The sequence below is a fragment of the Polypterus senegalus genome, chromosome 3 (assembly GCF_016835505.1).
Source record: "Polypterus senegalus isolate Bchr_013 chromosome 3, ASM1683550v1, whole genome shotgun sequence".
In the NCBI taxonomy this organism is placed as follows: Eukaryota; Metazoa; Chordata; class Cladistia; order Polypteriformes; family Polypteridae; genus Polypterus; species Polypterus senegalus.
Window position 1 is genome coordinate 64,105,871 of NC_053156.1, and position 72,089 is coordinate 64,177,959.

The following is a 72,089-nucleotide window of genomic DNA, read 5'->3' on the forward strand; positions in this document are numbered from 1 at the left end:
GTGCTGCAGACCATCCACAGGAAATCTCGGCAGGTCCCAGCACCATGGATGACACCACTTCCGGTCCGGTACCATGGATTATGTCCTTTCTGTTTCTGGCCCCAGTGATGGCGTCACTTCCATTCCCCACCATCTTTTTATATTACATTCAGTTCTGTTTTGGACTCAAACCTGTGATCATCTTGATCAATTTAAACCCATTTGCAGCCAAGGCACAATATAGAGGTGGCTGCCCCGAACCTTTTTATGTCTGTAGTCTACTATTGTGACAGATGACATGGGTCCCATTACATCAGGTGTGAAGCTAACATGGCTTTCCACTATATGAATATCATGCTCACAGTCAAACGTGGTGATGGTACTGTGATGGTGTGGGGTTACATTGCTGCTTCAGCTCTTGGGTGACTTGCCATAATTAAGAGAAGTATGAATTCACCTCTTTATCAAAACGTCCTGAAGGAGAATGTCTGGTCATCAATTCATGAGCTGAAAAGCTCAGGCAAACTTGGGTTATGCAGTGCTTTAATGATCTGAAACACAAGAGCAAGTCCACCTCTGAATGGCTGATGAAAAAAAAAAAAGGTTTCGGAGTCCAATATGTCTGAATTAAAACAATTTGATAGAGGAGAGTGGACCAGAATTTTCTACTGCAATGCCAAAGACTGACCTCCTGTTACCAGAAGTGTTCAATTGCAGTTGTTGCTGCTAAAGGCGGCACAACCAAGTATTACATTTAGGACAGCAACTACTATTTCACATGGGTGATACAGGTGTTTGTCAACTTTATTTCCTTGAATAAACCAAACGATTATTTAGAAATAGTTTATTGTGTTTATTCGGGTTGTCCCTTATATTATACTAAATGTGTTTGGATATCAGAAACAATGAATTGTTATGAATAAGCAAAAATAGAGCAAATCAAGAAGATTCCAAAGGTGTATCTTTTCCTCCCTCTGCAGAAGGGAAGATTAACTGCTCTCCGCCTCTGATGTCACTTATAGGGTCCATCTATCTGGACCTGCCTCTTCCTGCCAGAACACCTCTTAACCGGAAGAGCCACTATCTTGGTTAACAGCTTTTCCCAGTTATACATGGTTTACCACAAGGTGTCCCAACACACTGATGCTGTCTTCTCATGTGTTACAATATATGCACATGCAGATCATTTGAAGTTCATACACTCCTCATAAGTCAAGATGTTATTGCCAGTCATAGAATATTAAGACTCAGACACTCCTTTTGGTGTTAAGCTAAAGCCAGTTGAAACCTGGTAAATTTAGCATGGGTCTCATATTAATGGGAATGCTTAATACCCCTGTGTATTTCCCTTAATTCTGTGTTCCAATCAAAGTCACACTGGGTCATGATGCTTTGCATATACCATTGTAGCCACTCCTTGAGAATGGTTCTTCCTTCTTCTTACCCATTTACTTTAGCCTTCTGGAAAAGAATTCCACCTAGGAGTGTGAAGAGTTCAGCTCCTTCCTCACTGAAGCCTAAAGGTGCACCCATTTTTTTATTTTGAACCTTTAGTCTATGTTTATTCAGACTTGCCATTTGCAATTATCATTATTATTATTATTATTATTATTAATACAATAGAAATTTCTCAGACACACTTAATGGAACTCAGTAAGTCTGATAAATGCATGTAGTAGTAATAGTAATAATATATACTGTATATATAGGTGACTTGCAACATTTGTGATACTATTGCTTACATTTCTTTTGGTTTTGCAATTGAAGCACACACAGGTCAGATGATTTGCTTATGGTCACAGAGTGTCAGTAGCAAATTCTGAACCCACAACCTCAGGGTTTGAAGTCTAAAGACTTAATCACTACACCACACTTGGTGGGACACATTGGGACTGCTCTCAGATGGTTTGAGTCTTACATCTTGGGCATATCCTACAGTGTGTCCTGGGGAAGAGAGTTGTCAAGTGTGCACCAGACATGCACAGGTGTACCCCAAGGATTGGTGCTAGGTCCTCTACTTTTCTCTCTGTACACCACCTTGCTGGGCTCCATCATTCAATCCCGTAGTTTCTCTTATCAGTGCTATGTGGATAATGCACAGCTGTACGTGCCACTCCCACTGGAGGACGACACTGTATCTGCTAGAGCAGGGGAACTCAATGACAGTCCTGGAGCATCACAGTGTCTGCAGGTTTTTATTCCAACTAGAAAAAAGTCAATGCTGATAATGAAACTTAGTATTGAACTATTTAGCTTGTTCGTGTTTGCATTCACCCAAAAGCAATTGCACTGTAGTGTTTGTTTCTTTGAGGACATGATCCATGTGTTTTGTGGACCACAACAGATTTAAACTTAATTGTCCTTCCAATTCCCCTTTCATTCATTTCTAAACATTTTTTATCACAGATACTTCATGGTAAGTACGTAAGCTGGAGAGCTGCTGGTTTATTGGTTATCTACATCTCATCATTAACTAATGTCTGATTAAGAAAACAGGCAACGATTAAAACTTAAATGCAGCTGCTAAAATCTAAAATACGCAGTTAAAGGTTCTGAATGGTAACAGGCAAAAGAACTAAAATTAAGCTCAAATATTGCTTTAATAGTTAAAAAAAAAAGGATTCTAATTAAGGAATTGGTTAAAGTAAAACCCTGCAGCCATAGCAGACCTCCAGGACTGTAACTGAGGACCTCTGATCTACAAGGTAACTAAACTTTGTCTTTGATGAATGGAAGCACTAACAAGGCATAGAGTTAAACACCAGCTTTCATTATCAGCAGGGACTGAGTTCTAATTAGGACACTGACTGGAATGGAAACCAGTAGCCACTGTGGCCCTCCAGGACCATGACTGAGGACCCCTAAGCTAGTCTCTGCAAGTCCTATGGATATCTTACCCTAGATGAAGGACTACCATCTACAGCTCAACCTGGCAAAAGCCGAGCTTCTCGTCATCCAGGCCAGCCAGTCTGTTCAACTGTCCATCTCTGTACAGCTTGGCTCATGTCGCCAACACCTGCCAATTCTGTTCATGCAGGTTCACAAAGTCTGACATCCACAAGATCAGACCCTATCTGACAGAGTATGCCACACAACTTCTGGTCCAATTTGTTCTTGTCACATCTGTACTACTACAACTCGCTTCTGGCAGGAGTACCCGCATGTGGTACAGAATGCACATGTACATGTCACTCCTCTCTTCAGGTTGCTACATTGGCTCCCTGTAGTGGCACGCATTAAGTTCAAATCCCTGAACCTTACATACAGTGTAGTCAATGGGTTAGTACTGGTGAGTACACTCACTCAGGTCTACCATTGAACAGCATCTGGTGATGCCGCCTCTGCATGGCATCAAGTCTCAGTCCAGACTCTTCTCCTGTGTAGTTCCCATTTGGTGGAATGGGCTACCCACCTCCATCCTTACTGCTGACTCACTCAATGTATTTAAGAAGCAATTGAAAACCCACCTGTTCTGTGAATATATGTCTAATTATTTATTATTTTATGTTGTTGGTTGATTTTGTAACATTAAGTTTAATTGCTTTATTGATTTTAGCCTGTGATTGTAAATTTAATAATTACATCATTTCAATTGTGACAATCAACTTTTGTTACCTGTCTTATTACACTTGCTGAACAAACAGGCCCTAACCTAATGTTACTCGATTATGTTTACCTCTTTTGTAAGTTGCTTTGGATGAAAGTGTCTGCCTAGCAAATAAATGTAAATATAATTATCATAATAGCAGATAATGGCAAGTCTTAGTATTGATAGAGGTGCAATTTGACTCACTACACACTCACTAATATTACTATGCAGATGGCTGATCCTTTTACCAAAGACAACTTACAAAGTAAGGATATATTACAACTCCTTACAGATAGTTTTATAGTTGGAGAACAGGCAGAGAAAGTGACTTTTGCAAGGTCACATTGTGCAACAGAGGTAGAAATTGAACCACCAACCTTGTACTTTAAAGGCCAGAACCATAGCTTCTACGACACACTTCCTATGCAGTGTATTTTTTAGTTAACCATGGATGTGATCACAGCGTGAAGAGATATGCCGCATTCTTTGTTAACTTTTAATAGCACTATTATTGGCATTTTGAAATAAATAATAACCAGGGGCCTCATGTATAAATAGTGAATATACACAAAAATGTTGCGTACGTCCGTTACCACGCTCACAACACAATGTATGAAAACTAAACTTGGCGTAAAGCCATGCACATTCTCACGCCAGTTCAAACCATTGCGTATGTAAGTTTTGCAAACTGGCGGCACCCAGCATCAAAGCAGTGCTATTGTTCCTGTGTGGTTTCCCTTTATTTTTTAGATTCACATCCCTAACTCGGCTTTATCAAATACACTGAAATTAATTGCATATAATTTTTTAGTTTAAAATATCTGATTGTAATCATATAATGGTGCATGGAATGGCCAAACTATTCCAAATACCACAGCTGCTTTAGCGTTGTTACTCTCAGTGCACCACTCAGAGTATTTTAACCCACTATATATGAGTGAGGAATCATAGCTGTACAGCAGCTGATCAGCAGATTGTGTCAAGAGCAGAGAGAATTATCGGGATATAGCTTCTAGCACATGATGCCTCAGCCATGCGCTCAGTCTATTTGAACTTCTCCCAATCGGCAAACACTTCAGAGCCTTTCCTGTAGGGACCTCGCAGTTCAGAAACAGTTTCATCCCAAGAGCTATAAACACATTCAGTCATCTATCAAGTGCATCCCGGTAGAACTGTTTGTAATTATAAGTACAATTACCTCACTGTAAACTTGCATTACAGTTGTAATATTGCACAACCTGAGCCACTTATGCTTTCATATTGTATATTTTTCACAGTTTTTTATCCTATTATTATTATTGTTGTTATTTTACCATTTTATAGGAAAATAAGTTTATGGAGGATCTGCATATTGAATCTCATTGTATCATACAATAACAATAAAGGAGTTCAATTCAATTCAATAGAAGAGAGCGTGTATTTACAGATGATGACGACTGGCTTTCAAGTCGATTTAGATTTCCAAGCGCTATCTTCTTGGAGCTCTTGATATCTTCTTTTAAGATGAAATTCAGTAAAGTATATATTACAATATAGAGATACATTATTTAAATGAAGTTAAAAATGTATACGTTAATAATTAAATGTGTGGACACGGTGTACAGCGGTCGTGATGAACTGGCGCCCAGTTCAGGGATCATTCCTGCCTTGCGCTGTATGCTTGCTGGGACAGGTGCGACCCTGGATGGATAGATGGAGGGGATAATTAAACATGTATTACGAAGATATTTCAATGTTCCTTAAAGGTTTTGAAGAATCTGCATTCTAAGCTTACAGATGGCTTGACATTTACTAAAGAGCCGATTGTGTGGTGATTGGTTACTTGGAGAAAGAAAAGGAATGACAGGAATTAGGGGTTAGTATATTTGAAAGAGACAGTACTGATACAATAAATTATGTTAGAGGGTCGCGCATAGCGCAGCAAGCATCTTGCAGGAGGCAGGAACAATCTCTGGATGGGATGCCAGTTCTTCGCAACTACTGTGCCAATGTGCCCCCATGTCTTATACATGCTTTAATTCCTATCACCATGAAAATATGAAGTATGCAGCTTAAAATTTAAATTGTTCAGAGATCTGTAATATTATGAACGTAATGTATTCTGTGTCCTGTCGGTGTAAGAGAAGGCCTGTTTAAGAAGCGCATAGTGATTCACATACACATAGAACAACACATGGAATAAGCCGCATTTAATGTGCTGCTTTAGTTAAGATGGGATTTAAGAAACTAGCAAACATTTTTAAGATGAAGTTTATGATGTTCTACTTTAATGTTAAAATAAACTAAGTGATTAAAGTAGAAATTTCTACCAACTGTGTCCCTGTTTTTTTTCTTTTCTCTGTATCCTAATACGATTCCATACAACACTCAGATGGTGGGCTATGACTCACCTTTTCACAGAGACTTTGATATCTGACCATTTCTTTTATATTTCAGGCACTGTGCGACTTTCTGAACTTGAACTCTGGAGTTTCTCTGCCACTCTATGTCACACAATCAACTTTCTTTTGTTGTTTATACCACTGCTTAAACCAACAATAGTATGTTTTTCCTTGCCCATCACTTGGTATTCGCTGAAATTCTTCTCCATTCCCCGCTTTTGTCATTGTCGTTTCACAGAATGCTGACTTAAGAGGCTATTTATATTGTTTTGCATATACAAAGAGGCATAATTCTGGGAGGAGTAGGGGTGGGGTGGCAGGTTCGTGCATTACATTTCAAGCTGACTTGGATTTATGTAGCGGAAGAACATAGGAGTTGGCGTATGCACATATTTATGCATCTGGATTTTTTTTGTGTGTACGCACATTTCTGCTTTTGTCTGTACGCCACATTTTAGTGTGAATTCTACACACAGCGTTATACATGAGGCCCCTGATGATACACATTTTCATTAAAACCCTAGGAAAGTGTAAGGGGAATGAATATATTATTCCTAATTTCAAGTCTGTCTTTAACCGATCAGGTATCCTGAGAAGCTGAATTGTGTTGTACTGTGGCAATCCATCTGCCACTGGATGGAAGACATCCTAACTGGTAGACCACAGATTTTGAGGACACTCAGATTGTACACAACACAGCATCATAAGTCCACTTTATTAGACCCAGACTGATGCTCAGGCTGTATTCAGATGTCTACTATAGTAAAAATCAATTTACAGTCTGTGTACATCTGTCACATAACTCATTGTGAATGTTAGGATGGATAGGCAACAACAGTAACCAGGCTGTATTTATTGGCAAAATCATATCACTACTTTAAATAAGAACATTCCGGCAATCTTTCAGCATTGCACTGTTAACATGAGAAAATGTAAAATCCCAGTTATCTCCTGGATTGTTATGATAAACTCTGTAATCATCCTCAACTTTTTTTTTTGTAAGTTATACACCTTAACATACAGATTTGACTCCTTTGAATTGCCAGTATGTTCTTTCTGCTGCCAGGGGGGAAATTCTGTCAAGAGTGTATGTTTCTCCAGCAAAGTTAGCTAGATAGTACCTGTATAGCCCTGCAGGACATAAGGCTGCTAAATTCCTACAGTTACTTCACACTTGTGGAGAACTTCCTAGGACAGCTAACTAAGGTAAATGCATAACAGACTTTTTTTTTTTTATCCAGAAATCATTGCTACAAAAAGAGCACTGTGTGCAGGGTGTAGACATTCTCAGAAAAAGAAAGAGATTAAGAACTTTGAATACCTTTGTCAAAATATGTATGTGTATTTTATTCAAGGACTTTTTAAAAATGTAAAGAACCAACTGGAAAACTAATGTAGGGTGAATAGAAAATCCCATACATGTGCTATAATTTCATTTTCCCTAATTATAAGAAACAAAGACAGGACATGCATTCAATTTATAGATGCAGTGTACTGTATTTCAAAATAAATGTGCAGTTAGAAAAACGTCTATACAAAGTAAAAAGTGTAGGAAGAAGAACCTGCCTGAGAAAAACAAACATGGGGTGTTGTTTTGGTGGTGATTAGGTCTGAGGCACTGTACAAATAAATACTGTTATTAAGGATTTAGACAAGAATTATATAAAAGTTTGTATGCAAAACAAAAAAATAAAAATAAAGACAATTCCACTCAAATAAAAACAGTAAAAAATACCAGCTTTAAGCTATTGAACTTTTATCAAGCATAACAGCTAAAATGTGATTTTTATCAGCATCTTTCACTTATTACGTCTGTAATTGTGAAATGTGAGCTTTACTTAGAAATCCCCCAGCCATTCTGAAACCCATTCAGCCAAATTTAGGGTTACGAAGTACTATACGGTTCTTGTAAAATTTACCTGGATAAGAATACAATATGGGTAAGTCCAATAATCCCTAAACAGCACCACCAAAACAACCCACCATGAAAACCACATGAGAACCTTCTGTTTTTACTCAAAAGGAGGAACCACCTTCACAGTCGCACTCCATTCTGACCACTTCTTAACTGAATGCCTTGCTCAGATGCACTTAACCTTACAATTATTTAATAGATTACTTTCTAAGAAATATGGGTAAAAGATATTTGCTGTATTCAAAGATTACAATTATTCAATTTACATTTTTCCTTTAAAATTTTCAGGTGGTGAGAGTCATTTTTGCTGCATTTTCACAGACTAAATTCTAAATGACACAAAGCCTACAAATAAGTACTTTGGTACTCTATAGCTTTTACAGTACGTTGTATAATCAATCCATTTATGTAAAGCATACAGAATGTCTCAACATTCTTCAAAACAATTCTCAAACAAGATCCATTTCTGTATAAAATTAATAGTTAAATAGACAAATTAAAATGAAAATATTTGATATCAAGGAGTGTAATTAAACAAGACATTCCGTTAAAAGAGAAGTTAGCCACAGACTAAGCACTAGCCAGCACATACTACAGCTCCTTAGGACAGGGCTCACCTATGACTAGTGTATACGTTCACTTTTCTGACAGACAATGTATCTTGGATTCAAGTTCCCTTAGCCATACACACAAAAAAAAATGTACATGCATCATCAGTCAATACAATTTGGCCCTTAAGAGGCAACAATCATTTGAAGCAGAAAACTGCTGAGTTCACCGTGTATAATGATACATTATTTATAAAGTACAGTAGCAAAAAAGACCATTAAACCTTCTTCCACAATCAATGGGCATCAAGGCTCTTTCAGGCAGACATTATTCTGTTGTTTACTGCCATGAACAATAAATTAAATACAAAAAATGTAATTTAAAAAATCATTGGCTTATAGATAAAATGTGGAAACATACAATAAAAACCAATAAATTGTTACAAAGAAACAAGTTGTGCTATTTTTTTCCCATTCCACTTTGGAATGTGCCAATCCAACTTACATCCCACCCATCAACCCTGCCCATCCCATTATGACACTGTGTTCTAGTCTCACACTGCCCCAATATTTAACACCTGTCATTATATTAATACTGATGCATCTTGCAAGACTTATTTTGAAGTGATTACAAATTTATATTAAAAAAAACATTTACCCTTCTCCGTGGCCACATTTAAACAACTTGTATATACACGCTTCTGCACCCTCATTACCACCATAACACATCCCACCACTCCTGACCTCTTAAATTTGATCTCCATGGCAATATTTAAATAACTTTTTAAAACTTGTATATACAGGCATCTGCACCCCATAAACTCTTTACCACCATAATACTTTCTAGAATTCTCTTCACCGCACCTTCTCTTTCTGTTAACCTTCCCAAGCTCCAATGTAGAACAGATTTATTGCGCTTGAGGGGATAAAACAATCTTAAATAAATAGCATTTTTTAAAACATAAAACCAAATAAGTTCACACATTCTGCCATACACACTATGTATCATTCATTCGCCTGTAAGTATTAAAACTGCATACATGATGCCAGTCCACCACCCCATACCCAATACATTCACACTACTGTTTTAAAGAATAACACAACAGAGGACAACAACTAAGCCCAAGATCCTAACTTAGCAACTACTTACTGTATATTTGGGGGCTTTCACATCCAATCTCATACATATGCCTACACATGAAACCCAGTAGCCATTCTTAATTTAGACATGTCATTTGTAAGGCTATAATTTATGCATACAAGAAGAGAAGACCATAAAATATGAAGGCTTCTTTTTCCTCAGAACACTGTGCTGGGATTTTAAAAAGGCCACTGAGAAAGAATCAGAAATAATGAGAAGCAGTTTCAAAGACTTTTTAGTGCTTGTGTGCAATATGTTCTCCACTCTGTCCCATTTACTTTCATTAAATCACTGACAACCCAATGACTAGTCACTCAGATTCCATCGACAGACAATAGGCAATCTTTATCAATTTAGCTACCATGCATCTCTGTTTATACTCACAACTATTGCCATCTGAGTCAAACTAGAAATGTGCTCTCAGGTTAGTCGTAATTAAGTTAGACATTCTTAAACATCCTTACTACATTTACCATTTAAAACAATCACAATACGGCTACATTCTTGCATACTTTTTACAAATTAACCCCCAAGTTCACAACATACATATCAGGCATTTTCTTCTAAAACTGACACATATAACAAAAACCCAATACTATTCAATGCAACTTCCTCATACTCTGTTCACTTACGCAGTCCATTACGCTCTCTGGCCACTTTTCAACAATCTTCCTCAAACATACCCAATGTCTTCTTTCTACCCCATTACTTTAAATGCACTCATATACAAATAAATAAATTTAAAAATCAACACAAACCATTTGGCCACATTGCTTCAAAGCTTAAAACCCTCCCCTCCCTACCCCACAAAAAGGTGATCACAGAGGGGCTACAGCATGCAGAGCAGGAAGGGCCAGGCCATCTAAAAGCTTAAGACATAAAGTTTCATTTTCAAGCTGGTCACCATGGTTTGTCTTTTTCTGGTCTGGCACTTCCTGCTCCTCCATGAGGAACAAGTTGCCCCTCACAATGACATCTGCAGTGGCTTGAACTCCTCTTCCCCAAAAACTTGTTGTTGTAACGACCCCCATCAGTGCTTTTTTCCAAATCAGAATTTTGCTGGTGTGCACCCCCACCCATCCCAGTCCAGCAAGGCATAGCCACAGCCTTATTGCTAGGAGAAAGCATGTAAGAGCAATACAATAGACAGAAGCACCATAACCCCAGAGTGCGGTGCACATCTAATTCCACCATTCCCTTTACTGTCTTGAGTCTGGTTTGGTCGGATCCACTTATTGGGCCTGTCTCGCCCACGAGCAGGTTTTCCCTGGCCAGCTTCAGTTCTTGAGTTCTTATTGGGATTATTGCTGCTAGGTCCAGAGATTGGCCAGTCTTCACTGTAACGCTCACCCCCACCAGAGCCACTACCATCTTCACCTAGGGAGAAATAGGCCACCTATGATCATACGGCAAACCGCCACAATTCCCTTCTTCCATGTAACACATTCTTTGCCATATACAAAAATGTGCCCCAAATAAAATCCCCTTCCACCCCACTCCTCCACTCTCAATCCAAAGCCAACTATTACAACTGGTCTCTAGAGAAGTTTGCTTTTGTTTATAACTGCTCCACATAGTTCACCTAGGTTCACTGCATACTCACTGGAATCTTGGAAGTCTACATCATTGCCATTCTGAGCATGCTTCAGTCGGTTTGTTGCTACTCTAAGCTGCATGATCTGCTGCCGGGTTTTCACATCAGGTCTTGCAATGTCAACTTCCACTTCTGGGTTGTTGATCTGGTTGACTAATCCATCCCCAGTAACATCGGGCAAATATCTGTAGAAAAACTTAATAATTAGTCTGTGTCAGACAAGCTCACACTTAGGTGACATTTTAAATGTTAAATGCACATCAGTTAAGATACTAAATCTCAACTGTGGTGACCAAGCGCAAAGACAGCTAAGGAAAGGTAAACAATCACATGCTCTAAAGTAGTAAAGATTGGGGACTATGGTTTTAAGGCAGGTGACCCACACAACTTTGAAGACTTCCTAGATCCAATTGCTCCTTAGTATGTAGAAATGATGTATTTAAAAGTTTGCTATTTAGTCCAGAGGTATATGTGTAAAAAGGTAACATTCTTTAAAAGCTGAAAATACGATGAATAAGCAATAAGACTGGGGACAATATAGTCTTCAAAAAGGATTATTATACAGGTCTTTCCCAGAGGATTTAACTACAATGCCAATGTCTTCTTCTTTGTGTAGAGAATAATGGAGTATTATATAGGGCTTGGTGTTGATACTAATGGATCATATGATCAAAATACACTCCAGTAATCATATTATATGCATATATGTTCACCGCTAAATCAGTCAGAAAAGGAGATTTGTTAAAATGTAATTCAGGGTAAAACAGTAATAAATAAAGTATCATCTGAACCAGTTAAAGCTCTTGATCACAATTTTTAAACTACAGTAAAATACCAAAAATCAATCAATGCCATTAACCAATAAGTGTAAAAGGTGGAGCAAAATACAATATGTTATATATTTTCAATGATACAGTGATAATGTTCAAGAAGATGGTGGCAATAAAGATGAACTTGTAGTTCGGGATTACAGCAAGATACTAAAAGTACAGAAACGTTTGTATAACAACCTGAAATATACTCCATGTAATCTTGTAAGCATTAAAATATTACATTTTGTCATTTTTATGTTTTGAGAAATATTTTTTGTAAACCCATTCAATTTCTGTTTACCTCCCTCATCCTATATTGTATGAAATAAATAAAAAATAAAGCAAAATTATTTATCATTCTACTATAAAAAAAACTTGGGTTGGGCTGCAGAAGCATAAACTGCATTATGCTGATACTGCAAAAAAGTAATTGTAGGCATTCACAAAAAGAGTGGGGGGTCTGGCCTGTGGTCACTCATGCTTACTCTCCTCGAAGGTCAATGTCAATTGTAATCAATCCTATTCTTTTACCTGAAATCTCCAATACATTCACTTCATTTTCAGAAATATTTTATTATGTCGAGCCTCTTTCCTTGTTTCCTTGATTACTATGCAAAATATATTTAAATGGTGATTGATGTGCAGGGCAATGTACAGAATAAACATGAAGGAAAAGTATTTAAGAAACAGCCACTAACATTACAGCAAAGTATTTTCTTGAAAATAAAATATGTAAGCCATTATGGCACATTAAGTTTGTACTGCTTTACTAGTGAAATCTTAAGTGCCATTTTTATAGATGGCTTGCTTTCATCCAGTATTTGTTTATTCATTATTAATCTATATGTAATAAGCACTCATTACTGACAAATTTGATTAAGACTATTTGATTCATATTTTGAATGTTAGCAAAATTAATATTTATTATACAGAGATGTGAAGAGCAAAGAATATCCTTTTCAGTTCATGAATTAAAGCAGTAAAAGAGAAATGCAACACTAAAAGAACGTGAATATGTATTGAATCTGAGAAGTTAAACTTTCAACACCACCTCACAACATAAAAACACAAATTGAAAGCACTTTGGAAATGTCCAACCAGCTATTTCAGAAAATCATTTTGTTCTCTTTATGGCTGCAGTGAGCCAGTCCATACCCCAGCAATATCATCTGTTAGACAGGAACCAAACTAGATAGCACACCTAGACCATCACTGGCCATACTATAGCACACAGGCACACTCACTTATAATGAGATAATGTATGATTGTCTTTGGGTTGTAGGTGGAGAAAAACCAACAGAAATAAGGAAAAGCATATATACAACATATATATAAAAAATTAGCAGACCAGAATTACTGCATGACTGTGTTAAATTAGAGCCAGGCTCAACAAACCTCACTTTAAATTTAGTCAGCAGGAGAGGGATCACTGCAAATCTACTGAAGCAGGAAGAAGCTACATTAACAACATTACATTACTTCCTCATATTTAAAGTCCAAAACAGAAAGTATATTACAATAACTTGAACCAAGTCGTGTATTCTAAATTACAATTAATCAAGTATGCTGAAATCAACTTTTTCTTCCCACGGACCACATAATCCAAAATGAATACTCACCTTCCCCGTGTTTGCCCATTCCAACACTTGTCCTCATTAGTAACATTAGCTGCCATCTTGTCATCATTGCACAAGTTGTGTGGCAGCGCGGCCCAAAAGCGTCGCATCGTCTTCAGCTTGTCTTTAAGATCTGAAACCTAACAAAACAAATTAAAGCCATATTTATATTTTTCATGCTTCTCTTGGTAAGGTGTACAATTTATGCAGAGCAGAACAAATCAAGCCACCATATACCTATCAACAATCTCTAGCTACTTCTGTGGAATTTCCTAGCATTCAAAAGTAAAGTGAAAAACAGATTTTTGCACTCATGGGCAGTGCCTGGCTTGCATCCCCATGGGAAGCACTTAGGGTGCATTATCTCAGTGAAACATGGTTTTTTCAATGATTGAGCTGCCATACTAAATGAAACAGACCCTCAATATTTTAATTTTATTTATTATGTTGGCCAAATAAATAGAGGTGGTGGCTTGACAAATGTTTTCTTAAGTAGATTGAATTGTAAAGGTACCAGCAACAGCATTTTTGCTACTTTTTTGAATATTTAGCTGTTTTTATTAAAGAAGAAACAGCTGTTCTTATAATAACCACCTATTGTCCAACAAACTATAATGTACCCTTTGTCAATGAATTTTAAGATTTACTGTCTAGCATAACAGAAAATTTAGAAAAGTTCATAATAGGCGATTTCAGTTTTCATACAGATAATCAATGCAACCCCAAAGTGGCTACATCCAAATTTTCTAGTATTTTTTTTTTTTTTTTTTAATTAGTTGAATGTATCCCCTTACCCTATTACATCCATAAATATTCACATTCAGGTGTACAGTTTCAATGCTAGGTTCATGGCCACAAATTCTAAACTTGCCCTAAAAAAACTGGTTAAAATAAATAGTTGCACAGAAAATAAAAGAAGTTGTAAACTCTGAAAGGACTGGGCGAGTGGAAATGGAGAAAAACTAAATTAACAGCCAATGATGAAATTTTGAGAGGTCATATACTGTGTGTAAAAATTTTTAAATTCTTTAAAAACTGCAGTAGCAAAATGTTGCTAGAAAATTAAAATGAAATAAACTTGGCTATTCTCTTTTGGATAATTTTGCAATTCTCTCTAATATACCATTTAAAAAAATCCAGAAAGTGTTTTTTCAATAATTCAATTATTACTTATATATACATTTGTTTTTTTGTAGTGGCAGGAATAATTTTCCACAGCAATGCAGTAATGCATATCTGGTTAGTAATACAGGTATTTTTACTTCAAGAAAATAAGTATTACATTACATTACCTTGTTCCTCAAGGCATGTATGGCTGTTTTCATTGAGTACCACTGTTGATAATACTCATTATTCATATATAAATTAACTACTACCAATCTTTTTTTTAATCTTTGCTTTCTTTTTCCAGTAAAGTGTGGTGGCACTCTGCCTATATACCACTGAGCTCCTCACAATATCAGAGAGATTAAGCCCAGAAAGACGACAGAACCTCATTTTGGCTACTTGGAATAACAATCTCAATCATTCAACCAATACCCATATCTCATGTGCATAGACGAGGATGATGTAAACTGACCACTAAATCAAAAGCTTTATTAGCTTCCATTTCACCAGGATAGTTTGGTACAATATTCACAAAACAACCACTGCTGTTTGAAAAAACTAATCTCATGATTATCCCTACCTTTGTTCATGAGCAAGACCTGCAGAGACCTAGACTCACATTTACTGGAAAAGATCACAACATCCTCAGATTTGAAGGTGCTAATTCTCCTTCCAACCACATTAAACCCGGCTGCAAACCATTCTTATGTGTGCTGCTGAGCACCTTATAAGGAGATCAAGATTAGTGTTCCTCAAATTTTATGATGTCACAACTAGTGCTGGGTGGTATACCAGTTCATATCGAAAACCGTTTTTTATTTTTATTATGATATGGATTTTTCTTATACCGCAACACCAGTTTAAATTGCCTAAACAATGTTCGGAACGTGGCACAGCAGGAAACTGTTTAAGGGGGACCTTTTTCACTGCTACACTGCTAAACACATGGCACAGAGGTGTTGCGCAGGGGCTCTTCTTTCACTGCTACACCACTAAACAAGCATACAACGGAGTACAGTACATGCATTAGTAGAGGTATTGTGCAGTGAAAATGGACAGAGAACATTCCGAAACTAAAGCTGTAGCAGATGATAAAGTTGAACATGATGACACAGAATAACTTTGCTGGAAAAAGGAGTCACGTCTGTTGTCTGGAGATACTTTGGTTTTAAAAGGTCGGATGTGGACCATTATGTTCAAATGTGTGAATACTGTTTCTATACTGCTGGATAATACTGCAAGCCAAGTTGTATTTTTTCAATACTGTGTAATGTACCTGGGTACTGTGTAATATTGTCACGACATGTTGACTTTAATCTTGACACTTGAGTCAACATTTCTACTTTATTCTCATCATTTGTCGAGATTAAAGTCGACATGTTGACTTTATTCTCGTAACTTGTTATTAAAGTAGAACATCGTAAACTAAACTTCATCTTAAAATGAATATTTAATTTACTAGATTTTCTCAAACCCCATCATAAGTTATGTAGCACATTGAATACTTTGTGTTGTGTTCCCGGAGACGTATTAATCGCTACTGCTTCTTAAACTGACTTCCTCTTGCACTAAGAGGAGGTGCAGACAGCACACAGAATACATTCATTTCATGATATTCCTGCTCCCTGAACATTTAGAATTCTAAGATAAATACTTGATATCATTTTCATGATGAAATGTATTAAAGCATGTATTAATCATGCTGGGACACTGCTGCCTTGTAGTAATGGGGTCCTGGGTGTTCCCTGCATTGAATTTGCATGTTTTTCTGGTGGGTTTACTCGGCGTGCTTCATTTACCTTTCAAAGTGTTGTTGGATGGTGGGTTTTGTTATGCTATATTAACACTGCTAGTGTATGTATTGCTCGTATTCACCCTGCGATGTGCTGGCGCCACATTCAGGATTTCCTCCTGCCTTGCACACAATGCTTGCTGGGATGGGCGCAACCCTGAATGGATGGTATAATTAAACATGTATAACGAAGATTTTTTTTTTTTTAAGTTGTGAACACTCCGTGGTCTGTCTATAACTAGTTTTAATTTCACAAGGACGTTTATCGTGTGGTAATTGGTTATGTGGAGAAAGAAAAAGGAAGGATAGGAACTGGGGGTTTAATACCTCAGAAAGAGACAGCATGCATGCAATAAAGAAAGCCCGCTCAGAAGAACATCCAATGAATTCTGTGTTTGTGTCGACTACCAGATCACGAACCCAACATTTACACAATATTTAAGTTAAACCTGTGCGATACCCATTCATACATCCAGTTTTTTGGAACCTCATCACATCTGCCATAAAGTTCTCTACGCTGAACGTACACCTGGGGACCTCTTACTGCTAGGGAGCAGCACTACCGCCTCACTACCGTGCATGTTTAATACCGGTTTTAATGCATTTCATCATGAAAAATTATCTTAGCATTCTACATTTTCAGAGAGCAGGAATATCATGAAGTGAATGTATTCTGTGCGGCGTTCGCTGCCTCTTAGTGCAAGAGGAAGTCAGTTTAAGAAGAGCGTAGAGGTTAGCAACTGGGTCAGGGAACACTTAAAGCATTTAATGTGCTACATAACTTATGACGGGGTTTGAGAAAATCTAGTGAATTAAACATTGATTTTAGGATGAAGTTTAGTTTACGACATTCTACTTTAATTACAAAATAAACTGAGAATAAAGTGGAAATGTCAACTTTAATCTCGACATATAGTTTGTTTTTTTTTCTTCGCTGTGTCCGTATTTTTTTTTTCTACACTGTGGCCCTAATACGATTCCGTAGGGCTATACCACAGATAGCATTATAAATGCAAGTTGCAGTTTTATTATTTATGTATATAGCTTATCTTGAAGCAAGGTCCATATTAAATGCAGTTTGCCTTATTGATGATTCAGTTGGTAAAGATGTCATCACCAAGTTGCACTTGTTTTATTTTATTTTATTTTTATTTGGTGAATACTGTGTAATACACCTGGGCTTGAAGTCTTGGAAGTAATAGTATTATTACTGGAAGGTGCACTATTATTTATTTTATTGTTATTATTTATTAATTTAAATATTATGCAGTTTAATGATGGTAAAGTTGTTTAAAAAGTCACTAACATGTCAGTGGACAGAGATTGTTAACATTAACAAAGTGTAGTTGGTTTACAAAAAAAATTTATGATTTATTCCTTTTCTAAGACATTGTTCAGTGCAATACAACTTTTGACAAGCACCTCTGGATATTTTACTAAGTCTAAATGCCTCTTTGGATGGTTGAAAATATATTGACAAAATTTTAGTTTAAGTTGTTTACAAATATTGTTCAATAAAAAGGCTCTACATTTTGACTGCAACTGTCATGCAATGTGATTCCTTCTCTTCATTAGTGCCACCCCCTTGATGGGGCCATGCAAACCTGTATTAATACTTGTATGCACATTAAAATGTTTTTTTTGTACAATGTACAATTCTCATGACAGTAGAATAGGTTATTCTTAGTCAGTAATTACAGTAGAAATGTGGTTAACATGCATGGGGAAAAATACCGTCCAATAACGTGAAACCGGTATAATTTTGAAAAATACTGTGATATAGAATTTTGGTCATACCTCCCAGCACTAGTCACAACCCAGTTTTACCTTCTTAACATCACTGACAACTAACTGGCAGCAACTGAAGAATTGTGTTTGTCACTTTAGTGAAACAAGTTCGATTGGAACAGTGGTTGGGGATGGGGGTGGGTGGGTTGTTTGTGTGGAGAGGGGGCTCCCCCACAAAGAAATGTGCATGATTTGAACAGTGGGGGACTGTCTCACTTTGATAAACAAGTGCAGTTAGAAACAGGAAAAAAATATTTCACAGTACTGTGGATAGGTTCGGTGATCACTAGCAGTGCCTGAAAAGCCCACTCGCAACCCACGGACGGCAGCTAGCAAACCCAGTGGTTGAAAAATATTGGTCAAGAGGACACCATTATCTGCAAGGTATAGGGGACACCACCTTTAGGTCCCATACTGGATATTCCCCAAGCTTTAGCTGTGCCTAGATGTTGTTCATGGGAAAAAAAAAAAAAAAAATCACAAATGAGAAAGAAGGCACCCCCTTTCCACAACAAAAAAGTTGGGTCAGTCTTCTAAGGTCAAATCAATTTGCATTATCAGTTGACCACTGCTTGGTGGTGAGTTAATCAAGATGGACAAAGTTTCAGCTAAACAGACTAGGCAATAATAATAACAATAATACACTTTATTTATACAGGACCTTTCCTATGCTCAAGGCACTTCACAGAGTCTCAGACAGAACAGCAAGGTATATCTAAAATTGGATACAAATATCTTCTGCATAGAACAACAAACAGATAATACAGGATATACCTGTACAAAGCATTAAATAGAATGAAAGAAAGAATAAACAAGAGTAAAATACTAAATTCAATACTAAAGAAATGCCTTAACAAATAACAATTTGTAATATAACACAATTGCAAATTATGCTGAGCATTTGGACAGAGATGTAACCTGAAAGAAGTGTCAGAATGTTAGGTAAAGGTTAAAGCCTTTCCTTAAAAGATGAGTTTTAAGTTGTTTTTTGAAAGAATGGATTGAGTCAGCTGATCTCATTAATTTTGAGAGGTCATTCTAAAGTCTGGGCACTATACAGCTGAAAGCCTTGTTTTTCATAGCATGCAGGTTAGTGTGAGGCACAAAAAGATTTCCAGAATCAGAGGACCTTAGTGGGCAATCAGGAACATAGCAATGGAGAAGGTCACTGATATAGTCTGGTGAAAGTTCATTTAAATATTTGTAGGTTATTAATAGAATTTTATATTCAATTCTGTAAGACGCAGGAAGCCAGTGACGGTGAAGTAGTGTTATGTGCTCACTGTTGTGGGTCCATGTAAGGACTCAGGCAGCAGAGTTTTGAATCAACTGTAGCTGTGATATAAGGTCTGAAGGGGCACCTGCTAGTAGGAAGATGCAATCAACGGAAAATATAATAAAAGCATGGACATGTTTCTCAGCATTAGAAAAGGAGAGGAATGAGCAAACACAGAAATGTTATGGAGGTGGAAGTAAGAAAGTTTCTTAATGTGGTTTATGTGGGTGGAATAAGAAAGGGAGGAGTCAAAAATGACACCAAGATTCCTTGCATTAGAAGAAGGTCTAATGAGATCACCATCAAGAGTGACTGAAAAGAACCTGATTTTCTTAAATTGCATTTTAGTGCCAATTTGCAGGAGTTGCCATTTAATTTTAAAGAGTTATGGTTCATCAAAGTTTTAATTTCATTGAGGCAAGTTGTGAGCTGAGAAAGTTCTGATGAAGTTTCACTTTTAACACATCTGAAAACATTTAAAGTCTCTCCTCCTGAAAAGCCTGTCATTCACCCTAGTAGAGGTCAGGGTTAAGTAGCCTGAAATGATACTGTTAAAGACCACAATAGTGGTGACAAGTTCAAGGGCTTAAATCCAAAAGCTGGTTAGTGGCTGTCATTTTAGTAATCCAATGCTCAGTGGTGAGAAAAACTTTTAACTTAAAGAAATAAGCCTTCATATTAAATGTTACAAAGAGAGTCTCCAGATTTGACTTAGAGAAGTCAGCCAGCTAAAAAAGCAGGAGCTACAGCATAAAGCCATGGAGACTAACATTACTAAGGGATAAGAGAATGTTTGGGTAAGCCATTCAAAGGCTCAGGAAGGGTGAGCAGTACATCACCCAAGACTGTGCTAAGCACAGGTGACGTAATGTTGACCTCAAGTTTTAAACCAGTAGATATACCATAACCCAGAAATGGCAAACAAATGATGAGACTGAATCAATTTCTGTGAATTAGGTCATTGCAGTAATTAAAAAGGCATAAAGATGATTAACACAAAATGTTTGATCATTTCATATCTTACTACATGAATCCCAGCCACAAAATCACATAAGGCAGCACTTACCAGTCGATCCAGATTAGTCCCAGCTGCTGTAGTGGGTTTCTCCTCAGGTGTGTAGGTGCGGAAACGTCGCTTTGTTTCATCTCGTGGAGACCGTTTTGTTCGGCTAGGTGCAGGGCGTGGGCTGCCACAGCCTTGGAATACCTGTTAAGTAACAAGCTGTTGAGCTTTGATGTAGGATACAGAGCCTTCTAGATAGAGCAAAGAAAACAGAGCCTAGGATAGGCTCTTCATCCCATATATGTACTAGCTTGTGGGTACATGCACTCATACATACACACCTTGGTTGAGGTCTGGACACTGTTCTCTTGCATGTACATGATAGCCTCTGAGATCTTGACACCAATTGAGTCAGTGGCCAGCTCAATGTTGAAAGGGCCCTGGAGTTTCTCGGCCAGCTGATTGAGTGTTTCTGCAGATGTTAAGGAACACCATGAACAGCATTAATTTATGAGTGTCATAACAAATACAGTAAATTAAAAATAAATCTCTCTTGTTATGAAAAACTTCTGAGAGAAAAAGTTACTCCTAATCATTGCATTACTGAACTTCATACTGTACAATGGAAAAGAAGTATCTACAGTGCAGGAAAGCAATACATACCATATGAACAACTAATTACAGTACATGCCGGTAGAAAAGCAAGAAAATGGTTAAAAAATCATTGCCTCATTGGCAAGATCAGTAGACACAAGGTTTGCACCAGCATGGAGCTCATCTACCCCAACTCATAAGTGCAGAGCTACCGTGAGTACACCAGCTACTTTCAGGGTGTTAGTAGGTAGGCAATATTCTTATTAACACAGCTGCTGGCAACAAATTTTAAGTCCTAACCTCGCACTCATTAAAAGATTGATTTTCAGCATTTTTCCATTGGGTTTTCATTCATATTTTTTGTCTTTTTCAACTCAAGCTGAAAACATAAATAGCATGATAATTTGAAAACTTAAAGAAGTGTGTGATGAAAAAATTATGAATTTATGTTTTATGTGGTGATAACAGGTAAAAGCTGGATACAGGAAGTGAATTTAAAAAGCCATAAAAGTTTCCTAGGCTAAAACAATATTAATTTAGACTGCTAGAACTGTTGTTAGCCTATTGAAGGACCAAAAAAGCACAGGGGCTATACTTCTTCTGTGATAGAGCCATGTAATAGAGACCTGGGGTAGAACGTGGCAGACATGTTTTGACCTAAGTGGCACTTGAAACCAACACACATGCACTAAACACAGAACACCTTTATAGGTGGGGATAATAGGAGAGAGTGCAATGGAATTTATGAGGAGTGGTTTGCAGTAATTTCAAAAATTTCACTCCCTGTCAGTTGAAACTGACACTAACCTCTTCTCCCAAGTGAAAATTCCTTAATCTTGGCATTTTGGTTGCTTACTTTCTGGCTATGACAAGAACCCAGAAGGCAATGATATGCACCCAGTATGAAAGTGACAAGGAAAGAAAGGCATTATAACATTTCCATCAGGATTACAAGCCTTGTTCAAAACCTTTATGTACAACAGGAAATAGAGAATGCAAATGCATGATCACAAATATTTTACTTTCCTGAAGTAAAATGTAGAGTCCTTTTTGTAGTGAAGTCCTATAAATATACAAATTGACCACAAAGCTACTACCTCTTGCTTAAGAAAAGCTGCAACTAAATCACAATCTATGATTTGTTTTTATAAAATACATTTCTCAGTAAGTGTCATTATGTTTATGTAATATGCATAGCAGTCATCAAAGAAAATTATAATCCATATATATAGTGCATTAGTAAAACAATATTCTGATTTACTTAAACTTATGAATAAAGTCACTTGAGGAGAAAAAAAAGGGTTTTTATGGAATATGCGGAGCCTTTATTAATGTTATCTTTTGTTAACTGAAGATGCCAAACCATTACTAACTTTTGGTTATTTTAGCATGCCTAAACAGCTACTATATATTCACACTTTACTATTTTTGCTCTCTTGGTGTGTTGGGGAGGAAGTACCTCAATTTAAATATTAGACAGAGTTTTTAAAATATAATACACTTTCTGATGAAACTCTGAAGTCAGTAAAATAAAGTGCTTATTTATATATTCATAATGAAAGCTGCTAGAGGATTTCAAGTTGAAAAGAAAGCAGCATATATTTGAAATAACAAATTGGACTTCCATGCTTTTAAGATCCTTATTTCATGTTACAACCTCTTCCTCTAAATAAGCATTGTCACAATGAAAATACACTGTTAGTGCTCATTTTTAAGAATGACAGCTATTTAGAAGTACAACACTATAAACTGTTTCAGTCATGTGACTGACAGAATGGTTAAAGCAATACAAAACCCTCTGGAAGAGAATGTAAAATAAAGTATTATTGTTGCACAAATAACAACAAATAACAAAAAAAGCAAGCTCATAAAATGAATGGACTGAAAAACCTGAAACACACGATTTTAGTAAACTGACATATAAAAGCTGGAAATGAGAAAAATCTAATACAAGAAGCTTATGCCCTTAATAATTAAGTAAAAAAAGTCTTAACAGTTGCATTGAATAGGTTAGATCAATGAATTCTCAAATAAACTCACCAATAAAATTGTTCCATTCTACATCCAAGTCTGCCTGATTGGCCAAGCAGCCTTTCATAACATTTTGGCAAAATGAGTGGCACGGTTTAAGGCTGGGCATTCCTCGGCACAATGGGCAGTACGACATGCGCATTAGGGCCCGTCTACACTCAGGAGTAGGGGTAACCTGCAGGTAGCCAATGAAAGAGAGAGAGAAAAGATTTGTTACTGAGCTAGTTACTCCAGATCAATTAAAACAAATTAATAAATAAAAATAAATTACAGCTATATACCTTTGACGCCTTGCTGACAATATCTCTACCAGTTGCCAGGCCTTGTACTAGTGCCCGTGCTGCAATAAAGGATCGAGAGACCTAGAAGTAAATCAGAGGGAAAAAACGTAAGCAAATATCTGCCTAAAAGTACTCACATTTCAAGATATCTAAAGAATTCACAAAAAAAGTTAAAACTAAGTCTTGCAAGCTTTCTGTCAACATCTTGATATTTAGCAGGCTTTGGTCTACAAATTAATTGTTTATTCTAGGAATCTGTAAATAACTACAAATGTGATGCAATAAGCTACGTATTGTTGGAGAAGGTGGGGAGTTCCTCAACAGCTGAAAACATCTTATTAATCATCCAAATGTTTTACATAATCTTAGTGCTTCATTCCACAAGATAATTGCCTATCAACATTTCCTTACTCTTAAATAATTCTTATTTTAAATTCGAAGCCCATTCCCAAACAAATTATTTAACATGCATCATTTTTGCCATCCTTACCTGGATTTTTAGCTTACGGGGAACGTCTCCAAATGGTTTCAGCTGCTCGGAGTGTTTGCTAACGCATTCCAAATACTCATCACTGAATTGGTACTGAGGGTTGACCAAGGTGAACATTCTCTCCACCAAACGAGCCCAGAACTCTGACAACACCTCACTGAGACTGACACTTGCACCTATCAGAAAAAATCTGATCAGAAAGAAAGAAAGAAAGAGACGCAGATAGCAAATAGACCTAGGGATGGGATGCAGCAGGAGCAGGCCAGACAAATGTCATACAAAACTACAACAGAATAAATTGTACCAAAAGAACAGGGGAGCACATGCCATTAGGACTCAACCAAACTGGGAGCATACATCACCAATACTAAAACACACCAGAACCAAACCACACAATATCCATCCAAACTGCAACCCACTAAAACCAAATCTACAATAGAGTCACACAACATTAGGACCAAATCACAACCCACTAGGACCAAATCACAATGGAACCAAGTTACACTGGTGCCATACCACACTAGGTTGCACAAACCTTTAGTTTCCTCAAAGGAACCTTTGAGATTTTTCTATTGTCAAAGGAGAAATAAAAAAGAAAGAAACCAAGGTCACTATGACCCCATTGATTCCAAAGTGATTTTAAATGCTGGGCTGTATCCCCACTGCTGAAATGTGCTGATCTGAATAAAAAGAGAGATTTTAGGAACCACTTGCTTTCTATGGAGTGAGATTGTTATGCTGTTCAAACTGCAGAAGTGAAGTGCTCCTAATTTTCCTGTTTAAAAGCTCAAAAACAAAAAATGATTAAATGAGTGGGAAAGCTTTGACACTGAATTTAACGAACAAGACATCACAGGGCCATGAAAAGTTGGTCAAATATGAATAAATGAAGATCTAATCATATCTAGGGTACAACTAAACAAAACATAACATTCTGAAAACCCCATTAATGCAATTCAGGGTTGTGGGGCATTGGATTCCATCCCAATAGCACTGGCTGAAAGGCAGGAACCAACCATGGACAGAGTTGTCAATCCTTTGCAAATCCCACTAAAACATGCACCCACACAGAATTGATTTAGAGTAACCAATTAATCTAACCCACACATCTTTGAGGGATGTTTCTGGGAGGTCCGTCATGAAACAGCTCACGGATGGCCTGCGAAAGATCGATCTGAGCCAACTCCCCGGGAAGTACAAGGTTTGGTGCTATCTGTTCACACTCTTCAGGAGGGTAATGTGGCCCCTGAAAATGAGCAAGACCCCCTCATCTGCCGTGAGTAAGATGGACACAAAAGCCAACTCGTTCATCCGAAAATGGCTGGGATTGCCACGGTGCCTTTCTGAAACGGGCCTCTTTGGGAAGAACATACTACAGCTCCCACTGCAGTCCATCAGTTTGGGTTACAAGCAAGAAAAGTCCAGGCTGGTGCTCGAGCTAAGGGAATCCACCGACCAGTCAGTGAGGAATGCCAACGCCATGGTTTCCACAGGCCGGAAGTGGAATGCCCAAGCGGAGGTTGACCAAGCCGTCAGCAGGCTGCAACACCAGGAGACCATGGGCAGAGTCCAGGTCGGAAGAGCAGGGCTAGGATGGGGAGAAGCACCACAGTTCTGGTCTAAGGCTAAATGCAAGGAGAGGAAGGAGATGGTGGTGGCAGAGGTGTCAAGGACAGAGGAAGAGAGCTACAAGATCAAGGCCGTGTCGCAGGGCCAACAAGGAGGCTGGACGACCTGGAAGGGAGTCGTCAGCCGGAACATCAGTTGGTCGGATCTGTGGAGGATCCCACAGGCAAGGGTCAGTTTCCTGATTCGTGCAACTTACGACACGCTTCCCTGTCCTCGCAACCTCAACCAGTGGGTTGGGAATGAGGAAAGTTGCGCGCACTGCAACGCGCCAAACGCAAGTCTCCAACATATCTTGTGAGGCTGCAAGATCGCACTTTCCCAGGGGCACTACAGATGGCGCCACAACCAGGTCCTGAGGAAATTGGCGGAGGTGTTGGAGGGGTGTCGACAGGGCAGCACAGGACCACCACTATCAGAGGACTGTACCAGCTTTGTGACGGAAGGGGGGGGCTAAGTTACACCAGGCCAAGAGAGAAGTCGAAGCCTTTTTCCCCCGACCAAGAGTGGAACATGAAGGTTGACCTCAACAAACAGCTGAGGTTCCCCACAGAGATAACAACTACATCTCTCCGCCCTAACATTGTGGTGTGGTCCACCAAAGTAAGATCGGTGCACCTCATTGAGCTGACCGTTCCATCTGAAGGGGAGATAGAGGCCGCCTTCGAGCGCAAGAAGGCCAAGTACTCCGAGCTGGCTGAGGAGTGCAGGGAGGCCGGCTGGAAGACCACCATCTATACCCAGTGGAGGTGGGATGCCGAGGGTATGTGGGGCTGTCAACCACACGCCTCCTGAGGGACGCAGGGGTGACTGGAAGGAATCTAAGAAAGGCCATTAAAGATCTGGCAGAAGAGGCAGAGAAAGGCAGCTTTTGGCTCTGGTTGAGGAAAAAGGACAGGAGCTGTGCAAAGAACAAATAACCCCAATAACAGCTGCAGGGGGTGACAGGGAGACGTCCCTGTCACTGCTCCGCCACCAGGAGACGTTCTAGCGATTAAAGGAGCGAAACGTTGGTGAATGGTGGTTCCTAGCTGAAGACCCTGCAGCTGATCCATGGGCACCGGAGGAGGTGCGACAGGCAGCAATGCCAAGCAGGTTATACCACCTACTTGTACATTGACGGAAGTACCCAGAGAAAACTCAGACACACAGGTGGAAAACAAGCAAATTCCACGCAGACAACAATAAGGAATGTGACAAACTCAGGATGGTGGATCTTTGAAGCAATGGCAGGGATTACTGTGCTATTATGCCACCCTAAAGAAAAATAATCAAAATAAAGAACTCAATATCAAAACAAAACAAACAAACAAAAAAAAACTTTTTCTGGAACTGATACCCTACTGTCTAATGATAGCTAGATAATAAATCAAATAGTATTTAGAGACATTAGCAGTGCAATGTTTTCTAAGAAGAAAACAGCAATATGAAAACATAGGTATGCCTCAATATAAAAAAAGTAAAGTTATTCCATGGCTAAGAAAATAAAAAAAGCTTCAAGACAAAACAGTATGGCTGTGTAGCCTTTATCTGTTATGACAAAAGTGTGACATAGACTACATAAGATAAATATTCTGTCTAACCTTTTCTTTTTTCAGTGTGAGTATATCCTTTACTTTTTTCTTTTTTGTACATACACATTGACACACCTCTTCACTAATCTGTGTGACTCAAAATGCTGTTTAATAGATTTCAATCAGTTTTTGTGATCAACTGATTGGCTAAAGTGGGCAAATTTTTCAGAATTTATATAAAAATGTGTGATGTAATCAATGTGCAACACTTGCTTATGATCTTTTAAATAAATCTAGTTAAGAAAATGCCCATGGTGAGGAAATAATTTTGAGAATTACTGAAAAAAATACACTAACTTTTGTTCCTTTACTTCTTTTCATTATGGTGGGACTTGACTGGTATAATGAATTTACCACCCAGCATATACAAGATTAAAAGAATTATTATTATGATGGAAAAAAAGCTATTGCAAACAAGTTACACTTGGGAACATTCAAAATGTAAGAGGGTTTAATAATCTAGCCTGGAGAATCGTAGACCCTACCTTTAAATATTTAATGTGCAGTTGCCGCTAATAGATGTGCACAGTATTTTTTCCAGGTGTTCAAGATAAATTGCCTTTGGCATGTTAGAGCATTGTTAGAAAAGGAAAAAATGGCAAGTCAGTGTTGGAGTCATTGGTCATATTTACACAAATCCATCCAAACTGCTTTCCTCCATATAATGAGAGTTCACACGGTCTATAGATCATCCAGCTACACTTATGATGTTAAGTCAAAAATAAAGCTAATCTCAGCTGATGGTGGACTTGAAGTTACTTAAATGCAGTCTTGAACAATTAAACTGAGTTCAACTTACACTTGATCTTTTGTACCTTTGACTCTGCTGTGTGTGCTCACAGTTCCTATCTATAATAGAATGTGTCACATAAGATGCCCTTTTCTGTCAGAGATTTCTGAAATGTAAGATTATGTTGAATTTACAATACATTCTACCGATGAATTTTAAAGGTTTAGTTTTAAACATCTTCATGAAGGTGTTGGAACTGATGAGTGGATGCCCAATCTGGATGAAAATCAGTGTTTAGAATTAATTTAAAAAATCTTATCTACAGGTACTGTTTTTTTGTTTATATATATATATATATATATATATATATATATATATATATATATATAAACTGAACCTTTAGTAATCAAATGTTCAATAACAGCACTTCTGTTTTCTTTGAACTACGCATCATATCTCCCTATATCATAACCTCAGCAATCTTATCTTCAAATAAGACTGACTCAGATGAGATTTACTAATTATTTTGTTAAACACTGTCATGGTTAGTAATATGAAGATTGACTATTTTTAACAAAAACATTATTTTTACTATAAGAACACAAAAATCATGTAATATTTTACACAGAAACACTTGCCAACATATTCTAAAACATTTAGACAGGTTATTAATAAAATATGACCTACTTAAGATGGAAAGCAAAAATATGTTTTGTTAATATTAATAAAAAGAAAAGCAATATAACACTTTACAAGCTGAAAGCAGTTATACCATTTATTACTTCTAGTTGTAGAACCATTCTCATTAAATTATACATCAGTGTGGTTGTAAGTAATCATTATAATCAGGTATCCGCAATATGTTTAACAAAACATCCATTAAGGGGGTGAAAAATAATGCTCACAAATGCTTAATACCATATGTAAAATTTAGGACTTACATTTGCATGACTCCTATTTATTTTTTCCCCCATTTAACAGCACTTTGGAGGTATTAATTTTACCATCAAAGATCCTGCAATATCTACCTCTTTTGTTAAGTCATTCCATGAAAATTAGCATAAAGTGATGTTTTTTTGCTTTTGCTCCAGCTGTGCTTCCTAGCTACACCATGTTACCACATTTTGTTTTGAAATGGTCTTATAAAATCAACATGAATTTCACTTGGTCTTGCTACCTTAAGTTATAATGTACAGTTATATGCCTAAACTAAAACTGAGGAATTTGTGGATTGTGCAGCAGTTATTACAGTTCTTGTGATATTTTGAAGAGGTGTGAATGAGCACACAAATTCAGTGACAGCCTCTGTCCAGGCGAGTGCGAGTTTCTTAATGGAGAACCATTTTCACTTGTTACTGTCTTCACTTAATTTACACAAGGAAAACAGGATCATTTTTATTTATCAAAACAGTACAGGGTTTTGGTAACAAGAGACTGAATTGTTAAATTTAACAGGATGCATTCATACAGGGAGATCAACCACTTCTGTTCTTTGGCCACCAAGTCCAAAACTGATTCACATTATTTAACTTAATATTAATCAACTTCAAATTGTATTTTGTTAGTTAATAACCTGTGCTTTTTTGTGTGCAACAACCAAATAACTTGTAAAATATAAATTCCGATTTACCTTTAATCATATAGGGAAAAGGCCCACCCGAAAAATAAGATTTTCTAAAATTATGCTGTCAATGCAGAATTAACAGCATTCCAAAATTATAGCAACAAAAGCGATGCTGCTTTTGCTATTGCTTTCAGTACCTGATTGGCTGGCTGCTCTTCATTTCTTCATGTCATGGGCTTTTTTGTCATTATATACTTTAAGTTATTAGACTTGGGTAGACATTTTAATTAAAATGATATAAACCATCACATATTCTACTCATCTCCACAATTTCTAAAGCTAGTTTTTCATCACTGGATGGCATAGAATTAATGGCCATATGATTCCACTAGACTATGAACAGATATGTATGACATCTTAGAAGAAAAGGGGCAAAATTCAAGATATATTGCTAGTAATGAATGTACAAACTGTCAAGAGCTGCCCTGAGATATAACCATTTTATACGATAAAGTGCAAACAGGCATGACGTTTTATGCGTGCAGTCAAATTACAATCAAATTTGTATATATGAGCATTACAAATGAAAGAATAGATCCTAGAAAGAAATATGTACTTTTAACAAGTAGCTATATTTTACAAATGAATTATACTCCAAATAAGAATCATTCCTGACAGACTCTGTTATAAGACAATGAGGTTAACCTGTAAACTTTTTGAAGTTTAACAAAAACATTTTTGAAGGTTTTCAGCATCATCAATCATTACAGAATCAGTACAAATAAATGGGTTGTGTGCATAACTCACCCCTTAAAAAAAAAGTACACTAGTAACAATGATATACAGTGCATCCAGAAAGTATTCACAGCGCATCACTTTTTCCACATTTTGTTACGTTACAACCTTATTCCAAAATGGATTAAATTCTTTTTTTTCCTCAGAATTCTACACACAACACCCCATAATGACAACATGAAAAAGGTTTACTTGAGGTTTTTGCAAATTTATTAAAAATAAAAAAACTGAGAAATCACATGTACATAAGTATTCACAGCGTTTGCCATGAAGCTCAAAATTGAGCTCAGGTGCATCCTGTTTCCCCTGATCATCCTTGAGCTGTTTCTGCAGCTTAATTGGAGTCCACCTGTGGTAAATTCAGTTAATTGGACATGATTTGGAAAGGCACACACCTGTCTATGTAAGGTCCCACAGTTGACAGTTCATGTCAAAGGAAGAAGTCAAAGGAAATGTCTATAGACCTCCGAGACAGGATTGTATCGAGGCACAAATCTGGGGAAATTTCTGCTGCTTTAAAGGTCCCAGTGAGCACAGTGGCCTCCATCATCCGTAAGTGGAAGAAGTTCGAAACCACCAGGACTCTTCCTAGAGCTGGTCGGCCATCTAAACTGAGAGATTGGAGGAGAAGGGCCTTAGTCAGGGAGCTGACCAAGAATCCGATGGTCACTCTGTCAGAGCTCCAGAGGTCCTTTGTGGAGAGAGGAGAGCCTTCCAGAAGGACAACCATCTCTGCAGCAATCCACCAATCAGGCCTGTATGGTAAAGAGGCCAGACAGAAGCCACTCCTTAGTAAAAGGCACATGGCAACCCGCCTGGAGTTTGCCAAATGGCACCTGAAGGACTCTCAGACCATGAGAAACAAAATTCTTTGGTTTGATGAGACAAAGATTGAGCTCTTTGGTGTGAATGCCAGGCGTCACGTTTGAAGGAAACCAGGCACCGCTCATCACCAGGTCAATACCATCCCTACAGTGAAGCATGGTGGTGCCAGCATCATGCTGTGGGGATGTTTTTCAACGGCAGGAACTGGGAGATTAGTCTGGATAAAGGGAAAGATGACTGCAGCAATGTACAGAGACAACCTGGATGAAAACCTGCTCCAGAGCTCTCTTGACCTCAGACTGGGGCGACGGTTCATCTTTCAGCAGGACAACAACCCTAAGCACACAGCCAAGATATCAAAGGAGTGGCTTCAGGACAACTCTGTGAATGTCCTTGAGTGGCCCAGCCAGAGCTCAGACTTGAATCCGATTGAATATCTCTGGAGTGATCTTAAAATGGCTGTGCACCGATGCTTCACATCCAACCTGATTAAGCTCGAGAGGTGCCACAAAGAGGAATGGGAGAAATTGGCCAAGGATAGGTATGCCAAGCTTGTGGCATCATATTCAAAAAGACTTGAGGCTGTAATTGCTGCTAAAGGTGCATCGACAAAGTATTGAGCAAAGGCTGTGAATACTTATGTACATGTGATTTCTCAGTTTTTTTTTTGTTATTTTTAATAAATTTGTAAGGCTGTAACATAACAAAATGTGGAAAAAGTGATGTGCTGTAAATACTTTCCGGATGCACTGTATCTGACTACCATTTCTCATGTGCTAGATTACCAAACAACAGCCACATGTAGTCAAGAAAAAAACAAGTATACACAAATTTACCAAATTTCTTTTTTTTTTTTTTAAAAAAAAATAGGTGTAGTGGCATTTCCTTATTACCAACTAATGAAGAGCAGCATTTGGTTCCAGTTATGTTCCTAATTGATATGGAAACAAAATGGGTCCAATTTTTTTCTTAGATGGTTTCTGCAGTCAGCTGAGGTTTGATTATCTAATGTTCCAACTTAGTGAGGAAAAAAAATGTTGTTAATTATGCTGATATGTAAAACCAATGACCTAAATGTGGGTGGACTTCCTTTTCACATGAATATACTTCTTCACTTTGACGGGCATTCATTTAAATAAAATGTTTTAACATCTGGATTCATTAGACTTAATACATTCCTCAGGGTTCCACAGTAAAAGACGCAAAAAGCAAGCTTACCAGAATAATATCGACGAAGCTCTGTATACAAGTCCTGGAAGACACGTGCATTCTGTGCGTACAACCTCCCATAGGTCTTTGTGAACATCTGCTTCATAGACTTCTCTGCCACATCAAACAGCTCCCGGAAAAATTCTGCAGGATGAAACAACATATGTTTGCAAATATAGACCGTGGATTGCAAATGTAGACTTTGTGGATTAAGTATAGCCTTCAGAATTCAGATAACTTCAGACACTACATCAGAAGATAGTGGCCACAAATAAGACTGAAGGTTCAAACATTAATTGTTTATAAAAAAGAATTTTGTCCATATTTAAGAGGGAGTTGTGGCTTCAGTTACATTTTTTTCCCTTTAAAAGCATTTCAGTGTGGGGATTCCATTCACTTTTGTTTTAAGACCTCCAGGAAGACGTTTTCAGACAAAACAGTCCCATCACCACCATCTGTGAGATCACAGCTGTGTAACCTGACTGAAATAGTATACAATTATTGCTCAAGACCAAATGTGAAGAAATGGCACACTTAAAACAAGGGTGCAGGCACATATTTTGGGAAAGTCTGGATAAAACCAAGCTCAACAGAATAGACTGAAAGTATCGTGATCCACATCACTAAAGAGTGCATTCTTTATGTCTCAACTTATTTATGTAACCAGTTTTGGCACAAAAGGTAGCTCAGAGACTTACCATCAAATTTGCGATGCCGCTGTGTAAATGTTGAGAGGAGAAACTGGCTAGTTTCATCCACTGCTCCCCGGAAGTCAGCTTCACTCTGTCGAGATAACCAGTCTTCCATCTCAATGGTGCAGCAAGTGTAGTCCTGCGGACAAAACCGCAGATGTTCCCCTAGATATTAAGAAATTAAAAAATATTATGCTGCAAGGACAGTGTGCCATTTATAAAAACCCTATCACTACCAAAGTAACAGAGTGCTACCTGAGGACTAATACCAAAGTAAAAAGTAATGAAATCTCCTCACTTTATCTTATGCTCACAAACCAAAAGTGCTTTTAATGCATACAAGTGGAGAAAGAAAAAATAAAAATGACCAATCAAAAGAAACACTTCATACCAGGAACAACACTTGGTTCATCCCGACAGTACTGCACTACCCACTTTACATATCCTGATAAAACAACCACAGCTCTCACCCTACACCACTTCAACAACAAATTTGCCATCTGCTCCCCACACCCTTGGGACAGTCCAACTCCTGCACTATAATTGCAAATCAATCAATTTCAAACAGAAATGTTGTGCTCCAACAGAGGTCACAGCAGCTCTGCCCAGGGGTGGGGTGATGGGAGGCATGTGCCGCTTTTTCCACAGCAGTGCTGCCGTTGTGCCAAAACCACCAACAAGCCAAATATAACTGTATTCATAATCCAAGTACAGTATAGAAATCCTTGTTGATGTGAAGTTGTGGAAAATGGGTATTATGAAAACAATACACAACAGAGCAGAGATCTGTCCTATGCAATTACGTACAATTTCTATAAAATTTCCATCAAACCAGTGTCCATACTAACAGTGTTCTTCTTTTGTATTAATTATTTAGGAATTAAAGGAAAAGGGTAGAAATTAATACAAAGAGTATTTTAGTTGTTAGAATACTGGCCTGGACAATTTTTTATACAATAAGCAAATAGGCACAATGGGCCTTAAGATCTTCCTTGCAAAAATGTATTATTAAAAATGGCACTCTATGTCCCCCTGAAGCCTGACAGATCATAGTAATTGTTTGTACACACAGGTTCAATAATACACTATAAATGTTTTACAGGAATATATCAGAAGTGCGTATGACTTGGTAAATCAATGAGCCAAAATCTGAAAAGTCTGGCATCCCAGGCAGGTTTCCTACATTATTACTTGCAGTGTGACTTTAAACAGGTACTTGGTCTGCTGTTCACTTCTAATATCCATGTGCTACATTAATCACAAACTACTGTTCATTCAACATCTGTAAAATGCCTAACGATCTGATTTCAATGGTCATTTTCATTATCAAGTCATATTATCTGGTATGCATGGCAGTAATAAACCTCAACTTTCCAGCAATTATTTGGGTACCATAGAATCCAAGAAATGAGGTTGTAAGGACCCAAACAGCACATCCCTGGGGACTCCCAGTTTCATCTGGTATGACAGAAGAATATATGTGCTGTGTGCCAATGAGAGTATGGGGACATTTATTCTCAAAAACAAAAAATAAGAATTTGGTGAATCAGTATGACTAATGACTGCCGAGAGCCAAAAAGATGACTGGCAAGGACAGCATATCTCTACATGACAAGTGATCGTCTATTTAGTGGACACAAACCTTGTTAGTAGTGCTCTCTGTCTAATATGTGTATGTGGGTATTGAATAAATGTAACACCATTTCAGGTTCTACCATTTGTTCATATTATAGATGGCAAGGGCTGTCAGTATATAGGTATTTTACTGCTTCCTAAGCCAAATGAGCATTCATCTTTAAGAAAATACTTCAAAAGCCAGGGAATAAAAAAGCCACACATAAGAGAGATAGATGTAAATGTAAAAAAAAAGTTATTCTCCTACTGCATACACAGTATATGATTCTTTAGTCATTTAATTAATCAGTTTGCTAGTTCCTAGGTGTTTACTCATAAAACAAAAAACACACAGCTTCCCTTAAAGTATCTTTGTGAAAATACATTAAATTGCCAATAACAAATGCCAAGGTAATTTTAAATAACATTCACCAATAGTAGTACATTTGTGACAGCCTTTGCAAGTGCTGACAAAATGTGGTATGATCATTTCTATAGCCAAATAGCCCGATCAAAGATGCTTTCCTCCTGTGCTTCAATATTTCAACAAAACAAGCTCAGACTGGTACCAACAGAAAACAATGACTGTAGAGTACCTCACAGTCAACCAAAATGCAGCCATTGCTCTACAGAACCAGTAACTATGTTTAATCCATTTTCAGAGTAATATCTAAATGCTTTGACAAGAGTGGCATATACCAGTAATGATAATTAAGCTTTTTTGATTTTATAGATATGAGAAGTAAATACCAGACAGTTAGACTAACTGCAATTATTTAAATGTTAAATCTGATCAAATGTAAAAAATAATGTCATTAAACAGTAAAACAATGCATGTAAATGTATCCAACTTATCTAATCAAATTCTAATCAAATTTCTGTCACAAGGGCCCGAAAACAATCTTGGCATCACAAGGCAAGAAACAATCCTGGATAGTTTGCCAATCCATCACAGGGCCCACTCAAGTGCACATGCACACTCACATTGAGCCAATGAGAGCAAAACCATATATCCAGTGGAAAAACCCGCACATCCACAGGAAGTATACACAAACTCCAAACAGAGGTGCGAGACCCAGCCCGAGGACAACTCTAAAAACGACATCAACAAACCACCCACCAACTAGTGGCAAAATTTATGAACACTACTGTAATATAAAAACACCAAATTTATTTAAATAATGTACAATAAAAAATGTTAAACTGTAAAAAATGCATTTCTTTGAAATGCTGGCAGAAAGCTTGAGGTTTGCCAAAAATCGATAAGAATCTATTAAAGTTTCCAGGACTTAATGAAAGAAAATACAAGCATTAATACTACAGGTTGGTATTGCATTATGTGTCAGTTAACTGGCTTCTCTCCTAGTCTAAAAACCTACTGGGTTTTGTCCGCCCACTCACTTGCTCTTTTTAACACTAAGTGCTTGTTCAGTCTAGTTTATTAATGGTGAAAGCAAAACTGATTCTCACATATACTGTTTGCTAAACAGTCTTGTTGGTGTATATGGAAGGAGAACTTTAAATAACTACATATTTTTTCTTCCAACACATCTCTGTAGTATTTGATATAACTTTCTTAACAAAGCTATTTAAAATTGACCTGACTAATAAGAAAAATGCTTACACTTTGCTTTAAATCTGCAAATTTCAATATTTCATTAAACAACTAATACTCGACTGTTTATTAAAAGATAGAGGTGACAACACTAGCAGACAAATTTTTTTATCTTATTTATTAGGATTTTTTTTTCCTCCCTAAAGCAGTGGAAGTATGTCAGAGAATACCAAGATTTATAACAAAATACAAAAAAAGAAATGTACTGTAGATGTCTACTGTATGCTTTAATAAGAGGTAATTATTCCTCATGAAATGCTAGTGAGAGAAATGAGAAGCCTTATGACAAAAATGCAGACTATAACAATAAATGCATCTTTTAAAAACATTGCAAGATTGAATAACCTGGACAGATGTTGACATCAGAAATATAAGAAAAAATAAGCAGTGATCAGCATTTAGTCAGCCAGAAAAATAAAAAATATATCCCTATGCGAGACCCAGTCTTATAAATGATGACTGCAGTTCATTTCCTCTTACACAGTGACCTACACCAATGTAAATCAATAATGCAAGACCAATACAGTTCCTAAACTGAATAGGTCTTGACCTAAGATCATTTTAAATTTGTCTTAGATCAGAGATGATAAAGTTACAGATTTTAAATGCATCTCTGGCTAACCATGAACATTAAAAGGGAAACTCAATTTGTCTGGGTTTAAACTGCATGAGTATCTATAATGTCCTGGTGAAGAAAGTACTTCCAAATTGGACGATACAACTCTCAATGCAAGGAAGTACATTAAATACGTTGTTTGTCTAGGTTTATCAACCTACTGAAATATTTCATCCCATTAAAGCTAGTTGAACGTAATCTCTGGTACCGGTATTTCAAAGAGTGAAGGCAGAACAGCACTACTGGATTTGTAAGCCATGGAGAATGGAAAACTATTAATTCACAAGCAACATTTTATAGCCTGTAATTTCTGGTCTCACCGTACTTTACAAATAAGCAGCAAGACCCATGTCTGCCAAACCTTTGGTAACCAAGACTGAAACGTTGATACACAGTACATCTAGACATTTTATATCAAAAAATTATCTCAGTGTTACCCTACTGGAAGTCTCTTTGAGTCCGTCCTGTCCCTATATAAAATGCTCCTAGTGATTATTGAGCCTAACTGATTTCAGCTATCACATAAACATGTTATAAAGTGAAAGTGATCAATCATATATACTGGGAAATAACAAATGTACAGTTATCCACATAATAAGGTAGAACTAAACACAATGTTAATGGTGTGTTCAAAGTAGGCCGTTAACACTCAAAATGCCTCTGCAGTACACTGGTCAATGTTCATGATAGATTTGACAACTGATGAGAATATTTTATTCGATTTTAGCTGCAAATTAGCATTCACCTATTATTTTTAATGTGCCAAATCCTTCAAGAAAAAAAATATGTGAAGTCCTAATGAGATAACTGATCAGAGGCAAAATATTACAATTAAAACCAAGACAAGTTACAGTTAACACAGCATAATATTCTCTCCTGATTCTTAGAGTCTTAACGTACAGCACTAATTCACTGCACCACACCGCAAGTTGGAAAAGGAATGACACAGAAAGAAAATCCCAATAAATCTGAGGACAACCACAGCATGTGAACATTATAAAATTAGACAGATGATTTGACAAATGTGAGTTGAGATTACACAATTTCAAGAGGGCAGATGAAGTCTCCATGCAACAATGGATATCAATTTCTGTAATAACTAAGGCAGCACAACAACATCATCACATATAAGTAAATCATATTAAATATACAGGTATAGACAGACATGTATCAACCAGCAGTGAAACTACTGCAGACTACTCAATATGGGAAAGCATTTAAGATTTGTTTTTTGGTGAGTGGGGGGAGGGGGGTGAGTTAACAGTGTAAAATATAAATGTTAATCTCCAATACAAACAACTATTGAATGGATGTTTTACTCACTTTATTTTTGATAAAATCAGAATTTAAACACGGCAAAAAAGTAAAAAATGTTACAGTAATAATTACAAAAGCATTACTGACCAACACCTTTCCATACTTTAACTGAGGGTGTAGAGGTTATCAAAATTACTACTTTGTTTTGATCTGCTTTTAAACTCTTTCTCAGATAGATTATTTAAAAACTGTTTTCCTTAAAAATGAGTCCTAGCTTTTATTACAGTGTCAATATTAAACAGTGACACCACAAAAGCATAAACTGAAGCAAATAAAGAACATTCAAACTATAATTCAAACCAACTAAATTAACAAAAAAAAATCTACATACAACACAAATTAAATAAAATGAGACTGGCATTCATAACTGGTTTTGGTCCACTCAATTATAGAACTGGTTCACATACTCATTAACTTTTATATATTTTATCAGTTAACAAATATGAGCAATCAGTATTGATCTGAATCCTTAAATACAAAAATACACCGATATGTCTTAGAAAAGTAAACTTCACACTGTCTGCTCCTTTGAACAGAGAAACATTTAAATACAGGTATAAACATGTCACAGACGAGAAAAAACATGTAAACCTTAAGAACCAGCGGCTGGGTTAAACACAATGAACATCAAAAGCATATTAATTGTTTTCAGCCAGTTGACTATCTGATTTTTAGACCAGGAAGTTAACAGATGTATAGTAAAATGTCTTATTTTATTAAAGCAGCATTTAAGGTAATACATGCCGGTGGTGCTACATAGGTTAAAATGAGGTCAATCAATGAACTCACTGTATTTTAGGAAATATTACAGGTAGGCATCAGGTTTGATTATTCCTCAATCCAACTCAGTTATCAAAATTATACTTATCAAAAGTATAATATCCACTATTCCCTTGGTGACCATCCTTTATCCACAAATATACTTATTTAGTCAACAGAATTTAAGACTGTGACTCACAAGAGTAGTCCTAAAGATAACCAGAAAAAGAAAAGCACTGTACTAAGAGAGGAAGAGAGGTTAGGAGCAAGCATTGTGCTATTTTTTTCTGAAACTGGAGTAGAAGGCAGAGATCCAGAAACAATACAGAGAAAAACAAAGAGGGACTATTCCATGTTATACTAAAAAAGAATACTTTCAAAAATAATCTCAGGTAGGAAATAAACAACAAAATAATGAGAAAATAACTTGTAAGGCACAAGTAAAAAGTATTGCCTGGAGATATCAGCTGTGAAAAAGATGACTACACTAATCCATTTTTTGAAAAGGAACTGACAAAAAAAACATAAAACCTGCCTTTATCTGAAGCCTGGAATTTAAAGAGCTTCATGCAAACATATTAAGAATGACCTCCTGAGATTATTTTATTTTTCACATATGAAGTGTGACTTTAAGGCAGCGATAGGGTGAACATTGATTAAAACAATGTCTATATATATATATATATATATATATATATATAATGACATAAATCTATGACTAGTATTTACAGTGTTTATAAGTTTAAAGAAATACTGCTACAAAACCCTATCTTTCTTTGATTCACTATAATTGTTGACAATTCACCAAAAAATACGTATACAATGGAAATCAAAAAGCTCACCAAAAGAAGACAACCCAACCAAAATAAAATCAAACGCACACAATGACAAGGCGGCGAACCCAGTTGTTGCACTCCTGTCATATGGCCTGTGGACTACTGTTGTGCCCCACCGACCCATAATGTTATTAGTGGGTCAGATGACATGACTGTACATGCATGCCCCGATAGAACAATACCTAACCAAACAATGGCTATCAGCAGGACCATACCGAATCCCACTTTGTGGGAGGGGTCGATGTGAGTGATGATGACTGCATACCTACTCGATCATTTCGTGCTGCAGTCAGGCACTTCCGCGAGGCATCCACGAATCGGACACGCGTGGATGCTCACGCCTCGTCTCACAGATTTCAAACACACCCACTGTATTCTTTCAAGCGGAGCCCTTAGAGCGTTTTAAAGAAAAAGGTTGGAAAAAGAAAAATGATGCATCAATCACTTGTCCTACAGCTTGTGTCGACGGAGAGTGAAATGGGGGGTGAAGTATGAGTTGAATCTCGTATACACAACGCAAACCTAGGTTTACATTCGCATTCTTTGTCAAAAACTACACGGTTAATCGTCCCGCACATACTTGTCCCTGAAATGGTCAACGGTCCCTCGACTTTTACCTGACATCTGCGTCTGAGGCGCAGTACTGGGGTCGAAGCCCTTCGCTCCATATACCTGGCGCACCTCGCTACAGCTGCGGGACCTTGTGTCCCCCAGACAAAGAGCGATAAACTGGGCGAGCAGCCAAAGCCCGCTCGAGAACCAAGAAATCTTCATTAGGGAGTCGACCTTACTCAGCCGAGTTGGACCGAGCGCTAGCCACCTTCTGTTTTCCTTTCACAAAAGACACAACGCCGTCCGTCCAAGAAAGACCAGAACACTGCCGGCAGATCTGGGCGATTGAATGAGTGAAGTGAGTCGGTCCACTCTCCAGACAATGAGAAGATGTGTGGTATGGCATGCGCACGCGCGGTCCTAGTGCCTGCCGAAACTTGTGACTTGTGTGCACTCTGCAGGGTCCAATTACACCGTTGTTAATGGGAAATAATGCACATTTTTTGTAAAAAAAAATATATATATATATTTCACTAATCTATCTCTTTCTGTCTAAAATAAACATAAATCATTTCACATCTTCTTTTGCACATGCGATCTGGTTAAGAAAGATATTAGTAGCCCCTCAAAACCCCAAAAAGAATGAAATGGAGAAATAAACGATAGTTCCACCATGAACAACATATTAAAAGTTTAGAACGAGCAAAAATATTTTTTTCCTTTTAAATATGCAAAGATTTGCCCCTTTTCTACATGTTATATAGTAAAACACAATTAGAAAACGAAATCAGCAAGATTGTTCTTGAGCAAACATAATAAGCATACTCTTAATAAGATGTGCAGTTACTTGTAGAGCAATTGTATGACAAAGAACCATTTAATGTTGGGACGGGTAACTTACATATGAAATTGGTTCTTTGGTGTTTGAAATGGGTCCTAATATGTGGAACTAACATAAATCTTTAGTGTATAGTAAGCTACCTAGCAGAATGCTAAAACATAAAGAAAATCTGAAACTAGCTTGTGTTATTATATGCGGCAAGAATCCTTTACAAATCATGAACCCATTGCAATGTCACAAATTTGTTAACATCTATTAGCTGTTCTACCCATTTAAGTCAAAATAAACTTCAGCGTATGGAATTCGTAAAAGCAGTGTTACAGTAATGCTTGTGATGCAGTATCTATTGGAATGACAAATGCAATGTATTTTGTTACTAAAAATATTTGTGATTTGCCATCTTTTGGAATGACATTTTCATAGCAAGGATGGACACACTGCCATCCTTTCATTAGGATTGATTTATGGTTATTTATAAAAACTGTTATAGATCTAAATAAATAAAGGTTCTTTCTTGAACCTTCATGTGGATGGTTCTTTTGGGAACAAAGAATAACTCCCCCATGATATTGCTTTAATGAACCAGTTTGACGCCTATACTTTTAAGAGCATTGTCCATCTGTCTGGCCTGTCCATCTATGTACGTCTATTGGGAAATACATAATTTTCATCAGTTTTATTTCATAGTGTAAACCAGTTATCGGGTATAGGAAATATTAATAATGTATAATGCTACCACTATATACAGTATATAGACATCGATTTCAATTCTGCCATAACTTAACTATTTAAAGACATGAGTCAACAGCCCAGTCAATTGTTGACTGGAATATTAAGAGGATTAGAAATGGATTTTTTTTTTTAAACAATAGTCTACTTTAAAGATGTTTCCCTAAAATTCAGACCTAAGGAATTGTAAATTATGCATACATTTTCTGCCATTTATCCAAGATCGTGTTGCAGGGACAATAGTCTTAACAGTATGGTACATATGTCCCTTTCCATAGTCACACTTGCCACCTCATACTGTCGAATCCCAAGGCGTTCTCAGGTCATCTGGAAGATATAATCCTCCCAATGGGCCTTGGGTCTTCTCCAGGGTCTCCTCCCAGCAAGGTCGTGCACATAACACCTGTGCAGGGAGGTGACTGGTAGGCATCCTTATCAGGTGCCTGAACCACCTCAGGTAGTTCCTCTAAATGTGGAGAGACAGTAGCTTTACTCTGAGCCTCAGTTAGCTCCTCTAAATGCAAAGAGACAGTAGCTTTACTCTGAGCTTCTCTAGGCTGTCTGTGCTTCTCACCCTGTCTCTAAGGGAGAGCCCAGACACCCTATGGAGAAAACTTATTTTGGCAGCTTGTACCCGTGATCTCATTCTTTCAGTTAATACCCAAAACTCATGACCATAGATGAGGGTAGGGACAAAGATTGACTGGTAAATTAAGAGATTTGCCTTATGGCTCAGCTCCTTTTTCACTACTATGTATCAGTACAGAGACCTCATAACAGTGATCGTTGCCCTAATCTGTCTCTCAGTCTCACCATCCCATTTTCCCTTTTCTCATGAACAAGGCACTGAGATACTTTAACTAATGCACTTGAAGCAGTCCAACATTTTCCTATTGAGGACATTGGGCTCTGATTTGGAGATGCTGATCCTCATTCCTGTCACTTCACACTTCAACACAAACTGTCCTAATGCATGCAGAAATTCACAGCCCAGTGAAGCCAACAGGACCACATCATCTGAAAAAAGCAGTGAAACAATTCTAAGGAAATTGAATTGGACACCCTCCCTTTCTTGGCTATGCCTTGATAGCCTGTCCATGAAAATTACAAACAGGATAGGAGACAAAGCACAGCCCTAGCACAGTTCCACGCCCACTGGGAACTGTGCTATTTTTTTTTGGGTATACTGTACAGACATAGCTCTCACTATGATTATACAGGGAATGAATAGTCCTTATCAAAGGCCCCAGAACTCTGTACTCTACCAGCAGCTCCTACAGGATCCCTTGAGGAACACAGTTATATGCTTTTTCTAAGTCCACAAAATACATTTATACTGATTGGGGGCACTCCCATGCCCCCTCCAGGATCCTCATGAGACTAAAACACTGGTTCACTGTTTCATGGTTTGGATGGAATTCATATCGCTCCTCCTGGATCTGAGGTTGCACAACTTGGTGGAGTCTACGTTCCAATACCCTGGCATAAGCTTCCAGGGAGGCTGAAGAGTGTGATTCCTCAGATAACCGGAGCACACCTTCTGGTCACACTTTTTGAAAATGGGGACCGCCACTCCGGTCTGCCATTACAGGAGCACTGCTCCTGACAACCGTTTAACACTGAAAAGGCATTTCAGCCATGACAGCCCAACAATGTCTAAAGCCTCTAACATTTACAAGCAGATCTCAACCACCTCCGGAGCCATGCACCTGTAGAGTTGTTTAACTACCTTAGTGACTTCTGACTGGAAAATGGGCAATAATCCTCAATCAGCTCATCCACAGAGAACATGTCTATTGGGTTCACCATTTCCTCAAAGTGTTCCTTCCGCCATCAGAGAACAGTTGGGTGAAGCCATGCCTTCTACTACTGAGTCATCTGAAGGTTTGGCAGACCCTTTTTGTGCCCTATTATAAACAAGGAAAGATAATAATTTTTCAGTAACCTTAAAAATTAAATGTAGGCAGCATTTCAATATTTAAAATGCAGAAACAGCCAAGCATTCAAAAAGTATAAACAATGACAATACTTTACTCACAGAAGTGATTTACATCAACAAACTGGTATCAGCTATGTGATTTGATGAATCAATACTAAGCAGTGCATTTCATTTACATACAATTAAATTTTGTGAACATTGTAAGCATGACCTGAACCTCTAGAAACTGTGCTGCAGTATTTTAGATCATTTTTAACATTCCATGAATTGAACACTTCACACAATCTGTGCAATTCTCAGTGAAAGATTCTGTCTTCATCTGCTTGTTCATACCTAGAAATATCTTTAATCACTTTTAGCAGAATATTTAACAAAGGCATGTTTGTAGAAAGAAGGTGTGAGATTGAGTTATTTAATTTTTATTTTATGTTTATAAAACTGGCTACAGTATGGTCACAAGGCCCTGTTCTTGTTAAAATCTAATATAATATAATATAAATATAATGTTGCCCTTATTTTTCAAACAAAATGTAACCTTCTAGAATACTGGTATATATTTTCTAACATATTGAAGGCACCCATCACAAGAACTGTCATCTTCTATAAACTAGTCCCAGCAGGAAGACTGGATGTTTATCATTATGAAAAGAATTGATTAATTTTCATATATTATATATTGTATGACTTGATAAAAGTATTCAGTCATTTTCTTGGACTTTTAAATTGTAACATTGACTGATTTATTTCAATAAATAAAATTCTTTTTTTGAAAATATTATTTGACATGTTTTTTATGGTTTAAGAGTATGATGATACAGTGCCTGCTGTCTCATGGCTTCTGGCAGCTTGGTTCAATGCCTAGCCAATTACTCTCACTGTGAAGCTAGCATGCTCTTCCCCTGCCAGCATGGGATTTCTCTAGATTCACATACTTCTGAAGTTATTTGTATCTCTAATTTATCTCCTTGTGGGTATGTGTGCAAAGGTTCTAGCTTTGTACCCTAGGTTTCAGAGATAGGCTCTGGTTCCCTGCAGACACAGAAAATAGATGTAAATGCATATATATTTTATACAGGATACATTACTAAGGCATTATTAATGTGGATCACTTTTCTAGAACATTTCTGTTGCATGTAGCCATTTATCTATTTTATTTGGGCTGCTATAAGTGCTAGATGCAATCTCAGCAGAATATAAAGCACTGTAATTAGAATTAACAGAAAAGTTATCTTATGATTTTTTTTTTGCATTTTTATTATAATTTTCTGAACATTGTACTTTTGTCTTTCATTATTTCTTCAAAGTGTAAATGTTAAAATGCATCCATGAGGTCACTTATGCACACATTATGGAATGTCAACTTCTTCATTTGGTACCCTGCTTTCTATCCTTTGTTCCTAAATCAGTCTCTGACTCTGACAAACCTAATAATAATAAATGAAACCTATTATGTTTGCATCTGATGGACATGGTGGTGCAATGGTTAATGTTGCTACATTGTTCCATCTCGTTCTTGGTTCACATCCAATCCTACATCATGGTATGAATGAACCTTACCTGTTTTCCAGGATATTTTGGGTATTCCAGTTTCTTTTTGCTCCCCAAAAAAGTACTTTAGGTTAGTTGCTGACTCAATAATGAATATCTGCTATTCAAATAAGCCATGACTAATCCTAGTCTTGCATTGGAATAAGTGGAAAAATAAGTGAATGTATTATTATTTAATTGTCTTATAGATTTAATCAATTCAATTTAACATTATATTGTTTTATTCTCATTAGACAACCATATATTCTCATTATACAAATATAATACAGTTAGAGTATTAAAATAAACAAATATACACTGCTTTCACCTGGCAGAAATTCAAAGCTAGTTACTGATTTAATACCAGTAGATGGTCAGATCCTAATGTTAGACTAAGTAGGTCTGAAAATGTAGATATGCATATAGATGCTAATAATTCTGCAATTTTTCAAAGTCTACTAAGCTCCTAATTGTAGTGATGTTCATGAATGATAATGCAATGTAAACCAAATTATAATAAATCAACCTTAAGTCTACTGTCAACGTAGAGGTGGGGTGCAAAATAGCAGCTTATGCTGATTCCAAAGAAAAGAAGCCTCTTTTCTCCAATGTGACTTACAAATCACAAAAGCAAAGTACAACTGTCTCCATATTTCAACAGCCAAAGCACTGGCAGGTCAAATGATTCTCTTGGGGTCTCACAGTGAGTCAATGGTGGCGATTAAACTGACAGCCTCTGTGATTTATCCACCAAGACCTTGACTAAACCACTAATTGCCTTCTTAACCATTTGTATTAGTGTAGTTCTTTTGCTAGTGGTCTTCACAGTAAAGTAAACTTTACGTAAAGTAAAAAAGTTCCAAATGCATCAAGTTTTTTATCTGTATAACCATTTCACTAGCTTGATAACATTGATTTCCTAATCATTTTAGAAAAGCCAGCAACACCCTGCTACTAAGCTACAAAGCTCTGATAGGTTCCTCTACCAACAATACACTAGCTATGCACACTATTAATCTGTTGTCTATGTTACTTGTCTATTGCTTTGTACATTTTCAGAATGTTTCCTTAGATCTATAAAACTGTTTGAGGTTAGCAATCCTCTTTAATGTAAAAAAGGTAAATGTTATTTCCATACTGAAAAGAAGGCAAGAAAAACAAACCTTTAGCTGTACAGCCCTCATCAGGTGTGCTTATTTTTATTAACTCCTTTGAAGTTACTAGAAAGTACTAAATAAAGTATACATTAAATACCCAAAATATCCCTGAATCGGCTCAATCTTTCCACAAGCCTATAAAACATTAAGTGCATCTAGAAAAGAATGGTTGAAATTTATCTTGTGAACAACTAGTTGCTGGTACATGGCAGTTTCATTCTATGGCCACTGCTGCCAAGTTCAGCTCACAGTTTCAAAGGCCAGAATTACATGCCTTTTACTTGGCCGAGGAGATCAGATTTCCTGACTAGAGATTGCAAGGCATGACAAATTACACAATTATATGATGACTTTCCAGCACAATTTCACATTTTTAAACTTTCCTGAGTGCTCTCCTTTTTCTGACAGCCAATAACATGCTGCCTGGCAGAGCTGGGGCTTTTCAAATGCTTTACATGTACAGGTCTACCCGCATACTCAATAAGGCTTAAGAGCTTTAGGGTGAAAACCAAAACACTAGTGAACTTCCACCACTGTAATACTGACAGTATCCTGACCAGATACATCCCAGTGTGGTTTGGTAACCTGATTTGCCAGGATCACATATTCCTCCAAAGTACTGTCCATACAGTTTTTTAAATCATTGGGTCTGACCTTCCACAGCTTTATGCCATCTTCTCAGCTAGATGTTTGAAGAGAGCTGAATACATCATCTCTGGTGACAGCCATCCAACACATCTCCTGTTTTCATTTCTTCCTTCGGGAAAGTGCTACCAGAGCCACACTACTCACTCCATCGGCTTCAGGGACAGCTTCTAACCCAGGCCTTAAGGTCACTGAATTCCCAGTAACCTGATCCTACATACTCTGCACATGTGTACTGTACCCACATGGTAGTTTATGTTTAATTGTACTATACTGTACATCACTTATTTTAAACTATCTTACTTACTGTTGTCACACACGTGTGCATGGGAAGCAGCTGAAGGGCTTAGACAATACTGTTTATACATCTGCCCAGGGGGGCGGGGGACGCTGACGCTCTTTCTGAGTTCTCTGCAGGTCTTACCCGGGAAATCCCACCAGGAGCCGCCATTTCCAGGAAGGACACACCACCTCCGGTTCCGGCCCCAAGAATGAGGTCACTTCTGGTTCCGCCCCAAGGGTGATGTCACTTCCAGTTCGCCCAGAGGACGACATCATTTCCGCCCTCTGAGCTATAAAGCTCACTGCCTTTGCGCCCTAATCTGTCTCTCAGTCTCACCATCCCATTTTTCCCTTTTCTCATGAACAAGGCACTGAGATACTTTTAACTAATGCACTTGAAGCAGTCCAACATTTTCCTATTGAGGACATTGGGCTCTGATTTGAGATGCTGATCCTCATTCCTGTCATCTTCACACTTCAACACAAACTGTCCTAATGCATGCAGAAATTCACAGCCCAGTGAAGCCAACAGGACCACATCATCTGAAAAAAGCAGTGAAACAATTCTCTAAGGAAATTGAATTGGACACCCTCCCTCTTGGCTATGCCTTGATAGCCTGTCCATGAAAATTACAAACAGGATAGGAGACAAAGACAGTTCTAGCACAGTTCCACCCACTGGGAACTGTGCTATTTTTTGGGTACTGTACAGACATAGCTCTCACTATGATTATACAGGAATGAATAGTCCTTATCAAAGGCCCCAGAACTCTGTACTCTACCAGCAGCTCCTACAGGATCCCTTGAGGAACACAGTTATATGCTTTTTCTAAGTCCACAAAATACATTTATACTGATTGGGGGCACTCCCATGCCCTCCAGGATCCTCATGAGACTAAAACACTGGTTCACTGTTTCATGGTTTGGATGGAATTCATATCGCCTCCTCCTGGATCTGAGGTTGCACAACTTGGTGGAGTCTACGTTCCAATACCCTGGCATAAGCTTCCAGGGAGGCTGAAGAGTGTGATTCCTCAGATAACGGGAGCACACCCTTCTGGTCATTACACTTTTGAAAATGGGGACCGCCACTCCGGTCTGCCATTACAGGAGCACTGCTCCTGACAACCGTTTAACACTGAAAAGGCATTTCAGCCATGACAGCCCACAATGTCTAAAGCCTCTAACATTTACAAGCAGATCTCAACCACCTCCCGGAGCCATGCACCTGTAGAGTTGTTTAACTACCTTAGTGACTTCTGACTGGAAAATGGGCAATAATCCTCAATCAGCTCATCCACAGAGAACATGTCTATTGGGTTCACCATTTCCTCAAAGTGTTCCTTCCGCCATCAGAGAACAGTTGGGTGAAGCCATGCCTTCTACTACTGAGTCATCTGAAGGTTTGGCAGACCCTTTTTGTGCCCTATTATAAACAAGGAAAGATAATAATTTTTCAGTAACCTTAAAAATTAAATGTAGGCAGCATTTCAATATTTAAAATGCAGAAACAGCCAAGCATTCAAAAAGTATAAACAATGACAATACTTTACTCACAGAAGTGATTTACATCAACAAACTGGTATCAGCTATGTGATTTGATGAATCAATACTAAGCAGTGCATTTCATTTACATACAATGAAATTTTGTGAACATTGCAAGCATGACCTGAACCTCTAGAAACTGTGCTGCAGTATTTTAGATCATTTTAACATTCCATGAATTGAACACTTCACACAATCAGTAATTTCAGTGAAAGATTCTGTCTTCATCTGCTTGTTCATACCTAGAAATATCTTTAATCACTTTTAGCAGAATATTTAACAAAGGCATGTTTTGTAGAAAGAAGGTGTGAGATTGAGTTATTTAATTTTTATTTTATGTTTATAAAACTGGCTACAGTATGGTCACAAGGCCTGTTCTTGTTAAAATCTAATATAATATAATATAAATATAATGTTGCCCTTATTTTCAAACAAAATGTAACCTTCTAGAATACTGGTATATATTTTCTAACATATTGAAGGCACCCATCACAAGAACTGTCATCTTCTATAAACTAGTCCCAGCAGGAAGACTGGATGTTTATCATTATGAAAAGAATTGATTAATTTTCATATATTATATATTGTATGACTTGATAAAAAGTATTCAGTCATTTTCTTGGACTTTTAAATTGTAACATTGACTGATTTATTTCAATAAATAAAATTCTTTTTTTGAAAATATTATTTGACATGTTTTTTATGGTTTAAGAGTATGATGATACAGTGCCTGCTGTCTCATGGCTTCTGGCAGCTTGGTTCAATGCCTAGCCAATTACTCTCACTGTGAAGCTAGCATGCTCTTCCCCTGCCAGCATGGGATTTCTCTAGATTCACATACTTCTGAAGTTATTTGTATCTCTAATTTATCTCCTTGTGGGTATGTGTGCAAAGGTTCTAGCTTTGTACCCTAGGGTTTCAGAGATAGGCTCTGGTTCCCTGCAGACACAGAAAATAGATGTAAATGCATATATATTTTATACAGGATACATTACTAAGGCATTATTAATGTGGATCACTTTTCTAGAACATTTCTGTTGCATGTAGCCATTTATCTATTTTATTTGGGCTGCTATAAGTGCTAGATGCAATCTCAGCAGAATATAAAGCACTGTAATTAGAATTAACAGAAAAGTTATCTTATGATTTTTTTTTTGCATTTTTATTATAATTTTCTGAACATTGTACTTTGTCTTTCATTATTTCTTCAAAGTGTAAATGTTAAAATGCATCCATGAGGTCACTTATGCACACATTATGGAATGTCAACTTCTTCATTTGGTACCCTGCTTTCTATCCTTTGTTCCTAAATCAGTCTCTGACTCTGACAAACCTAATAATAATAAATGAAACCTATTATGTTTGCATCTGATGGACATGGTGGTGCAATGGTTAATGTTGCTACATTGTTCCATCTCGTTCTTGGTTCACATCCAATCCTACATCATGGTATGAATGAACCTTACCTGTTTTCCAGGATATTTTGGGTATTCCAGTTTCTTTTTTGCTCCCAAAAGTACTTTAGGTTAGTTGCTGACTCAATAATGAATATCTGCTATTCAAATAAGCCATGACTAATCCTAGTCTTGCATTGGAATAAGTGGAAAAATAAGTGAATGTATTATTATTTAATTGTCTTATAGATTTAATCAATACAATTTAACATTATATTGTTTTATTCTCATTAGACAACCATATATTCTCATTATACAAATATAATACAGTTAGAGTATTAAAATAAACAAATATACACTGCTTTCACCTGGCAGAAATTCAAAGCTAGTTACTGATTTAATACCAGTAGATGGTCAGATCCTAATGTTAGACTAAGTAGGTCTGAAAATGTAGATATGCATATAGATGCTAATAATTCTGCAATTTTTCAAAGTCTACTAAGCTCCTAATTGTAGTGATGTTCATGAATGATAATGCAATGTAAACCAAATTATAATAAATCAACCTTAAGTCTACTGTCAACGTAGAGGTGGGGTGCAAAATAGCAGCTTATGCTGATTCCAAAGAAAAGAAGCCTCTTTTCTCCAATGTGACTTACAAATCACAAAAAGCAAAGTACAACTGTATCCATATTTCAACAGCCAAAGCACTGGCAGGTCAAATGATTCTCTTGGGGTCTCACAGTGAGTCAATGGTGGCGATTAAACTGACAGCCTCTGTGATTTATCCACCAAGACCTTGACTAAACCACTAATTGCCTTCTTAACCATTTGTATTAGTGTAGTTCTTTTGCTAGTGGTCTTCACAGTAAAGTAAACTTTACGTAAAGTAAAAAGTTCCAAATGCATCAAGTTTTTATCTGTATAACCATTTCACTAGCTTGATAACATTGATTTCCTAATCATTTTAGAAAAGCCAGCAACACCCTGCTACTAAGCTACAAAGCTCTGATAGGTTCCTCTACCAACAATACACTAGCTATGCACACTATTAATCTGTTGTCTATGTTACTTGTCTATTGCTTTGTACATTTTCAGAATGTTTCCTTAGATCTATAAAACTGTTTGAGGTTAGCAATCCTCTTTAATGTAAAAAAGGTAAATGTTATTTCCATACTGAAAAGAAGGCAAGAAAAACAAACCTTTAGCTGTACAGCCCTCATCAGGTGTGCTTATTTTTATTAACTCCTTTGAAGTTACTAGAAAGTACTAAATAAAGTATACATTAAATACCCAAAATATCCCTGAATCGGCTCAATCTTTCCGCAAGCCTATAAAACATTAAGTGCATCTAGAAAAGAATGGTTGAAATTTATCTTGTGAACAACTAGTTGCTGGTACATGGCAGTTTCATTCTATGGCCACTGCTGCCAAGTTCAGCTCACAGTTTCAAAGGCCAGAATTACATGCCTTTTACTTGGCCGAGGAGATCAGATTTCCTGACTAGAGATTGCAAGGCATGACAAATTACACAATTATATGATGACTTTCCAGCACAATTTCACATTTTTAAACTTTCCTGAGTGCTCTCCTTTTTCTGACAGCCAATAACATGCTGCCTGGCAGAGCTGGGGCTTTTCAAATGCTTTACATGTACAGGTCTACCCGCATACTCAATAAGGCTTAAGAGCTTTAGGGTGAAAACCAAAACACTAGTGAACTTCCACCACTGTAATACTGACAGTATCCTGACCAGATACATCCCAGTGTGGTTTGGTAACCTGATTTGCCAGGATCACATATTCCTCCAAAGTACTGTCCATACAATTTTTAAATCATTGGGTCTGACCTTCCACAGCTTTATGCCATCTTCTCAGCTAGATGTTTGAAGAGAGCTGAATACATCATCTCTGGTGACAGCCATCCAACACATCTCCTGTTTTCATTACTGTATATATTTATATTATTTATTTACTTTTTCATTTTTTCTCTTCTGCTACTATTACTTATTTGCTTTATTTATCTATACATCACTGCACAGAATTTCACAATACATACAGTGTCTATGGCAATAAAGATCCCTAATCTCTAATTTTCATTTACACCAGTGTCCAGTTCTCCTAATGTAATCAGAGCAATTTACTGCACTCATATTGAAATAAGGGCACCTAGGGAGATTGAAGCGGCTTTTGTTAACTATCTGCACTGACATTCTTTTAACACACAAGTCATCTGTGATGCCAAGATGAGACTGACAGATTTAGTGGCTCAGTGTCCTGGGTCAACCTTTGATTAATTTATATTCAGCTAAAGCACAAGCAGGTTTGACTGACATGATAGTACTGTATTATGGTGGTTAGTTTATTGATAAGGTAATTGGCTGAACTCTCAGTTTTTTATATGACATGTACTATTTATTATAACAGTAATTATGTCATTACATGTGCCAGGTAATATTGGCTATGTGCTCAGGCGCTGGCACCTTACACTTTTCCCTGACCCCCAGAATGCAGAGGAGAGGAACTATACTGCTGTGCATGATCTTGCACTTTCAGTTGCAGAGCACAGCCATATACTCTTGAATGCAGGTGGCAGTGTCTCGATGTCTCAAGTGCAAGGCTGCTCAACCAGCCAATGAAGCTCTGCAGTACTGTATAGTAATTGCATATGGTGTGGATTAGCATGCTCCATATATGGAAGTTTCAGGGTGACATTCAAGACACATTCATGTATGCACATTTACAAAGTGATTGTGATTTATAAAAGGTAAATTGAGTAGAAATGTGTGTATGCCAGGTTTCATAAATCTATACTTTTATTTTGGCATATGCATTTTTCAGTTTTTTTTGGCATGGCTTGAATCCGCACAAAGTTTTATAAATGAGGCCACAGGACAAGCAAAAAAGAGATTAAAGTAAAGAGCTCATATTTGCTCAAAGAATATGTTTATATAATTACATGTACATCCATCCATCCATTATCCAACCCGCTATATCTGAACTACAGGGTCATGGGGGTCTGCTGGAGCCAATCCCAGCCAACACAGGGCACAAGGCAGGAAACAAACCCCGGGCAGGGCGCCAGCCCACTGCAGTATATAATTACATGTTTTAAATAGTAAAAATATATTTTAACTATGAATAGCAAATTTATTTTGCATAAGGTCAATTGCATTTTAGTTAACTTTACTATGTACTTGTTTAGCAGGTAGAGTATAATAAACTATTTAGATAATGGTTTATAAAGAGAAGCAGGCTCACTCATATGCAGGCATTTATACACCAATAAGCAAGTGCTGCAGGGTGTCCACTGACTGTGACCAATGGCCTGATTATTGGTGTTTATTTGAAAAACTCAAATTAATGGACCACTGTTCTGTTTTGAAAAGCAAAAAAAAATGTATTTTCCCATTTTCTAAGTTATTACTCTAGGTGGACTCCAAGAAAGAATTAAATGAAGCAACAAAAGGATAAAATTTGTACTTCTTACAATATTTCACAACTCTATTTTTATACCAGCAGCAATGAACTCCTCTCACTTGTTTACAACAACTGATTAGAGAAAGTGGTGCCTCATTAGCTGGTACAATGTAAAGTAACTAAGGAGAACATAACAAGTATATTTGTGGATGAAAAGGCAGACATAGGAGATGGATTGGGGCAGAAATAAATAGTTATCAAAATATTAATGAATTAAATTGTTTGTTAATTAAGTTGCCATTGTGCTTTCCACCTTAAATTGCTCTACAAACATACATTTATGATATAGTTTTCCTTTATAGACATGTAAACTGTTTAACATAGCTTAGCATTTTAATTGAGGTTACATGCTATTTGTCTTGTAATGAACTGCCACCCTGTCCAGGACTGTTTCTTGCCTTGCACTTAGTGCTGTGGGAATAGGATCCGGTATACTGTGAACCTGGATTGGATTACAATAATTTTAATTGGTTTACAAAAACATTTATAAGAATAAAATGTAAACTACATAAAAAGAAAAAGAGAAGAAAACAAGGAAAGAGGTAAGAGGCAAGGCTATTCACAAGGCACTGTTATAAAAATGTTCCTTTCTAGAAATTTCCTAAAAGCCAAAACAGGAGGAGAATAGAGGGTGAAAGCTGTATTAGGAAGCTTCATCCGTTTTTAACCAACAGAAATATTTAGTGTTAAATGTGGACATTTTTAATTGACTTTTAAAACAATGAATTGGACAGTTGCCCAACAGTCATTCCAAAATTTTCAGAAGCCGTTCGAAGGCCTTTGGGTATGCTTTTGGAATTCAGCATTTACAGTGGTAGTTTCCTGCCCTGACAAACCAGATGCCTTCATTCTTATGGTCTATTGCGTTTCAAAACTTACAAAATTGCTTGTATTTGAGAAATTAAGCCAGCATTAATCATGAATTTAATTGAAATTTCTTTCCCTAGTGCTTAAGTGTCTTTTGATTTCTAAATACAGTGTGCTTGTTAGCTGCAGGTGTATGTAAAAGAACTATCTTTCTAAGAGTGTGTGTTCCCCATAGAATCTACCTGAAAATTTGATGCTACTATTAGACAACTGTGGGAAAAATTGGTCACTTTGAAAATATAATTGCCCCAAATGAATGTGGTTTATTTCTTGACGTGCTCTTATTCAGACAATCACTAAAGACATACACTCTAGACAGCCACATAAACTGATTGTTTCACCATTTGCTCGCCCACCACAAAGAAACACCAAAGTCAACTACCTGCATTGCTTACAGATGTATGGAAAGGCAAATATAAAGAGATGGAAAAACATACTAATCATTTAACCTAGCTTTTTTCTATATCCATATGTTTACTCAGGAGTTTGCTGTCCAGCACTTGATTATCGTGTCCAGCAGGGAACATAAGACTCCATGAATGTGCCAGGTTCAGTATTTGGAAAGTCACTGTCAAAAGATGATTCCACTTAAGTTACCACCACAAAGCCAAAAGAAGTAAAAAAAAAACAATAGCAATGCAGGTAATTTTATACTTAATTTGTATTAAAGAATTACACATCATACACTCTACATCAGGCTCTGCCTGGGGATTACCATTGAATATTGTCAGAGTGAATAGGTTTATAGCACGGGTGGCCAAATTCAGTCCTAGAGGGCCTCAGTGGTTGCAGGTTTTTTTTCCAACCCAGTTGCTTAATTAAAAACCAATCCTTGTCAGTTATTTAATTTCATGGCTTGCTAGTGCTTTAACTCTGCCATGTCAAGCCATTCTCATATCCTAGATTTTTTTTCCTTTCTAAGGATATCATCCAAATGATTTGAAGTCTAAAATAGACGTGTTATTCTCAGTGCTTCACTTTTTTCTCTTCACCTCCCTTCCAAGTATTTAATTAAAACCAATAGTGCATGATAAATACACACAGGTGTAAATGGAAATAAGCTAAATGGAGAAATGCTTTTCTCTTTTGTCATTTGCAGTGACATAGCGGGTGCCAAGTAGCTGCGTGCCCTACAAGAGAGGCCGAAACGATGACCATTTGCTTGATGGAAGGGTCAATTGAGTCGGAGCAGCTGGAAGGTGCTGTCTCCTGAAACGATCTGATACTAAAGACACCGAAGCAGATCATAAATAAATCTAAACGGGTGCAGACAGTAAAGGGTCTCTCTCTATCTCATAGAGAGACTCAGACTGTGGGAAAGCCCCGGAATAAAAAGGAGATCCCAATTGAGATAAAGGGGTCTCCTGATAAGGTAAAAAAGGGTTCTGAGATAGCAGAGGCGGCTGGTGACTCCTACTCAGCAGGAAAAGGGGCAGAGCCAGACTTCCCTAAATGCTTTCAGTCTCGTCGAGGGATACAAACAGGGGGGCCAAGGCTGCGCTATGAATGCCACAGGCCGGGCCACGTATGGCGATGGTGTCCTAGGAGGACAGAGGAACAAATGTCTAATTTTTATGAAATTCCTCCTAGGTTCGCACGAATGAGTTATCAAACTTGCCAAGGCCCAACCCATGGACCATCCTGGAGAAAGACGACCCTCACGGGGCTGGATGCTTCAAACCATGATTTTTCGCTGGGGGAGGAGTACTGTGGTCTATGGCCGGCCAGTTATCCTGGCCAATACCCCCAGACCGCCAGGTGGAGCCCTCCCTGCAGCGTGGAGGTGCCCTGAATACCAGCAGGGAGTTATGGACAATGTAGTTGTCATCCTCAGCCCTGCTGGATACCACAGGGGCCACTAGATGGAGCTGTAGGGAGGAAAAAAGACTATTTGCCCTACGCCCCGGAAGTACGTCCGAGTCACATGATCAAGAGGGATGACGTGCTTCCAGGGTGAAGAAAAGGACTTTTTATCTGACCCGGAAGTGATAAGGAATCATGGACTGAAGGATGGGAAATACTTCCGGGATAGGAACTATAAAAGGAGTCGGAACTCCCAGACAACGAGCTGAGCTGGGAGGAAGGGTGGCAACGCGTTTGGGAGTGGAGGATTGGTTTATTGTGATTATTGGATTAATTTAAGAGTATTATGGAGAGGAGGGTGCTTTGTGCACTGTGCAGTATAAATAAAGTCAATATTTGGACTTTTATCTGGTGTCTGGAGTCAAGTCTGAAGGTTCAAGTGAGCGATGGCGCCCCCTATCTGTCACACCCTATATGTGTGTTTCTAGAAAGTACTTTTCATAGAAAGGCTTTTGAAATTTCACAGTTTTTAGGCAACAGAACAATTATCCAAATTCAACTGGTATCAATTAATTTACATAACAAAATATTTTAAAAATTTGTATGAAAAATGCTGTAGCAGTTAGGACATTCAAACTTTCTCTCTTTCTCTGGGCTCTGTCTATTGTTTTGTCCAGGTATTGTTATTGTATATTGAGAAGTTTTCAGAGCTGAAAGTTAAGAAGTCCACAATTCAAGAATTGAGCAGGTTGTAGTGCTTTAGTGTTACTGGGGTTAAACAGCTGTGGGGTTTGCAAATGCCATGGTGTAGTCACACTTTTCTAACTAATATAATATAAATTGAGTACAATGAACCAGTCACTGCTGAAATTGGAGCCTTCCCTATTTTTTTTAATCTCTGGAAAAAACACTTCTATCTTTCTATTAATGCAAAATGCTAAGGTTTGTCTGTTTGTCACATGATTACTCATAAACTACTCTGGTTAGAACCTTGATCTTCATCTTAATTGAAAGCTTATGTCCTGATATATTCTGGAAATTCGAAAAAAATGAGGGACTGGCAACCTGTGTACTTGTGTTTATGGCAATGTGATAGAGAAACCAAGAGATGGCCACCATAATGCAAGAAAAAATGCATCTGCTGAGCACCAAGAATATCCCAGATGGCAATTAAGTGATGAGGAATGAGAATGCTAAACATGATGCTGAAACACATAGTAGTAATCCTGAATATAAAAGTTTAGGTAGTGGTAACCTGTTGGTCATAAAAGCTGGAAAAGGCAATACAAGATAAGATAATATAAGCTAAGATAAGACAAGACAAGGCAAGAAAAGATAAGATAAGATTCCTTTATTGTCATTGCATAGAACATACAATGAGATTCCAGTATACTACCTAAGTGACCTGTGGAAGTGTGTTCTTGGCAAAATGATCCAGCAAACAGGTGATAACCATCATAATGGAAGAAAGAAAAAGAAGAGCAGTGACATCAGCTGAGCATCAAGCACATCTTTATCAATATGCACAAACTTCTGTACTAGCCAAACCACAGTCTTATCCAGCAGGACACAGTTCACACTGTAAGTATTGTATTTATTGATCATCGAACATAAAACTTAATTAAATGTAAATAATGGATGGCAAAGTGGTTGTCTGTGGTTATGTGGTTATGTGGTTGTGTGAATGCAAAGTGACCACAAAACCAAGTGATAAACACTATAATGGCAAAAAGATTAAGAAGAACAATCAAATAATAACAATCAAATAAGGAAATTGCAGAAGGTGATTACCTAACAAAGAACATAAAAAGAATAAGGAGACAAGATGCTTAACCACATTGATATCAACTAATCCTGAATACACACCAATTGAACAACAGACAACCATGATGGCTCATAGGTATTGTGTCCAGGATATACAGTAGAATGAAAGAATGCCCGACAGACAGCAATGCACTGTGACAATCGAGAAGACAATCAAAGAGTCAAAACTTCTCACCATATGAAAGCACTGCTTTTATATCCTATACATCAAAGTTTCTTTGAAGACCATTAGTTTGCAAAGATATATGAGCAATGTGAGCAATGTCAAACAGTATTTTTTTAAGTGTTGAAAACAAAAGAAAGTGTTTCCATCCATCCATCCATCCATCTTCCGCTTATCCAAGGTCGGGTCGCGGGGGTAGCAGCTTAAGCAGAGAGGCCCAGACCTCCCTCTTCCCGGCCACTTCTTCCAGCTCTTCCGGGAGAATCCCAAGGCGTTCCCAGGCCAGCCGGGAGACATAGTCCCTCCAGCGTGTCCTGGGTCTTCCCCGGGGCCTCCTTCCGGTTGGACGTGCCCGGAACACCTCACCAGGGAGGCGCCCAGGAGGCATCCTGATCAGATGCCCGAGCCACCTCATCTGACTCCTCTCGATGCGGAGGAGCAGCGGCTCTACTCTGAGCCCCTCCCGGATGACTGACTGCGGATGCCGCACCGATCCGCCTGTCGATCTCACGCTCCATTCTTCCCTCACTCGTGAACAAGACTCCGAGATACTTGAACTCCTCCACTTGGGGCAGGATCTCTCCTCCAACCCTGAGAGGGCACTCCACCCTTTTCCGGCTGAGGACCATGCTCTCGGATTTGGAAGTGCTGATTCTCATCCCAGCCGCTTCACACTCAGCTGCGAACCGATCCAGAGAGAGCTGAAGATCACGGCCTGATGAAGCAAACAGGACAACATCATCTGCAAAAAGCAGTGACCCAATCCTGAGTCCACCAAACCGGACCCCTTCAACACCCTGGTTGCGCTTAGAAATTCTGTCCATAAAAGTTATGAACAGAATCGGTGACAAAGGGCAGCCCTGGCGGAGTCCAACTCTCACTGGAAACGGGCTCGACTTACTGCCGGCAATGCGGACCAAGCTCTGACGCCGGTTGTACAGAGACCGAACAGCTCTTATCAGGGGTCCGTACCCCATACTCCCGAGCACCCCCACAGGATTCCCGAGGGACCCGGTCGAATGCCTTTTCCAAGTCCACAAAACACATGTAGACCGGTCGGGCAAACTCCCATGCACCCTCCAGGACTCTGCTAAGGGTGAAGAGCTGGTCCACTGTTCCGACCAGGACGAAAACCACACTGTTCCTCCTGAATCCGAGGTTCAACTATCCGACGGACCCTCCTCTCCAGAACCCCCGAATAGACTTTTCCAGGGAGGCTGAGGAGTGTGATCCCTCTATAGTTGGAACACACCCTCCGTCCCCTTTTAAAGAGGGGACCACCACCCCGGTCTGCCAATCCAGAGGCACTGTCCCGATGTCCATGCGATGTTGCAGAGACGTGTCAACCAAGACAGTCCTACAACATCCAGAGCCTTAAGGAACTCCGGTATCTCATCCACCCCGGGCCCTGCCACCAAGGAGTTTTTTGACCACCTCGGTGACTTCAGTCCCAGAGATGGGAGAGCCCACCTCAGAGTCCCCAGGCTCTGCTTCCTCATTGGAAGGCATGTTAGTGGGATTGAGGAGGTCTTCGAAGTACTCCTCCCACCGACCCACAACGTCCCGAGTCGAGGTCAGCAGCGCACCATCCCCACCATATACGGTGTTGACACTGCACTGCTTCCCTCCTGAGACGCCGGACGGTGGACCAGAATCTCCTCGGCCGTCCAAAGTCGCTCTCCATGGCCTCTCCAAACTCCTCCCATGCCCGAAGTTTTGCCTCAGCAACAACCGCCGCTTCGCTTGGCCTGCCGGTACCTATCAGCTGCCTCCAGAGACCCACAGGACAAAAAGTCCTATAGGACTCCTTCTTCAGCTTGACGGCATCCCTCACCGCGGTGTCCACCAACGGGTTCGGGATTGCCGCCACGACAGGCACCACCACCTTGCGGCCACAGCTCCGTCAGCCGCCTCAACAATAGAGGCACGGAACATGGCCCATTCGACTCAATGTCCCCACCTCCCTCGGGGCGGGTTGAAGTTCTGCCGGAGGTGGGAGTTGAAGCTACTTCTGACAGGGGACTCTGCCAGCCGCTCCCAGCAGACCCTCACAACACGCTTGGGCCTACCAGGTCTGACCGCATCTTCCCCACCATCGGCCAACTCACCACCAGGTGGTGATCAGTTGACAGCTCCGCCCCTCTCTTCACCCGAAAGTGTCCAAGACATATGGCCGCAAGTCCGACACATCCACAAAGTCGATCATCGACCTGAGGCCTAGGGTGTCCTGGTGCCAAGTGCACATATGAACACCCTTATGCTTGAACATGGTGTTCGTTATGGACAATCCATGACGAGCACAGAAGTCCAATAACAAAACACCGCCGGGTTCAGATCGGGGCCATTCCTCCCAATCACGCCTTCCAGGTCTCACTGTCATTGCCCACGTGAGCATTGAAGTCTCCCAGCAAAACGAGGGAATCCCCAGAAGGTATGCCCTCTAGCAACCCTCCAGAGACTCCAAAAGGGTGGATACTCCAAACTGCTGTTCGCGCATACGCACAAACAACAGTCAGGACCCTTCCCCACCCGGCGGAGGAGGGAGGCCACCCTCTGCCCACGGGGTAAACCCCAATGCACAGGCTCCGGGGGCAATAAGTATGCCCACACCTGCTCGGCGCCTCTCACCGGGGGCAACTCCAGAGTGGTAGAGAGTCCAGCCCCTCTCAAGGAGATTGGTTCCAGAGTCCAAGCTGTGCGTCGAGGTGAGTCCGACTATATCTAGCCGAACCTCTCACCTCGCGCACTAGCTCAGGCTCCTTCCCTTCAGAGAGGTGACATTCCACGTCCCAAGAGCCAGTTTCTGTAGCCGAGGATCAGACCGCCTAGGTCCCCGCCTTCCGCCACCACCCAACTCACACTGCACCCAACCTCCTTGGCCCCTCCCATAGGTGGTGAGCCCATGGGGAGGAGGACCCACGTTACCTCTTCGGTCTGTGCCCGGCCGAGCCCCATGGGTGCAGGCCCGCCACCAGGCGCCCATCGAGCCCCACCTCCAGGCCTGGCTCCAGAGGGGGCCCGTGACCCAGCGTCCGGCAAGGGAAAACGTCGTCCAAAGGTTTTCATCATTGGAGGTTTGTTGAACCGCTCTTTGTCTCATCCTCACCTAGGACCAGTTTGCCTTGGTGGTTCTACCAGGCATAAAGCCCCGACAACATAGCTCCTAGGATCATTGGGACACGCAAACCCCTCCACCACGATAAGGTGACGGTTCAAGGAGGAGAGAAAGTGTTTCAAAAATAGAAATGTTCCTCATGCACTATATGAGCCATCAGAAGTAATAAAATATGTTATGACTTCTAAAGGAACTGGAATAAGTAACTATTTAGAAAACATAAGCAACATCAAACAGCTCCCTGTCTTTAACTTGGATTTTATTTGCATTTTATTTTAGGACCACAGGTTGGTGTGTTTCACTAGTGTCTAATAAAAAGGGAAAGCATGCACTGTAGCACAAGAAAAATAAGTTGAAATTATATATATACTGTATATATATATACCATATATTTATATATATATACAATATATATAGTATATGAAATATAATATTTCATAAGCAGACTATACATATTAGTGCAAAGCTAATAATACAAAGATAACAGTGACAAATTGAATACTAATTGGGCTTAAATGGCACCTTTAACTATTCCAAGAAAGCTCCCAAAACTTTCTTCCTCCCTACCTATTACACTCTTTAGATGTCTTAGTGCACAGAGCACACAAGACACCTTTGAAATAAATGGTTACTTCATCAATTCACAAGACCGAGTCTACCTCCTCAAAATGTGCTCCAGTCTTCAAGAGTTCATATCCTTTTTGACAGCTTTAGCTGAAGAGAAGATATGTTCGAAAAAATGTTCCCGCTAAAGGGAATAATTCACACAGGGGCTTATGACTCATCAATGCGGTTGTTTACAATCATTTTTTTGGTCAAACTGATACAGAATTAGGACATGTTTCTTCATGTAGGAGTGTAGTGTGGCAATTTTTTTTCAATGCTTCTGGATTATATACATTGCAAATTGTAAATAATAAAATAAAAACTCATAAACTCATAATTAGCTTTTAACATGCTTCAGTAAAAGATACTCAAACTGCACTAGGCATAAAGAGAGCAACAAACAACAAGTAATGTGTCTCCCTAGAGAGGTTTCCAACACCAGACTGTACTTCTAACCTCAAAGTAATGCTGAGTGAGTGAATCAGATAAGTCACCAGAAAATAAGTAATACAACTCCTCAGAGAAATAAAAGTGAGTAAAAGAGGCCACTGGGTTTCAAAGGATGCACACACACACAGCAGATCTCTTAAGTTTATTCCTAAAACTGTGGGGGTGGGGCTTGCTCTTCTGTCAGCAGCAGCTGCACTTAGTTGAACGAGGTCTAAATAAACTAGGATCAAAGATTTAGGATCAGCTGTTTAACTGATGTCTTCATCATGGTGGGTCTCTGTCATACACTCATTGCTGGCATTATCAGGTTCCCAGCTGTATCACAAATCGCAGTGAGGCTAAATGTGTTTTGAAAGTTAAGTTACTTATAAATGATTTAATATTGTTTTAAAATGATGATTGTAATTCCTGTAGGTAGTGCTGCAACCTTATATTGCATGGCCTTCATGTTCGTCTCTAAATTGGTGTACCTTTCATGGGCAGTGTATGACTTTCCTCACAAGCCTCCAGTTTTTCCAAAAGTTCAAACCCATGCCACTAAAGCATTCAACATCTTTCGTTTGCCTTTTGTACAGCTATGCCTGTGAATACCATACAGAAGTCTGGCATCCCTTTTGAGTGATGTTCCTGTATGTAGCTATTCACTTCAATTTTTACTTAAGCTGAAGCTTGAATAGGTGGACTTTTAAAATTAATAGCATTTGTATAGAATTTTATATATACTATTGTACAGCAAATAAAACTGCGTATATCCCTACTGCACAGTATGCCATCAATTTATGATTGAATTTCATTCCTCATCCTCTAAGCCCTACTATGGAAACACAAATAACTAGCTAATCTAAACTGGATCTCCTGTAGCACATGAAGTTAAGAGTTAATGTTACCTGTGGACATAGAATCATCAGTGAACTATTACAGTCTATGACATGAAGCTCTGTTGTAATATATTTACTTGTTTAGTTGACACATTTTCAAAGTGATTTACAAATCTCAAGAGCAATGAACAATTGTTTACACATTGTTACAAATTGAGTACTGGCAAGTTCAGTGAGTCACTCTTTTACATTTAGTGACTCAGTGGCGGGACTGAAAAAAATTGCCTTGGGATTTACACTTCCATGCCTGAGTCACTAGACAACTTTGCTTAATTCCTTAGATATGATCTATATTCACCTCAGTGAGTAGCAGGTATCTTGCTATTTTTTCAAGTTGTTGAACAATACTATTATAAAATAATCCATCTGTCTATTATACTCACTTAATCCAATTTACAGTCTAAAGGACAGAGCCAATTCAAAGAGCATCAAGCACAAACAACTAGTCCTGAGCTGAGTGCCGCTCTATTTCAGGGTGCCCTTACGTACCCTTTCTTTTTTAGATCCACATCCCTGATGCAGATTTATAAATACACTGAAATTAACCGCATATTATTAGTTTAATGCATCTGATTGTAATTAACCTATAACAATATAATGGTCCACAGAATGGTCAAACTATTCCAAATACCATAACTGCCTTAGCGTTGTTACTCTCACTGCACCTTCTTCTTCCTTCAGCTGCTACTGTTAGGGGTTGCCACATTGGATCATCTTTTTCCATATTACTCTCACTGCAACACTCGGAGTATTTATATCACTGTATCTGAATGTGAATCACAGCTGTACAGCAGCTGATTGGAAAGAGAATTATCAGTATACAGCATAAAGCACACGCTGCCTCAGCCATGCTCTCTATTAAACTGCTCTCATACGGTAAACTCTTCAGAGCCTTTTCTCGTGGTTCAGAAACAGTTTCATTCCAAGAACTCTAAAGGCACTCAATCAGTCCATCAAGTGCTCCTTGCAGAACTGTTAGTACTTATAAGTACAATTACCTCACTGTAAACTTGCGATACAGTTATAATATTGCACAACCAGAGCCACTTTATAAAGAGCGTATTTACATATGATAACGATATCATTTTTAACATGAAATGCAGCAAAATATGTTTATTATATTATACAGATAAAACTTTAACTTCATTTAAATAATCCATATTATTAATAATTAGACATGTGAGAACACAGTGCCGCAGCACTAGCAAGCCGCTGGCGCTCCATTCACGGATTGTTCCTGCCTCGTGCTGTATTCTTGCTGGTGCTGATGCGACACTGGAAGGATAGATGGATAGAATAATTAAACATGTACTTTGAAGATATTTCAATGTTCCTTAAATGTTTTGAAGAATCGGCGTTCTAAGTTTACAGATGGCTTAAGATCTATTACAGAGCTGATTGTATGGCGATTGGGTATTTGGAGAAAGAAAAGTAAGGACAGCAATTGGTGGTTAGTACGTTTGAAAGAGACAGTACTGCTACAGTAAAGTATTTCATCGAAGGTCGCGCATGGAGCAGCAAGCATCTTGCATGAGACATGAACAATCACTGTGCCACTGTGTTCCCATGTTTAATAACATGCTTTAACTCCTATCATCATGAAAATGATATCACGTATACATCTCAGTATTTTAATTATTCAGAGAGCTGTAATATCACAAATGTAATGGATTCTGTGTCCTGTCGGAGGAAGAGAAAGCCCGGAAGCACATAGTGATTCACACAAATAGAACACATAGAAGATCAAATACAAAAGAAAGAATTTAACCTGCTATTTTAGTTATGGTGTGATTTGAGAAACTAGTAAATTAAACAATTTTAAGATGAAGTTTATGATGTTCTACTTTAATGACAAAGTAAAATACGTGATTAAATTGGAAATTTCGAGATTAAAGTTGACATTTCATGGTTTTTTCCCACCGTGTGTCTTTTTTTTCTCTGTACCCTAATAAGCTTTCATACGACACTCAGATAGTGGGCTACGACTTGCCTTTTCATATCTGACAACTTCTTTTTTATTTCAGGCACTGTGCGACTTTGTGAACTTGAGCTTTTGAGTTTCTCCGGCAAGCTACAGTATGTGACTCGATCAACTTCCTTTTGTTGTTTATACCACTGTTTAAACCAACAAATAGTACGTTTTTCCTTGCCTCCACTTGGTATTTGCTGAAATTCTATTTTCCTTTTACCATTGGCTTTTTACAGAACTCTGAGCTTATAGGCTATTTATATTGATTTGCATATTCAAATAGGCATAATTGGGAGGAGTTGGTGTGGGCAGCAGGCGCGTGCATGTGCGTTAATTTTCACACTTTATGTAGTGGAAGAACATGGAAGCTGGTGTTCGCTCAAATTTATGCATCTGGATTTTTTTGTGTGTAAGCACATTTCCACTTTTGTGCTTATGTCATGTTATAGTGCGAATTCTACGCATGTCGTTATGTATGAGGCCTCTGGGCTCAATCTGCTGCCTGGTGCCATCGTGCCTGGAATTTTCACGTTCTCCCAATAGTCATGATTTTCTAAAGGTATTCCAGTTTTTCTCCAGATACCAAGCAACTGATTTTTAATTGATTGCAAATTTTGAGTGTAAGGGAGTGAGTCTTGTGATGGGCTGGGTAAAACCTGCACGTGTTACAGATATAGGCCATACCACCTGCACCTCAGAACAGATAAAAGCTGGACTTCAGAACAAGAAAAGCTTGAGTTGCTGCTGGAAGGCCAGCAATGGGCATTTACCCTGTCATCCGTGTGTGGGTACAAATGTCCCAGTGTAGTGATGGGGATACTATACAGTACTATAAAAATTGGTTTCTGTCCTTCAGATGAGATGTTAAACCAAGGTCTTGCTTCTCTGTTGCCATAAAAATAATTCTGGGCATCTTTAGTAAAGAGTAGGATGTTTCCTTATATCCTGTTTAAACTTCGCACCATTGACTGATCATTCTGCCCTACCTAATCACCCACTGCCTCAAATTGGCTGTCTCATTCACCTCTTCACCACTTAAAAGCTAATGTGTAGTGTGTGTACTGGCACAAAAATGACTACAGGTTTTTGTTCCAACTTGCTTCTGTTTGTAATTGGTCTCCTGGGCTAATTAAGTGAACTGTTATTTCCCAGATTCTGTGTTTTAGGAACAATATAGAAATTAGAATACTAAGTTTGTTCAAAAATGTATTAAAATGTAGAAAGCAATTATATGGGAATAATGTATTTATTTTCTTTTTAGCAATATTTTCATCTTGATTTTCAGTATACTTTTCTAGATGTTCTAATTGTTTAATTCATCCTTTATTTACTATTTAATGGGTCTGACGCTAAAGTAGTTGCAGTCTTTCATGATTCAGCATTGTTTGCCTGGGTGCCTGCTCTGCTATTTTTAATTGTCCACAAAGAGACCCACAGAGAGAGAAAATGAGTCACAGATTTTAATTTTTTTTTATTCCTAAGCTTTTGGCAACCTACCAGGTGTCATCATCAGAGGAAAATGATTAGACATCCAAAAATCAAAGACAGTCTATACCAAGTGAAGAGTGGGGGTGGAAGGGGAGGTTGTAAGGGGGGGGAGATTAATAAAATGGGGTTCAGAAGGCGTTGGTTATAAAGACTTTTTATTATTTGGATGTTCTTCTTTTTAAGCCTACATATGCTGGGTTCAAGTCCAAGTGTCTGTTAATGACATTTTCATTAGAGAGCCAAGATTCAGCCAACTCCCAGACACTATTACTGTAGTATTGGCCCTGAATTTTACTTTCACAGTTTTCCAGTTAAATGTGTGTCCAATGGAACTTGTATTTGTGTAAATCAGAGACTGTGGGTCTTTCCTTCTGACGGCTTTGCGATGTTCCTGTATATGTGTTGTGAGGTTTTCAGATATGAACCCAGCATATGCAAGCTTAAAAAGAATATCCAAATAATAAAAAATTCTTTATACTCAACACCTTCCGAACCCCACTTTATTAATCCCCCCCTAAGATCCTCCCTCTCCATCCCCAACACCTGACACAACAGACACCAGGCACAAGTCCAGTGAAGTCCCGGCTGTCTGTTACACTATATATATATATATATATATATATATATATATATAACAACAACATTTATTTATATAGCACATTTTCATACAAACTGTAGCTCAAAGTGCTTTACATATTAAAGAATAGAAAAATGAAAGACATAATTATAAAACAAAATAAATCAACATTAACATTGAATAAGAGTAAGGTTCAATGGCCAGGGGGGACAGAAAAAACAAAAAAACTCCAGACGGCTGGAGAAAAAATAAAATCTGTAGGGATTCCAGACCATGAGACCGCCCAGTCCCCTCTGGGCATTCTACCTAACATAAATGAAACAGTCCTCTTTGGATTTAGGATTCTAACGGAAGGGCTTGATGATGATGATGGTCACGTAGACTTCTGCCTTTTAATCCGTCCATCATTGTTAGAGCATCATGAAGCTTTGAGTAGGTGGTGGTGGCGCAGGCCATGCGTTTATATATATATACTCAGCAAAAAAAGAAACGTCCCTTTTTCAGGACTGTGTATTTCAACAATAATGTTTTAAAAATCCAAATAACTTTACAGATCTTCATTGTAAAGGGTTTAAACAATGACAATGAGACTTGTCTACCGACTGTGAAAAACACCCAAAGAAAGATGCCCAGGGTCCCTGCTCATCTGCGTGAACGTGCATTAGGCATGCTGCAGGGAGGCATGAGGACTGCTGATGTGGCTAGGGCAATAAATTGCCATGTCCGCACTGTGAGACGCCTAAGACAGCGCTACAGGGAGACAGGAAGGACAGCTGATCATCCTCGCAGTGGAAGACCACGTGTAACAACACCTGCACAGGATCGGTACATCCGAATATCACACCTGTGTGACAGGTACAGGATGACCACAACAACTGCCCAAGTCACACCAGGAACACACAATCCCTCCATCAGTGCTCAGACTGTCCGCAATAGGCTGAGAGAGGCTGGACTGAGGGCTTGTAGGCCTGTTTTACGGCAGGTCCTTACCAGACATCACCAGCAACAATGCCACCTATGGGCACAAACCCACCTTCGCTGGACCAGACAGGAGTGGCAAAAAGTGCTCTTCACTGATGAGTCAGGGTTTTGTCTCACCAGGGGTGATGGACGGATTCGTGTTTATCGTCGAAGGAATTGAGCACGTCTGGGACCTGTTGGATCGTAGGGTGAGGGCTAGGGCTATTCCCCCCAGAAATGTCCAGGAACTTGCAAGTGCTTTGGTGGAAGAGTGGGGTAACATTCAGGGACACATTGTGAAACATTTTTAGTTTATGTCTTATGGTGTTGACTCTTTTAGTGTTCATACAAATATTTACACATTAAGTTTACTGAAAGTAAAAACAGTTGAAAGTCAGAGGATGTTTCTTTTTTTGCTGAGTGTATATATATATATGACGCTGACGTCCGAGGTTCGATTCCCGAGAGGGAGTGCAGTGAGTGTGTACGCTTGATGAGTCCAGAATTCCAGAAATAGGGCGAAACACGTGTTGCATACTCTTTGCATTATTTGACAGTAAACTATTTCAACCATATATATATATATATATATATATATCTATACTAATAAAAGGCAAAGCCCTCACTCACTCACTCACTCACTCACTCACTCACTCACTCATCACTAATTCTCCAACTTCCCGTGTAGGTAGAAGGCTGAAATTTGGCAGGCTCATTCCTTACAGCTTACTTACAAAAGTTGGGCAGGTTTCATTTCGAAATTCTACGCCTAATGGTCATAACTGGAAGGTATTTTTCTCCATTAACTGTAATGGAGTTGAGCTGGAAGGGCGGAGTTTCGTGTGACATCATCACGCCTCCCACGTAATCACGTGAACTGATTGTCAACGCAGTGCGTAGAAAACCAGGAAGACCTGCAAAAAGCGCTTAAGAAAACATGCATTATATAATTGAGAAGCGAAAAACAATAAGAAGCGGCGAGTGACATATACTACCATATTCATGAGTGTTGCTGCCTCGGAAGAAAGCAAGGTGTAAACCTAAACTTTAAACTAAGTTCATAGACAGGCTACGCTGGCGTTTCACATGCCCACAGGTAATGCGGGATACAAGTTTAATGAGAGGACGAGGATATAAACGAGAGTTTTGATCACTTTATAACTAAGTTAAAATTGTAGGTGAAGGGGTGTGCTTATGCAAATTCCGAGACTGTGTTTGTGGGGATTGACAGTTAAGGCGGGTGGGGGAGTCACGTCATCATCTCCCCTCCCATTCATCTAATTTCGGTCTGAGCTGAGCTCATGGCTAATGCCGTCTTCGAAGCAACTTTGTCAGACTGCCACCAAATACTCACAGAAAAATCCACAAGTTAATACACACGCTGTCTCTATAGAGTTTCTCCACACTGAATCCTCCAGACACTACTTACAAAAGGTCACATTGACAATCGTGTTACGTTATTTTTAAAATCTGTCCTTTTCTTAGCACAAGCACAGCTGAGAAGCTTCGATGCATGTGCTCCATAACGCGTTAAAAAATAATGCATTTAATCACACTTTGCATTACAAGCAAAGGGAAGCTTTTGTCAATGCATGATTTCCTGGTACACCGATTACATTGATCAGCGCATCCCGATTCATTTTATCCTCGCACCACCTTAGTTTGAGAAGAAGTCTGAAAAAATATGAGGTTAACACAGAAAAACATCACCAATTCAAGCTTTATGAATAATCGATTCGCCATCAATAATTGTTTTGGTAAAGCCATCCTCCTTCCATTTTATAATTTTTCCGCCAATAGCCATGATTAAATGAACGGTAAATAAAGTAAGAGCAAAGCGAGGGTGACTTATTTAGGCAGGCATATATATGACAGCAACACTCATGACAATGTCAATCATGTTACGTTATTATTAAAATGTTTCCTTTTCTTTTTCATTACTTCTTTAACACACTACTTCTCCGCTGCGAGGCACGGGGATTTTGCTATATATATAATATATGAATGACCTCCAAAGAGCGCTGAGACTTTTGATATCATGAACGTGTCTGCAAAAACTGTGGTCTCCTGCCCAGCAAAAGTCGAGCAGCCAGCGCGCGCATAGCTGTGCCGGCCTTTGAGACGCTGACTGCGCTTCTGCTTTAAGTCAAAGTGAGCACTTTTAATTTTTTCATCCTCCCCCTGCGCTATAGCCCAGACAAGTGCAAACACGGGACCCCTTTTCTACACCACGGCAAAATAATATTAAGGCGATTCACACTTTCTTTTGCACGTATACGATTATGAGGTCCTCACCTCGGATTATGAAAACACGCACACGAGTGGAGGACTGACAGTGCCATCACAGCCGATTAATGGCGGGACGTCTCACCAGTCTACACAAGGCGATCATAACGTCAGCGAACACATCTCTCTATACTATATAAAAGAAAAAGGCAACTTTCCTTTCTTTACACCTTTTTCCTTTTATCCCAAACCAAAGCCTTTCTCTCTTAACACTGCAGAGGACACAAAACTAATTTTCTTTAAATGCCGGTAAGGCACATTACCACAGGCACAAATTTGAACGTTCACATAGAAAATGTAATTTCTATACCACAGCCGTCGTGTAGCGCCTTTCAAAAGGGATCAACTACCGAGAGATGATCCATATACATTTTAGCTGCTGTTAGTTACTTACCTGTTGTGTTACACAGTCTTTAAAATGTAGTTTACCTGAAACCACTCCAGTAGTGCTCAATGTACCTGTACTTCTTAAAACGTTAATGTTTTACTGTTTAATAACTTATAGACTATATTTTATTATTTTTCCCTTGCACTCAGTGACCAAAGCTATACACCTAGATAGGTATATATATATATATATATATATATATATATATATGTGTATATGTAGATATGTATATAGATATGTAGATATGAAGATATGTATGTGTATATATATATGTATGTATGTGTGTGTGTGTGTGTATATATATATGACAGCAGCAATCCAAGCTGTGAGAAAACACTAAAAAGGAGGCATGTCAGACGTTGTGGTACATTTTCTGATGCAGCTAGACGAAAAACTTTGTGACGCTGCCGCCAAATACACAAAACAATTACTTTGACAATCATGTTACATTATTTTTAAAATGTTTCCTTTTCTTTTCATAACTTCTTTAACACATGACATCGCTGCGAAGCGCGGGTATTTTGCTATATATATATATATATATATCACAGCGACACTCATAACAGTGACAAAACAATTACATTGACAATCATGTTACGTTATTTTCAAAATGTTTCCTTTTCTTTCTCCTTCCTTCTTTAACACACTACTTCTCCGCTGCCAAGCGCGGGTATATATATATATATATATATATATATATATATATATATATATATATATATATATATATATATATAGAGATAGATAGATAGATAGAGATATATATATAGATAGATATGAAAACAACATATATATATATAGATAGATATATATATATATATATATAGATAGATAGATATGAGAACAACACTCATATCAATGACAAAACAATTACATTAACAATCAAGTTACGTTGTTTTTCAAATTTTTCCTTTTC

At 38.3% G+C, this 72,089-nt stretch overlaps 1 protein-coding gene across 1 annotated transcript; it reads right to left on the bottom strand.

Annotated features, from left to right (window-relative positions):
* Positions 1-7,267: 7,267 nt before the first annotated feature.
* Positions 7,268-40,643, bottom strand: gpc2 (glypican 2). Its single transcript, XM_039747366.1, has 11 exons — positions 40,327-40,643; positions 32,959-33,117; positions 32,270-32,404; positions 23,938-24,113; positions 23,448-23,528; positions 23,176-23,341; positions 20,883-21,013; positions 20,605-20,745; positions 13,579-13,715; positions 11,157-11,332; positions 7,268-10,930 (listed from the first exon to the last, which is right to left on the bottom strand). The coding sequence occupies exons 1-11, from the start codon at positions 40,481-40,483 to the stop codon at positions 10,668-10,670; spliced, it is 1,722 nt and encodes a 573-aa protein (XP_039603300.1). The 5' UTR covers positions 40,484-40,643; the 3' UTR covers positions 7,268-10,667.
* Between the last annotated feature and the right edge of the window lie 31,446 nt (positions 40,644-72,089).

What these genes read in the sequence shown, in the direction of transcription:
- gpc2 (XM_039747366.1), bottom strand. Translation starts at nt 40,483, where the DNA reads ATGAAGATTTCTTGGTTCTCGAGCGGGCTTTGGCTGCTCGCCCAGTTT. An exon ending in GCCTCAGACGCAGATGTCAG is followed by an intron (nt 33,118 to 40,326) that starts GTAAAAGTCGAG and finishes CTTAATATCTAG; the next exon opens with GGGAACATCTGCGGTTTTGT. An exon ending in AGAATGGAACAATTTTATTG is followed by an intron (nt 21,014 to 23,175) that starts GTGAGTTTATTT and finishes TAACATCTGCAG; the next exon opens with AAACACTCAATCAGCTGGCC.